This window comes from Schistocerca piceifrons, chromosome 4 (genome assembly GCF_021461385.2).
Source record: "Schistocerca piceifrons isolate TAMUIC-IGC-003096 chromosome 4, iqSchPice1.1, whole genome shotgun sequence".
Taxonomy (NCBI): Eukaryota; Metazoa; Arthropoda; class Insecta; order Orthoptera; family Acrididae; genus Schistocerca; species Schistocerca piceifrons.
Window position 1 is genome coordinate 150,150,402 of NC_060141.1, and position 72,089 is coordinate 150,222,490.

Genomic DNA, 72,089 nt, shown 5'->3' on the forward strand with positions numbered 1-72,089 from the left:
ATAGATAAACTCCAGTGGAAGACTCTGCAGGAGAGACGCTCAGTAGCTCGGTACGGGCTTTTGTTGAAGTTTCGAGAACATACCTTCACCGAGGAGTCAAGCAGTATATTGCTTCCTCCTACATATATCTCGCGAAAAGACCATGAGGATAAAATCAGAGAGATTAGAGCCCCCACAGATGAATACCGACAATCCTTTTTTCCACGTACAATACGAGACTGGAATAGAAGGGAGAACCGATAGAGGTACTGAAGGTACCCTCCGCCACACACCGTCAGGTGGCTTGCGGAGTATGGATGTAGATGCAGATGTAAGGATTTAAGGCTTTCATGCCTTATTGACGTAAACGCAGGTGACGATGGACCTTAAAACCTCCGGAATGCATATTGGAAATGAAATGAACTGTGAGTGCTTACAATAAACCTGTAGACTGAGTTCATACTGTGACACTTTGGACTTGTAACTGTACTGTACAAAGAGGAGCCCGGTGCAGGGTTAGCAACTCAGCGGTGAGCTAACCTTGTTGTGGGAGGGGAGTGAGCGGTGTGTGCGCAACTCGGCACTGCTTGGCTACCCCGGCGTGTCGGCAGGAAGAGCGAGCAGCCGTGCGGCTAAATTAACAGCGCGCCCGCAGATTGAAAAGGCCGGAGCTGGAGCTGCAGAAAGGGGCGTCACCACCTGAGTACCTGGCAGCCGCTGCGGCTCACGCCCTGACGTCGAAGGCTCTCGCCTCGGCTCCGCTAGCGGAGCTTTCCTCAGCCAGTTTCACAGGCAAAACCTTCTCGGCACATGGGTGTACTGAGAGTTTGACTACGCTAGAAGATGACGTCTTCGAAAGGTGGCATCAGTAAGAGGATAAGCACACTGGGAAAAAGACATCACGCTAATACCGTGTAACACAGACTCTATTCTTGATAAAGTCCTCAGTTCGGCGAAGAACAGAGAAGCTTCTTCAGCTACGTCACATCCCGCTGAAGCACTGCACTGCGCTGCAGAATTTTAACGAAGGTACGAGCATATGGAACCATCATCATCATCAGTCAATTCAATCATTAAATGATGTGCCCTCTTCGAGTCGTGGATTCAGGTAGGCTTTCAGCAGTCTTCTCCAAGTGGGACGGTCTTGGGCAGTTCTCTGCCAGCGATCATCTTGACGTCTTTGTCCCGTCTATCTGGTGGTCTTCCTCTAGACCTCCGGTGCTCTCTCGGAATCCAGTACTAGCTTCGTCCATCTGTTGTCTATTCTTCCTGTGACGTGGCCAGCCCACTGCCATTTCAAGGAACCTACTGTCTCTAAGATGTCGTTAACCTTCGTCACAGACTGGATGTCATCTGCCATTTTCCTATACTTTCTTGTATAGCCCAGCATTGATCTCTCCATGGCTCTCTGTGCCGTCCTAAGTTTCCCTTTTGTAAATGAGTTCATTGTCCATGTCTCGCAGCCATACGTCATCACAGGAAGAGTGCATTGATCAAATACTGCTTTCTTCAGATTAACTGGCATTTTTGATCTGAATACTGTTGAATTCTTCCCAAATGCTTGCCAGCCAACCCTGATGCGTCGATAGATTTCCCTTCATATTTATAATCTGGCCAAGGTAGACATATTCATTGACCTCTTCTAATAGACTGTCCTTGACTTTCACATCTCCAGCTGGGACCCATTTGTTGGACACTACTTTTGTTTAGGAAAGGTTCATGTTCAAGCCAACCAGCTGACTTTCCTATGCAAGATCTGTAACTAAGTTTTGGAGCTCTCCGAAGTCTTTGGCCAGTAAGGCAGTATCATCAGCAAATCTCAAGTTGGTAAGCCTTCTTCCATTAATTCTAATTCCCTCTCGATGACTTGTTAAGTAATAGAACCCATTACGTTGTCCTCGACGGCAAGTGTTCATTATAGACAAGGAACATGTGAAGGGAGCGCTGTTATTTTCTATGCACATAAATGACCTGGCGCACAGTGTGTACAGCAATATGCGCTTGTTTGCTGATGATGCTGTAGTAAACAGGAAGGTTTCGAAGTCGAGTGAGTGTGGGAGTATACAAGATGAATCACACAAAATTTTCTAGTTTGTATGACGAATGACAGCTAGCTCTAAATGGGGAAAAATGTAAGTTAATGCAGATGAGTAGGAAAAAGAAACCTTCTAATGTTGAGATACAGCTTTAGCACTGTCCTACCTGACGCAGTAACGCCGTTTAAATATCTGGGTGTAACGTTGCAAAGTGATATGAAATTTTTGAGCATGTGAGGGTTGTGGTAAGGAAGGTGAACGCTCGTCTTCAGATTAGTGGGAAAATTTTGGGAAAGTGTGGTTCATCTTAAAGGAGACCGCGTGCAGGACGCAAGTGTGACCCATTGCTGAATAGCCGGCCGTTGCGGACGAGCGGTTCTAGGCGCTTCAGTCTGGAACCGCGCGACCGCTACGGTCGCAGGTTCGAATCCTGCCTCGGGAATTGATGTGTGTGATGTCCTTAGGTTAGTTAGGTTTAAGTAGTTCTAAGTTCTAGGGGACTGGTGACCTCAGATGTTAAGTCCCACAGTGCTCAGAGCCATTTGATCCATTGCTGAATACTGTTCGTTCGAGTGTTGCGGATCTGCACCAGGTCGGATTAAAGAAAGACATCGAAGCAATTCAGAGGCTGACTGCTAGATTTGTTGTCAGTAGATTCGAACGACACGCAAGCACTCTGGAGATGCTTCGGGAACACAAATGGGAATTCCTGGAGGGAATGAGACGATTTTTCAAGGAATACAATTGAGGTGACTGCAAAACGATTCTACTGCCGCCAACATTCATTTCGTGCAAGGACAACGAAGACAAAATACTGCAAATTAGGGCTCATACAGCAGCATATACACAGTCGTTTTCCCTGGCTCTTTTTGCACCGTGCAGCGGCTTAGAGAGATGTAGTCAACAGGCTCTTGACTGGTTCGATGCAGCTCGCCACTAATTCCTCTCCTGTGCCAACCTCTTCAACTCCTCACAGTAAGCACGTGCACCCCAAGTCCCCAATTTGACGATTAGATATCGAAGAACTACCAAATTGCGTCGATATTGATTGCCACATTTCATCCACCTTTCCAAATAGTACTATACATTTTGTATAAGATTAATACTGGATGATTTAGCGGATCAGTCGACTTACGACAAAGTTCCTGAGTGTTCATCGAACCAGGAACGTACGTGTGCTCCAACACGGCTGCCGTCATCTTGGAAGACAGAAGCGTTCGCAGTATTCTTATCAAGAAGATCTAGCCTCAGCTGCGTCTCGCACACACTCCCGGTTATAGGCGTAACTGGGCCGTCGTTGCACTCGGCGCGGCCGCGTCATTTGAAAAGAATCAAAATCGCGACTCCTCGGACCACGCGATGCGTTTTCAGTCAGCAGTCAGCTACTGTACAGTTTCTATGTTGTTTGGCCCACTGAAGACTTGCAGATTTTTTGTGCCGCTATGAGCGATGTCCCTTTGCTACATACCAGACTTAAAATCTCCATTGCAAGCAATTCCCCTCGCAATGTTAGCTCGAAATTCGTTGAGATGATCCTACCTTCACTCACAGCAGCAAGTGCAGTCTGGATTAAAATCGATTGTCATTGACAAGTTATGACACACATGCTCCGTCCCTTTCGGTTAGTCTTTTCCAGACCAGTATTTTTATACTTTGTTACTTAGCTGAAAGTTGTACGCCATTCCTTGTAGACAAGTTGGGCAGCCTGCGTTGATACAACAAGAAGTCGCGGACTTTCATTATGTGTGTGGTCGCGGGCACGTCCAAACACGACAGCACCTTTTTCTATAACTCTGTCGTGTCTCCACGTCAGTGTATCTTACTGCACTGATCACTGATTCCGTAAACAATATTTTACAGCACGACCCACGTCAGCGGTCGAGGGCCACATGAGCGCCTGCTGCCAGTTCTGCTTACCCTTTGTTTAGTCATCAGTCTTCTGACTCGCCACAAATTCCTCTCCTGTGCCAAACTCTTCTTCTCCTCAAAGTAAGCACTTGCATCCTATGTCCTCAATTATTTGATTAACGTATTCCTGTCTCTGTCATCCCTTCAGTTTTCTTCCCTCTGCTGTTCCCTCTAGTACCATGAACTTTAATCCCTGATGTCTTAACGCATGTCCTATTGTCCTGTTCCTTCTTCTTGTCATTGTTCTCCACATGTTCCTTTCTACTCTGATTCTGCGGAGAACCTCGTCATTCCTTACCCTATCAGTCCACCTAATTTTCAACTCTCTCTCTCTTTTTTTTTTTTTTTTTTTCTTTAGCACAACATCTCAAACGCTTCGATTCTCTTCTTCTAAATCCTTGATTCACAGCCATACAATGCCTTGCTCCAAACGTACTTTCTCAGAAATGTCTGCATTTCTACATATACTGTAAAATTTTGTCTTGTGAGCTTTTTTTTATTTTTGACGTTACACTGTAATAACTACACTCCTTACTCCGCGCGGCGGCTGCGATAAATGTATCTCAAAGGACAGGAGAAGCTGAAGCCCTTTCTCTAGGTTTCCAGCCCTTCCTCACATGCGGCTTCTAATCGAATTACATGATTATGGTATATCGTCTCACGCGTGCGACTAGATTCGTAGAAAAAAAAAAAAAAAGGAAAGTCGCATTTCGTAGAAATTGACGGAAAGTCGTCTAGTGAAACCGAAGTAATATAGGCTTTCTGCTGTTCTTAATGTATATAAACGATTTAGCAGAAAACCTGAGGAACCCTCTTAGATTACTTTCAGATTATGCTTTCGTTTACTGTGTATTAGCCGCGCGGGGTAGCCGCGCGGTCTAACGCATTGTCGCGGTCCGTGCGGCTTCGAGTCTCCCTGTGGCATGGGTGTGTGTGTTGTCCATAGCGTAAGTTAGTTTAAGCTAGACTGAGTAGTGTGTAGGCTTAGGGACCGATGAAATGTTCAAATGTGTGTGAAATCTTATGGGACTTAACTGCTGAGGTCATCAGTCCCTACGCTTACACACTACTCAACCTAAATTATCCTAAGGAAAAACACCCATGCCCGACGGAGGACTCGAACCTCCGCCGGGACCAGCCGCACAGTCCATGACTGCAGCGCCTTAGGGACCGATGACCTCAGCAGTTTGGTCCCATAAGACCTTACCTCAAATTTCCAATTACTGTGTATTAAGATATCCAGAAGATCGAAACAGTTTTCAAAACGATTTAGACTAGATATTTGCATGCTGTGAGAAATGGCAGTTGACGCTAAACAAAATGTGGGAACCTCGACATGACTAAAATAATCCGAAAAATTTTGGTCCTCGAAAATTCAAACAGTTTAAAGGTTGTGGATTCAACTAAACACCGAGGGTTTCCAATTACGTACAATATAAAGCGGAACTGTTGGAAAGAAAGTATTGTGAGGAAGATGAACTTGAAAATTTTTTGGCAGAACGTTTAGAAGATGCAACAAATATACAAAAGAAACAGCCTACACTACGCTTGTCTGCTCTCTTCTGCAGTATTGCTGCTGGGTATGAGATCCTTATCAGATAAGAGTGACGGAAGACACCGATAAAGTTCAAGGAGAGGAATCTCCTTTTGAATTATCGCGAAATACGGTTACAGAGTGTCACGGAGATGGTAAGCTAGCTGGGGTGCCAATCATTAAAATAAAAACTTTTTTCTTTGCGGCGAGACCGTTTCCCATAACCTCAATCAACTTTCTCTTGCGAATGCCACGTACATAGGGGAAAAGAAGTATAGTCGTATGGCATGACTGGCTGGTAGACCATCAAGCCTAGTGCAAGTCTTTCAACTGGACACCACATAGGCGATTTATGGGTCCCTATATTAGTCCAGTCATCCTACGTGGGAAAGCAGACCTACGGTTTAAAATGCAATCGGGATTCGATCCCTCGATATTCCCATTTACAGGCATGCGCTTTATCACTTAGGGAGACATAAGAGAAAGCAGGGAATTCGTTTTTCCAACAAACAGAGAGGCACAGCACGGATTCACACCTGGGCGGCCAATTTTTGACCCCATATTTGCACTGAGGCGGCCCCAGGAGTACCACTATGAATTTGTGGATGACCTTGTGACGACCTTTCTCGACACGGAAAATCCATTTGATAGTGTCCGTAGAAGATAGGTCTGAGAAGCACCAGAAATAGTGGGAGTGGAAAAGGAGATAATAAGCAGAGTGGAAGTATGAGATCTGTGAGTGTGGAAAATGGAAGGACGGATTGGTTCCAGCAAACAAGAGGTGTCAAACAGGGCAGTGCATTGTCGCCTCTGCTCTTCATTGTGGTCTTGGATGAGATAATGACTAAGGTGGCTGAAAAAAAAAAACTGGAAAAGACAGGATGAAAGCAATGGTGTTCGCGGGTAACTTGGTGGTTTAGTGAAAAAGGGAGCAGGAGGTACAGGGGTACCTGGATGCTTGGAAAAAACTGTGAGAAAGTACGGAATAGAATTTGATGTAAACAAATATGACAGTCTCGTTGCAACTAGAAAGAAAGGTGACCAACAGGCGGAATAAGGATTGGAGGCGGACAATTGAAGAAGGTGAAGAGTGTCAAATACATGGGACCTGTGTTAGAGGAAAATAGAAGAAATGGGAAGAAAATCCATGAACGTGAAAGGAAAGCAAGTTCATTCCTGTGAATTGTTAGGAACACGATTTGGAACATAGACGTCCCACAAAAATGCAAAGAAGTAATTTATAGAAGATGCTACATCCCATTACTGACCTATGCATCTGCAACATGAGTAATGAAAAAAAGAGATGTAAGCAGATTACAGGGCATGTGAAATGAAGTTCCTCAGAGGTAGGATAGGAGTGAAAAGGAGAGATAGGATGGGGAATGAAAGGGCAAGGGAAATCTTGAAGAGCAGGACAGAAACATCAAGGCTAAGATGGTATAAGCACTAAAAGAGAATGGAAAACAAGAGGCTTCTCAAGAAGATACATGAAATGGATATGCGAAGGAAACGACGAAGAGGAAGACCAAGGAAATGGTGGCTGAAACGGGTGGAGCAGTGTGTTGAAGAAAGTGGCGAAGACTGGATCAGAGTAAACACAGAAAGATAATGAGAAAACAGGACTAGATGGCGAGGCTTATGTCCGAAACTGAGCCGGTATGGGGCTCGAAACTGTTCAGGGGGTGATGATGATTTTTCCAGTGCGCTGTTCGAGAGTGGAACGGTCGAGAGTTAGTGTGAAAGTGGTTGTACGAACACTCTGCCAAGTTCGTAAGTGCAGTTTTGTAAACTGATCGTGTTCATGACACGAGATTTGTAAAAAGGGTCGTAAAGAATGCATGCACTGAGGTCGGCTTCCCTGCGACATTCGCTGCCACATAAAGCAGTGCTGCTAACACGTGTTACTGCGCTGCGTCATCAGGAATCCGTTCCCCGAAAGACCGGCTGTGGCGGTACCTCTTACACCCACGGTCCTTAGGAGCGGCGAGCTGCCGCCAAAAAAGCTACTCGCAGCAGCAGCCGTATATTGGTTACTTGGTTCGCTGGCCTTCCTCCGACGCGTTTTTGCTGTTTGCAGAGCCTCGGCTGCCAAATTGGCCGGCATAATCAGCCACAGACGTTACCTGCCGCTGCAGCCGTCTAAGTAATTGACCGCAATCTCGCCGCCCAAGAAGAACAAAAGGCGCAGCTCGCCATTCTGCTCGCCGCCTCCTTCTTCCGCCGTTCCATTACCCGCGCTGCAGCAGAGAATGCCAATAACCGCGCACCAGCGCCGGCGGCGCTTCGCTTTTTTAACGGCCTTCCCATGCGTTGCACACACACAACAGACGCTGGGCCAGGTGCACTGACGCACTATTACAACCGACAATTGCCGACCACGTACAAGTGTTCCGTTAAATCCGACTTAAAGTGACTGCGAGCAGTTAGCGCGCCGCTTCCCCTTTTTACTGGGCTCGCCGAGTTACGGCCCCTTTATGGAGATAGGGGGGGGGGGGGGGGGGCGTAAACGAAAGCTCGCGGCTCTGCTGAAGATACGTCAAGGTTAGGGTCTCGTAACCTGCCTTCCATTTGTTTACTAATAAGTTACTTTAAGTTGAACGCACCACGAGCGAGCGAAGGAAGTATGCCTTTCTTACGTCCTGTCACTGACCGTACCAACGCAAAAAGTGACATTTTGTTGCTTTGCTGGAGGTAAACTTTCATTACTACTGCCGGAGATTTCGTCTGACAATCTGGACACATATGATAAATGAAAATACTAAGTGTACACTGTTTGTAATCGACAAAAACGGTTCCGAATGTTTGTGCACTTAGCCAAGGCGACACATTGGACGAGACACTGTGTTTCCCGAATTGGAACCATTGGAAAATCGAGCTACGCCCACGAAACAGTCATTCTCTACGACATTTTTCCGAGTATGATGACTTGGCAGTGACCCTGAATGTAAAGACTGTATTTTAACCTTTTAGGAATAGTTTCAATTAGAAAATCACGTCGCCGTTCTGGAAACGCCGGCCGCACGATGATTCTGCTTTCAAGGAAAGCGGAAAATTTTGACAGCACAAAGAAACGGTTTGCATGACCGTCCCACACAGGAAGAGCTGGGATGATACCTCCCCACGCGTCCCTGGACAGCTTCCCACGATGCTTCGTCTTTACAGGCTCCCTTAACCTCTTGAGTACCAGTGGTTTCTGCTGAAACCACCATTTCATGATTTTTTATTTTTTTATTTTTTTATAGCAGTGCCTTTGACATGAAACCACCGATGCTGTTGCAAGACGGAGACATCTAGTGCTAAGCGAGGAACTTCTAAAATGTAGTGCATTGTCGCAGTCGCGTATAGCGTTCTGAGGAGCAGTCGGCGCGGAAATTGTGTGTTACTTGGTTGTAGAAAATTGTGACTTGCGGTTTTTTTTTATACGGACGATATTGGAGAGATCATTGTCATTGTAAGTAGGCTGTTTAGGTTTTTATGTTGGTAACGTCACTTAGCGCTCTATATGAAAATCACTGACTCTGCTGTGTGAAGTCTGTGGCTGGTTTGCATTGTTGGAATATTTGCTATTGTAGTGTTGGGCAGTTGGATGTGAACAGCGCGTAGCGTTGCGTAGTTGGAGGTGAGCCGCCAGCAATGGTGGAGAGATCATTGACATTGTAAGTAGGCTGTTTAGGTTTTTATGTTGGTAACGCCACTTAGCGCTCTATATGAAAATCACTGACTGTGCTGTGTGAAGTCTATGGCTAGTTTGCATTGTTGGAATATTTGCTATTGTATTGTTGGGCAGTTGGATGTGAACAGCGCGTAGCGTTGCGTAGTTGGAGGTGAGCCGCCAGCAATGGTGAATGTGTGGAGTGAGATGGCGGAGTAAGACTGGATGTCATGAACTGAGATATATATATATATATATAATGACTTTTGAACACTATTAAGGTAAATACATTGTTTGTTCTCTACCAAAATCTTTCGTTTGCTAACTATCCCTATCAGTAGTTAGTGCCTTCAGTAGTTAGAACCTTTTATTTAGCTGGCAATAGTGGCGCTCGCTGTATTGCAGTAGTTAGAGTAACGAAGATTTTTGTGAGGTAAGTGATTCATGAAAGGTATAGGTTACTGTTAGTCAGGGCCATTCTTTTGTAGGGATTTTTGAAAGTCAGATTGCGTTGCGCTAAAAATATTGTGTGTCAGTTTAGTGTTGATCAGAATAAGTAAAGAGAGAAATGTCTGAGTACGTTCAGTTCTGCTCAGCTATTTGAAGTTAATCGGCTTTTCGAGAGATGGGACTGTGTCTAGTAACAATGAGAATCTGCTTTCAAATATATCACAGAAAATGATGGACGGTTGATAACTGCACGCCCTGACTGTTTACTTTTTGCCATTTTCTTCTTGTATTAGTTGCTTACTATGGTCATAAAGGTTTCTTTTTCAAAAATTTTATAAGTATATTTGTTTTCATATTGTTGAGATTCAAAGGCTTAACCTCGTCAGGGGATTTCGGTAGTATGATCCTGTGATGATCTGTCTCTTACGAGTATCACCTGATACCACTCTAACAGCAGTCTCCAGAAACACTCGTCATCATCTGGCCCGATGATGACTGGCTCGCCGGCTTTTTCGACGGCTGTGCGACCACACGTTTCGATTGCTTGCTTTCCTCCTTCGTCTCGTAATCATAGAGATACACCCAGAGCTCGTCTATGGTGACTGGGGGACTAAAGAGGTCACCTGGATTGGCCTGACATAGCTGTCTGTCTTCGGCAGGCTTTTTGGATGGGTTTGATCGGTAGTGTCGTCCTTTCCCATGTTCAAAATGTTGTACAAGAAGTTGAAAACTGATCAGTGACTGATTTTTACTTCTTCCAGTATCGCCTCGTGTGTTGAAGTTCTAGGTAGTCCACTTCTGTTGTTATTCCCGGTTCTTCGCAGACAGCCAGTCCTCCAATTCGTCATTCAGCCTTATTTCACGGCAACGCAGCCGTCTGAGCCACCTAACCACTGTGTCATATGACAGTGCATTCTTGCCAAACATTTCCACCAACTCAGCGTGGATTGCTGTAACTACGCTCCCCTTCCAACGCAGAAAACGAATTACCGGTTGATGCTCCACTTCATCAGTAGTGTTGCCATTTCCTTTTTTTTTTTTTTTTTTTTTTTTTTTTTTTTTTTTTTTTTTTTTTTTTTTTTTTTTTGCCCTTCTAGGCGCTTGGTACAATCATGTGGAATGTAAAGTGTACTCGGACTTCAGAAATGTCCCTTAAATCAAAGAAAAAATTAATGTAACTTCCTTATTTCGACGTAACAACTAAAAGACTTTGATTACTCCGTCCGTCCAAAAAGTTCCGAGGCTGATTTTATCCCTTGTGTACAAGTGACGCTAGCGCAGTAACGAAGATGGCAGTTCGAACTGTCAGCTATAAACAGTAGATGCAGTCGACCAAACAGTTTCGAGCAGGCAGTGTTAAATAATGGACGTTCGGTAGGTTCGGTAGCATTGTGTCAACGTCGTTGTGTGACAAATTACAATGGAGCAACATCTCTAAATCAAGTGTTCACGACATTCCGCAAAGTTTATCCCGCACACCTTTGACGACGCGTGGACGCCTGCCGCACCTTGACTGAAATGCAAAACGCGGACGATTCTTTTGTGGAACGAGATTTGGTTTAATCAATACGAACATGCCACAAAACGACAAAGTGCAGAAATTCACATGAAGGGTCAATGCTTTGACGGCATAAGCGACATCCAAGCCAATGTGGCGCGCGAGTTGAACAACATCACACAAGACTTTTATGACTGTTTCACGTGATTGTATGAACGTTCTGGGCTTTTTGCACAAGTGGAGAAAGGCTACGTAGAACAGATGAAGAACTGGAACTGTTGTATTCTCTTTAGCCGCTTTTATGTCGCCTCGTTGTCTCTGTAGAGCTGTACCATGGGACGCAAAGAGAGGATGTTGGTTGGTGGCGTTCTATAACACAAACTGCATGCAATTAATTACTGGTTTCTTTATCCATAAACAAAGAGCTATTTAACCTTAAGTTTCCATGTGCCGCGGTACAAGCTCTCTCCTGTACAGTCCACGTAGCCTCAATGCTGTTGAAGTAGAAGTCCGCTATGTTCACTATAATGTTGCTACGTGCTGCCTGTCACTGTGCTAGAGGCTAACTCTGCGGCTCCGTTCCGGTGACACGGTGGAAACCCACGGCGTACAGACTCGAACTACACTGCTATCCATTAAAATTGCTACACCACGAAGATGACGTGCTACAGACGCGAAATTTAACCCACAGGAAGAAGATGCTGTGATATGCAAATGATTAGCTTTTCGGAGCATTCACACAAGGTTGGCGCCAGTGGCGACACCTACAACTTGCTGACATGAGGAAAGTTTCCAACCGTTTTCTTATACACAAACAGCAGTTCAGCGGCGTTGCCTGGTGAAAAGTTGCTGTGATGCCTCGTGTAAGGAGGAGAAATGCGTACCATCACGTTTCCGACATCGTTAAAGGTCGGATTGTAGCCTGTCGCGATTGCGGTTTATCATATCGCGACATTGCTGCTCGCGTTTGTCGAGATCCAATGACTGTTAGCAGAATATAGAATCGGTGGGTTCAGGAGGGTAATACGGAACGCCGTGCTGGATTCCAGCGGCCTCGTATCACTAGCAGTCGAGATGACAGGCATTTTATCCGCATGGCTGTAACGGATCTTGCAGCCACGTCTCAATCCTTGAGTCAACAGATGGGGACGTTTGCAAGACAACAACCATCTGCACGAACAGTTCGACGACGTTTGCAACAGCATGAACTATCAGCTCGGGGACCATGGCTGCGGTTACCCTTGACGCTGCATCACAGACAGGAGCGCCTGCTATGACTGGGTGTTGTGTGATGTCCTTAGGTTAGTTAGGTTTAAGTAGTTCTAAGTTCTAGGGGACTGATGACCATAGATGTTAAGTCCCATAGTGCTCAGAGACATCTGAACCATTTGAAGGAGCGCTTGCGATGGTGTACTCAACGACGAACCTGGGTGCACGAATGGCAAGACGTCATTTTTTCGGATGAATCCAGGTTCTGTTTACAGCATCATGATGGTCGCATCCGTGTTTGGCGACATCGCGGTGAACGCACATTGGAAGCGTGTATTCGTCATCGCCATACTGGCGTATCACCCGGCGTGATGGTATGGGGTGCCATTGGTTACACGTCTCGGTCACCTCTTGTTCGCATTGACGGCATTTTGAACAGTGGACGTTACATTTCAGATATGTTACGACCCATGGCTGTAACCTTCATTCGATCCCTGCGAAACCCTACATTTCAGCACGATAATGCACGACCGCATGTTGCAGGTCCTGTACGGGCCTTTCTGGATACAGAAAATGTTCGACTGCTGCCCTGGCCAGCACATTCTCCAGATCTCTCACCAATTGAAAACGTCTGGTGAATGGTGGCCAAGCAACTGGATCGTCACAATACGCCGGTCACTACTCTTGGTGAACTGTGGTATCGTGTTGAAGCTACATGGGCAGCTGTGCCTGTACACGCCATCCAATCTCTGTTTGAATCAATGCCCAGGCGTATCAAGTCCGTTATTACGGCCAGAGGTAGTTGTTCTGGGTACTGATTTCTCAGGATCTATGCACCCAAACTGCGTGAAAATATAATCACATGTCAGTTCTAGTATAGTATATTTGTACAATGAATACCCATTATCATCTGCAGTTCTTCTTGGTGTAGCAATTTTAATGGCCAGTAGTGTAACTGGCGTAACAGGTTCGAACTAACTGGCTAAACTGACTGGCCGTCCAGTCCGCGGCAGCGTTCCTAAATACTGGCGGCTGAGAGGGCGTTGGCGGCGCGTTTCCAGCGAGTCTAGTCGTTGGCCTCTATTGATACTCTCGTAACCTCTATGCCACATAGTGTGCTGGCGCCAGTGTACGCCAGCACAGAAACCACCATTTTAACTTTTCTCTATTTTTTTTAACACAGTCTCTTAAATTTTTGACTAACAGGTAGTCTGTAGTCTGTTTTTCGGATAATTCTAATGAGCTTCTGATATCACACCCAAATTTTCTTGCAGATGAAACTGCACAGCAGTTTTCTGTTCGACACTCACGTTCAGAGCTTACGAAATGTCACTACTTCAAGATTCAAATGAGTCTACTTTATGCCCCAAAAGACCCTATTAAGCAAAACATACGGCAGCTACAGATTCATTCAGTCTGTCAGGGTAACCGGAAGGCAGAACCGTACACTGGTTCAAGACACTTACTGAACAAACGTAGTTCACGCCATATAAACAATCGACCAACTAACAACTTTTACCTGACATTGACGTTCAGTACGTTCCTCTGTGCTTTGTCATACATTCTAGATACACATATGTTTTAGCCTTTTCTCACATAACTGCGTCACATATGTTTATTCTCTATAACTGTGACGTACCATACTGAAGTATATACGCAATAATGCATTTTTGTCTCTCTGTTTCAGGTGAGTACCTGTTTCCCCACTCACAAGTCTTCGCCAGCGGTTATCGTAAGTACTGCATCACATTGCGTAGTACTGTTCAACTTGATGACATCTGGATTCGCACGTCTCACAATTTATTGCTGAGGAAACAAGGGTAATTTTCTGTTCAACAGACACTTTCAGAGCTTACGAAACGGCACTCCTTCAAGATTCATGTGAGTTGAAACAATGTTATCTCCTGTGCTACTTTATTTCAGAGCCGACTTAGAGTGTAGCTAAGGACAGATGCAGGCAGAGAAGTGTCATTTGTAACCACATCAAATATCTTCACATTCCATACTACTTTTATTCAAGTTCCTCTTTCTAATCATACAGCATCTATTCTCCACACCTTTTCTTTCCCACTTTATTAGTAATTTCTGTTGCAATCTTGTCCACCAGCTGAACGCTAAAACAAGCTAGAAGTTTCGGCAATGTGACAAATTAAGTGGAACACTTAGTACCAAATCCAGCGGTTTTCTGCTACGCCATCAAAATACTAGACTTCTTAAAAGTTGGACGATCGCTGTAGCTCGTATAATCAGCGAGATCCGAAGTTCGTGCACATGCAATGACTTTTTATCTACATCCACACTCCCACCCATTAAGACTGCAGCACCGTGAAGGCGACACACAACTAAGAATCTAGAGAGTGAACGTTAATAAAACCGATAAACTGCAGGAACAGGTACCCGACAGGAAATGGTGGAAAAAAGGGTCCCAGGAACATGTGTCCAGAAACGCATCGTTGCCACGGTAGATGGCGGTGACGAATGAAAATTCGTCTGACCATGTGCCGTGTGTTTCTTGTGTGTTGCAGGCTGTGTGATTGACGCAGCGTACTGAAACCAGCAGAATGGTCCGGTAATCATGTCGGAAACAAGCCGAGATGCTGTTTGTGTACAGCAAAGTAGATGAAACGGACGAGACGCAGCAGGGCTATACCAAAACAAGCACCCTCACACACGCGTGTCAAGCCCTCTTTGGGCTTGAAGATGGATCCTTTCAGACAGACGAACGTGCAGGAAGACGGCGGACTTTGCGTAGACCAGATTTGGAGGACCGGGTTCTACGGGACAGAACCTGATCCTTCAGATCTGGTGAACGCAGAGTCCGCCGTCTTCCTGCACTTTCGTCTATCTGAAAGGACCCATCATCAAGCCCAAAAAGGGCTTGAAATGTTGTGTGATGTGGTCTCTGCCTGTGAAGGTACTTGTTTTGGTAAAACAGTGCTGCCTCTCGACCGTTTCCATCATCTCGGCCGTACACAAACACCATCTTGGCTTGTTTCCGACATGAATACCGGACCATTCTGCTGGTTACAGCACGCTGTGTCTATGACACAGCTGCAATACACAAGGAACACACGACACTTGGTCTGCGTTTCCGGGCACATGTTCCTAGGACCTTTTTTCTACCATTTCCAGTCAGTAATCCAACCCTGCAGTTTGTCGGTTTCATTAATGTATTGTCCTGACGTTGTAATATTTATAAATAACTTGCCCTTTCAGAGGACTTAATGTGGTGTATTATCGCTTAAACCCAATCCCCGTTGTGGGGCGCCGGATGGAATAATTGTTAATGTTCCTACTATTTATTTAATGCTGTTGTTTGCCATTCTCAACACTGGCTCTCTAACTACAATATTGGCAACCAGAAAGTGATTAGCAAAACGTGAAGCCTGTAATTAGAATTCCTAGTGCCCACTTCATCTGAGAAATACATTTTAAGCTACAGCTTATAGCTCTGAGGAATTAGGAGATTGTCTGGGATTCATAATCAAAAACCATTCTCTCTAAAATGTTCACTATATTCTGAAAGTCACAGACCAAAAAGAATCCACACAATCCAACTACCAGAGCAGTTCAGAGTCTAATGCGCTGATGCAACTATAACTGTTCAAATTAAATGTTTAAGTGAATGCTCGCCATAATTTGATGATAATGTTCATCAAACGGCACGCTAAATAATGGTAGAATGTCTGTCCTGCGGCGGCACGTGAAAATACGACATACGCAAACTAAAGATAGATCATTAACGTCATCCCAAAATTAACACTTCACTCGAAAACGATTTCATGGTTACGCGTATCCCGAGTAACTTATTACTGCATCCGAGGCTGTTTATATCAACGATACAGACGCGACGCGAATCCCGGCACAGGTGGTGCGCTAATCAGCGTCTGGAGAGAACTGGGGCCTTTCTTTTTTCTCGCGCAGCGTTCTTACATATAAAGCCGCGGTGCGGACGGCTAAGGGAACGCCTGATCAAATCTGCTCTCCCGACTAGCCGCTGGGCTAGTATTGCACCACTTTAAGTTATCTAATAAATCATTGCTTCCTTCGCTGATGGCCGATGAAGCTTTCAATTTAATTGTGCAATCAGCACACAAGTAAGTAATCATAATAAAAGTCTGACGTGGCTAAGTCAAATATTTTGGGCGAGAGAATTAATTTAATTACACTACATGCAGTAGACGAGCTCTGAACTTGCTCTTTGGAGATACGGTATAGCAATAGTTTTATAGTTATTCTGTTGAAACTTCTCACTTTTTTATGATTATAGCGGATCTCCCTTCTACTTAAATTTAAACATCCTAGCTTTATTTATTCGCCTACTTAATCTATCTTGCTTCCTTAATTACTAAGACAAAAACCAGAAAATCATGAATTTCAACTAAACTTTTAATTTGTGAGATCCAGAATACTGTTTCTACTAAATTATTATGCAAAAGGAATCTAAACATAAATTTTTAAGTTTCTAGCTCTTTTCTGTTACCCAATTGATTTTTACAGAAAAACATCCAAATTTCGAAAATGGTTAAAGTTATTGAACTGATATCCAACACATAATGATTTTGTATTACTCCTGACATGCTAGAAACGTTTCAGGTTATTTACTTCATTTTAAAGTATTGCGCAATATTTATGACGTCAGAACTAGTTACAGCGGACTAGGCTGGCACACAATGGAAAGACTGATGTGAATTTTATAAAGCGTGAGTAGGCTGCTTCCCTACACCGTGATCACGCGCTGGGTGAGTGGGCGATCACGCGAAACGGTACAAAAGATTCTTGAGTGAGTACGACAAGGTCAGAGAAATACATCTTCTAGTCTCCCACTGGCTGTCCCTCAAAAGAATCGACATTCCTGACCTGATCTGAAAGAGAACAGAGAACTGGACACCAGGTTCGTGGCGTCACTTCAGTTTTGGGTGTTGAGTCAGTCAGTTCAGTCCTGGCGGAGAATCGAAATTCATATTTGAAAATTAAGCTTGGAAGCTTTTAATTCGCATGTAATATTTGTATTGTGATACTGACGAAGTGCAGTGGCTCAGTCTGCAACGTCGCACTAATTTAATTTTGCATCATTAAAAATAACGAAACCATTCAGTAAATTTAGAGAATCGTAGATCCTCATTGGAGTAATCAACGGGAGTAATCAACGGACCTACGGACGTGCGAAATCTTCTGCGAGAGGGGCACAACTATTACAAGCAAGGGTAGTGATAGCAGAATTTTTGCAGCGTGTCGCGAAAGTGTACACATCCAACTGAAACTCCTATGCGAACTGTTAGGCAGTAATAACCAGTGCACACCGTCACGCCTTTCGAATGCAATTTCGAGTGGACTTGTTGCAAAGAGCACTGCATGTACATCTACATGATTACTCTGCAATGACAATTAAGTGCCTGGCAGAGCGTTTATCGAACCACCTTCAAGCTATTTCTCTACCGTTCCAATCTCGAACGGCGGGCGGGAAAAAAACGAGCACCTAAATCGTTCAGTGCGAGCTTTGATTTCTGTTATTTTGTTACGATGATCACTTTTCCCTATGTAGGTGGGTGCCAACAAAATATTTTAACACTCTGAGGAGAAAGTTGATGACTGAAATTTCAGGAGAAGGTCCTGCCGCAGCGTCAAACGCCCTTGTTTTAACGAGTGCCACTCCGACTCACGTATCATGTCTGTGGCACTCTCTCCCCTGTTTCGCGATAATACGAAACGAGCAGCTCTTCTTTGAACTTTTTCAATATCTTCCGTCTGTGACCATCTGATGCGGATCCCGCACTGCATAACAATACTCTAGAAGAGGCCAGACAAGCGGTTTGTAAACAGTCTCTTTAGTAGATCTCTTGCATCTTCTAAGGTGTTCAGCGAATAAAATGCAGTCTTTGGCTTGCCTCCTCTACGACATTATCTGTGTGATCGTACCATATTAAGTTATTCGTAGCTGTAATTCCTACGCATTTCGTTCAGTTGTTGGAAATGCAAATGATCAGCATTTCAATGCAGTCAAATAAAGTTGATTCAAGTAAAGCCATCTACACCAATACAAATTTTAAAAAAATGGATGTACGCACATATTTGTATTTATGTATGTATGATGTTACATATCTCTTCCTAAACTGGTGGACTGATTTCAATTATTCTTCGTACATAATCACGTACTGTCTGTAAATCATCGCTGTGAAGATAAGAACCATCTGCCTATATCAAAAGGGTGGCTGTGGGGCTGAAATACGACGCACGAATAACCATACTTCAGTCATCCAGTATTTGAGAATGAGAGAACTTAGTGACTTGAAACAAACTTCACACCCCCGCCCCTCTCCCCCTCCAAGTGATGAAAAGGAAAAAGGTTATCACTTACTACAATTTTCGCCGTTGATGTAGTAAAACTGCTGCATGAAGAATGTTGTATTACTTCTTTACTACTAGCTGCATTCACGACACATCTTGCAGACGTTATTCACATGTACCAGCAAAATTATATCACTGTACGACACATAGTTTAGGCCAGATGACGTGATAAACAGTGAGATTTGTCAAAAACTTCCGCATCATGTATGACGTTTTAATTTATTACTTCTTTACTACTAGCTCTAGTCGCAACACATTTCACAGACAGTAAACACAAATACCACTGAACTTACCTGCAAAATTATGTTGTTGTATTGCATATAGTTCGGGAGATGCGACTTCATAAACATTAAGATGCATGAAAATGAAATATGTTAAATATATGTGAAATATATTTGCCATATACTTACAAGGACAAAGCCATGGGGAAAAACCTCACCCTAAACCGCTGGATGATTTCAACCAAATACGGTACATGTATTAGTTATGATCTGTAAAGAAATACTGTGTTGGTAAGAATCACCATACTCCTATTAGTCTGAGGAGGTGAGTGTGACAATATGGAGAAAGAAGGAGAGCAGGAGAAGATAGGCAGACAGTGAGGGGGAAGGAGGAGGTGAAGAGAGATAGGGGGAAGGAGGAGGTGCACATAGAGAGAAGGAGGGGAAATGGGCAGAGAGAGAGGAGACGAGACAGACAGAGAAAGGAAAGAGGAGGAGAGGAACAGGGAAAGGGGAGTAGGATATAGACAGAGAGGGAGGGAAGGAGGAGATGAACATGGAGAGGAGGAGGAGAAGATGGGGAGAGATGTGGTAGAGAGGAGGGGCAGGAGGATGTGGACAGAGAGATGGGGAGTAGGAGATGGACATATATGGGATGAAGGATCAAATGGACAGAGAAAGCGGAAGGAGGAGATGGAGTAATAGAAGACTGGAATAAACGCATACCTGGGAATGCTGGGTACTCTAAGTTCTGTACACACGCTGTAATGGGTGTAAGTGCAGATATATCTGTTGGTGGCTGTGAACAGTGGACTGAACAATGTTACATCAGTATTTATGTCATTTGCAGACTAATAACTATAGCTATTACAAGTTGTATATTTTAAGATTGGGTAGTATTTCCAAACATGTGTGGCAGGATCAAGCCATTAATATTTATTTCCCCTGGGCAGCAGGTCAGATGTTCAAGTGTGATGTGAGGACGCAAAACGGTTAGCCTGTACTGCCAGACGTAGTCCGCTTAGTGGTACAATTACGACCATGCAGAAAACATCAGATAGTAAAGTTTGTTACCTGTTTGTGGGACGACTGCTTGCTCAGAGAAAAAACAACGAATGCTCTGATGTTTGTCATATTATTGTACCACATATGAAAATGTTTGCACTTATACCCGTTACACCCTGCATAAAGAAAGATTCGCTATAATTGCTTAATCGGAATTCGCGTTTGAATGCTCTTTGTTTGTTATGCCTCGTGTAAGAGAGAGTAACGTCTGATTTCACGTGTCACAGTTCGACATTGGCAGCATCATGGCCTATTGAGATTGGTTTATCGTTTTCGATGTTGTTGCTCGTACTGTTTGGGATCCTACTACTGTCTTTTCATGTGGAAGCGATGGCTTATGCCGTGGGTCACGTACTGCTGGTGTATGTGACAAAGCCTGGCGCCAGCCACAGAGGCTCATGAAATCTGGTTTCGCAGGAGAGAGCGGGTCAGGTTGTGGAAAGGGGACAAGGTCGATTACTGTTAGTTATACAAGAACAAACACAACTTTATTGCTCAAACCAATGCACAGTCTTCTCTTTAAAACAACAAAGATTAATTCACGGCTGAGGGCCCAATTAACTTCTCCAGAATAAGTTTAAATGATTGCTTTTAAAACACTAGGATTTAGAGTAACGGCTGAAGGCCTTACTTAAGTAAAATTACAATATCTCCTCGGCTAAAGGCAGAAATAATATTTCAGATCAGCCAAGGAAACTCTTTAAAGGCAAGCATTTACAGATTCCGGCTAAAGGCCATATTCAAGTTAATTCTTCGGCTGAAAGCCCAATTTAAAAAATTTTTTCTTTACATAATGAAACAGAGACTTTAAAGATACGCCTTTACACAGTACAATAGGAAAACATTTTATCGGCTAAAGAACGAAATAATATATCAGATAAGCTAAGGAAATTCTTTAAAAGCCAAGCATTTACAAATTCTAGCTAAAGGCCATATTAAGGAAAATTCACGTTAATTATTCGGCTCAATTAAGAAAATTTTCTTTACATAGTAAAAGACTTTAAACATAAGCTTTTGCACAGTACAACAGAAAAACGTGTTAAGAAAACTTGAAGTATCTGGTCGGCTGAAGGCCCAAACAATTACTCAATAATAATTAAAGACAACCATAATATAAACATTTACAGAACACGGATGAAGGCCGTTTCAAGAATTCCAGATAATTAAACCTTACAGACAAGGATTTACATATCAAAGCCACAGATTCTGAAACAAACGCGGCTGAAGGCCTAAATAAAGAGCAACAAGAATTTAAATGAAACACGGCTGAAGGCCTGTTCTTAAAATACTTGTCATGAAGTTCGACTGAAGGCCATATACTAAACAGAAACAGGCAATGTTAATACACGGGCTGAAGGCCTGGCACAATACCTGAGACCAAATAAAATGACAATCACAAACAACAAACAGTGGTAATCAGAAGTGTTCCAAGGGTCGGCCTGGGGAGGAAACTCTAACCACAGTTTACGTGAGACAGGCAGCCAAGCGAAACACTGAACAATCGGGTGGCAACATGACCTAGGGACGGCTGAGGAACCAACCAACAGCCCAGTCAATTCCCTTCCACCCGACGCACTCGCTGCTGTATTTCAACCGACCGACTGACTACTCCAGTACGCAGACAGCATTCATCTCCTCAGTGGAAATCACAGAAGCTACACATGGTTGCACGTAAACACACTTGCACAAGAACCCTAAAAATCGTGAAAGCAATCAATGTGAAACAACAAGGACGAAACAATTCAACACACAGAGAGTTTCCAAAAGCGGTCGGCGACCAAATACACGTCGTCCGATAATACGACCGACCGAACGACCAACCTCGGTCGTTCCCACTTAAGTTACGTGTGTCGGCGAAGGTCGAGCGAGTCTTGGCTGTCTGAAGCTGACTGCAGCTCCAACCCGACTCATGTCCGTTCGGAACTCAGAGACACAACGACACGGGTACACTGGATCGGACCCATCCATGCAGAGGTAAGTCTTGCCCATTGGCCACGGCATCTCTGCGCAAGGAAGAAGCCGACCCACGTCCGACACGATGACCAAGTGACGAGGCTCAGAAACGGTCACAAGATCCAATACAAGTCGCCCGATGAGACAACCAACCGAAAACGACCAACCAACGGTCGTCCCGCTCCAATCTCCTTCTGTCGGACAGTTCATGTGTGTCGCCAGCGGTCGGCGAGCACTGGCGGTCCGCACCTCACTGGCGCTCCGTCGCTGACTTCACTGCTGCTGCGCTCCGACTGAGCTCCCAACTCCAGACACACGACGACCCGGAAATACTATCGGTTGCTACAGAGATGGTACGACAGTGCACTTATCGATAGGCGCTGCCGCTACCACTCACGGGCAGATAAGGCAGGAATAAGAAAACGAGGCGGTAGTACCGTAAGAGAAGATGATAATAAAAGGGATGAACACGAGCCGCCCACGGCTCAGCTCATAAATTTTTAATTAGCTATTTATATTGACTACTGCTTGTTTTCGGCACCTATAACCACTTGAAAACGACTAAACGTCGAAATTGCAATAGTAGATACTGTAAATAAATAATACCGTCAAAGACAAATGAGAACTGTTTCAGGAAACAAAACAATTATTCGCGATAGTACAACCAAATGTGAGTAATAATGGAATCGGGGGTTTAAATAAAGCCCAGGAAAAGAGTTTCTGAGTACTCTGTATATCAAGGAGAAGTTTATTTATGTTGACTACTGCTTGTTTTCGGCACCTATAACCATTTGAAAACGACTAAACGTCGAAATTGCAATAGTAGATACTGTACATAAATAATACCGTCAAAGACAAATGAGAAATGTTTCAGGAAACAAAACAATTATTCGCGATAGTACAACCAAATGTGAGTAATAATGGAATCGGGGGTTTAAATAAAGCCCAGGAAAAGAGTTTCTGAGTACTCTGTATATCAAGGAGAAGATATAGAGATGCGTCAGTGAATTAGCAGCTGACGCTAGATGGGAGCAGCGGAGGGACTGCAAGGAGGGAGCAGCTGGTTGTAAATTAAAACGGCGGCGGAATTTTATCGGCGCGTGTCTCGTTCATCTCAGCACGCCGCCACGGAACGCAACTGCGAGACGGCACGGCGGTCGCGGAGTGCAGACTATATTTACGCGTTCGCGTGCTGCTAGATCGGTATCGCGGGCGAGCTCTCGCAGCGTGGTGCCTAGATAGGAAGGGGGCAGAGGTGCCGCTGGCGCTGACGAATGGGTCAGCGCTGGCAGCCAGCGGGTCGCGTCAGCAGCACAGCGCAGCGCGGCGCGGTCCGAGACAAGCCGTCCGGCCGCTGTAACGCCGGGCCGGGGCCCACGCTGCGACCGCTGGCCGCCGGGCCGTTAAAGGCTCACGGCGCGAGACATGTCCGCACCAGTCTAGGCGGTTTTCTTGAAACTTTTTAAAGGAGCCTCGGATGTAATCTTTCTTTTACGATATAATGACTTAAAACTACGATAATTGTTATTATCGACCACGTGTAATGAAAGTGATGCAAATCATAATATTGACACTCTTCTTTAACTTTTAACACGAAGTAAGTATTATTGCAGATAATCTGAGATGTACCTACGGATATCCGCATCAGCGTGAGCTTTTCTCTGCGCAGACGTCTATAGATGGTCGAGCATTTGGGGACAGCAAGGAAAGTGTGGTCGGATGGGTAGAGCCCCGCAGACGAAATGAAATGGCTCTGAGCACTATGGGACTTAACATCTGAGGTCGTCAGTCCCCTAGAACTTAGAACTACTTAAACCTAACTAACCTAAGGACATAACACACATCCAAGCCGGAGGCAGGATTCGAACCTGCGACCGTAGTGGTCGCGCGGTTCCAGGCTGAAGCGCCTAGAACCGCTCGGTCACCAGCGGCCGGCCCCCGCAGACGTCATTACAATAGAGCCAAAAACTAGAGTTGTAGACGGGTGGGCTGCTTGGTTTAGCTAGATAATTATTACATTTTTGTGTACAGTACATCGCCAACATTAGTTGCAAAAATGGGATCGTCAACTCAGTTTGAAACATCAGATTACGTTTTTCATCTCTAGTGGCCTCAACATCAACGCGATGTAATCCCTCAACTTTTCTCCCCATGGGTTACTCAACAGTATCATAAATTTTAATTTAATGGCTCTCTGTTATGGTAATTAACTGAAACGCTCAGCTGCTGAGAGGTGTTGTTGATTTACCTCGATGGGGACAGCTGAAAATGTGTGCCCCGACCGGCACTCGAACCCGGGATCGCCTGCTTACATGGCAGACGCTATACCATCTGAGCCACCGAGGACACAGACGAATAGCGCGACTGCAGGGACTAATCCTGTGGTGTCACCGCCAGACACCTTACTTGCTAGGTGGTAGCCTTTAAATCGGCCGCGGTCCGTAGTATACGTCGGATCCGCATGTCGCCACTATCAGTGATTGCAGACCGAGCGCCGCCACACGGCAGGTCTAGAGAGACTTCCTAGCACTCGCCCAGTTGTACAGCCGACTTTGCTAGCGATGGTTCACTGACAAAATACGCTCTCATTTGCCGAGACGATAGTTGGCATAGCCTTCAGCTACGTCATTTGCTACGACCTAGCAAGGTGCCATTACCAGTTACTATTGATGCTGTAAAACATGTACCGTCAAGAGCGATGTTCACCATTTATGGATTAAAGTTAAGTATTCCAGCAGCTACGTACGTATTTTGTTAGTCTCATTTCCTTGACCTGTTCCAGACCTCACGCCAGCCTGCGTGAGCTAAAACGCGTGCCTTTCGGCTTCCTCTCATAGTGAGTTGGCTGTCTTGACAATCCACAACAAATCCCATGCACGTTTCCCGTGATACCCACATTCCCAACTGTCCCCAATCTGCATGCGTAATGTACCTAATAGATATTTGATCATCCGTCACTAAGGTCACGATTCCTGTAAGATTTCGGGCAACCTGTGCGTATTCGCACAGAGGAAGGTCAGTGGCTGGGTAGCCTTTAACTATGTATATGAAGATAGTAACTGTTCTCGAAAGAACAGATACCATTGATGACCGTGCAGCTTCTCTAGGATAAATGATAATTAATTGAAACCCTCAGCTGCTGACAGGTATTGTTGATATACCTCGATGTGGACAGTTGAAAATGTGTGTGCCGAACTCGGGATCTCCTGCTTACATGGCAGACGCTCTATCCATCTGAGCCACCGAGGACGCAGATGAATAGCGCGACTGCAGGGACTTATGCCTTGCACGCTTCCCGTGAGACCCACATTCCCAATTGTCCACAATCCGTATACGTAATGTACCTAATAGATATTTGCCGATCCACTCATCACTCGCGCACACTAAGGTGTCATCAGTGGTATCTGTTCTTTCGAGTACAGTTACTATCTTCATATATCTCTGTTATGGGTTTGGTGCAGAATAGCCCGAAGTCAGGCGCGAGATCATTTGTATCCTTATCTTAATCACGATGATCATTGTAATTGGAAAATTATTTTCTGCGAGTTAGAGGAGAATTTTTTTTCACGTCACATCTATATTAGCCTCCTCCTCTGATATTGGGAGGCTGGTTTTTCGATTAGGCTGCACCACAATTTTTGGGAATGTGTAATACGACAGTCGTAGGTAAAACACAGGGTGATTGTAATTAAACTTTCGCTACATTAGGCAGAACAGAAGGAAAACTATTTCCCGTATGGGTATCCAACTTCACAGGAATGATGTTCAGACTGTACACTGGCGGATTTGTGTTGTTAGTAATGTTACTCTCGTGACTTGCCTTATGCGCCGGTACTGGTACGGCGACGTAGGGTTGAAAGACAAGCATTACAGCTGCAGAAACAAGCATTACAGCTACAGACAGTCAACTTGGGTCTGGACAAGACGAGCAAGGCTTTGCTCTTAAAGCTCTTTTATTAAAACAACAGCACTAGTGTTGCTGCTCTTTGCGAGTATCGATACATTAACGGACTACAGGGAGGTCCTCCTTCAGCACCGGGTTTCAAGTACACGATCCGGAAGTACTAATTAACTGGCGATTTGGGAATTATTCCTGGGAGAGGCTGACGGCCGATTGCGCCACAAATGGCTGAAGAAGTTACTGTTGTCATGGCTGAGAATGCTCTTCCCAATGTTCAAACTTCAAGCAGTACACGAGCCTTGTCACGCCAGCCGACATTCCATAGTCCACCTGAAATGTTTCGGGGAGTAGTTGAGCAATCTCTAGTGCGGCTTCAAGCTGTCTGGGATCCATAAGCTCATCACACTGAGCAACATTTAATACATGGAAGACAAACATGTTACGCAGTTAACAAATGTTACTCCCTTACGTGGAAAAAAAATGATTCAAATGGCTCTGAGCACTATGGGACTTAACATCTGAGGTCATTAGTCCCCTAGAACTTAGAACTACTTAAACCTAACTAACCTAAGGGCATCACACACATCCATTCCCGAGGCAGGATTCGAACATGTGACCGTAGCGTTCGCTCGGTTCCAGACTGAAGCGCCTAGAACCGCTCGGCCACACCGGCCGGCTTTCCGTGGAAATTAAAACGTGTTTCTTGCAGTGGTTTACTCCTTATTTCTCTTCCGCATGTCCTTAAAGATGTTTGCACAAAGGTTCATTATCTTACAGTGACTCATTTTTCGTGGGGTCTCTCTGAAGTAGCGAAAGCAGAGAGGCAGAATTTGGATCGTCGGTAGAATATGGGGATATCGGGGGAATGACGTCAGTCTACATAGATTACTAACAAAACACTCCTGCGACGCTCCCTAAAATATCCGTACCAAAAAGAATTAACAAGGGATATTTGTACACACTGAAGATTTATATGGAAGGAAGAGCGGCATGAGTTTTTGAAAATTTGTCTGAGTCGCGGTTGAGTGTCATGGAAATACTGAAAAACAGGACAGAACCAGTAATGAGTGAGTAATCTAGGAATAGGCTACAGCCCCATCCCTAAGGCTCCCACAGGAAGAGCGAAGACAGAATTAGACACAACAGCACAGAGGCATTTCTTCCAGCGCACCCTACGTGAATAGGACTGAATCCTACGAAAAATATGGTTCAAATTGCTCTAAGCGCTATGGGACTTAACATTGAGGTCATCAGTCCCCTATATATAAAACTACTTATTAATATAAGGACATCACACACATCCTTGCCGCGAACCAGGATTTGAACCTGCGACTGTAGCGGTCGCGCGGTTCCGGACTGAAGCGCCTAGGACCGCTCGGTCACAGCGGCCGGCGGAGCCTACGAGAAGCGTTTATTAAGTAATGCAACACATTGTTTTTATCGGCCAATTTCCGTTGAAAAAATGCGGAATTTGTTATGGGGCATCGTGCAATATTTCCGTTTTAGCCTCTATAGTTTTATGAAGTGCCGATAGGTAGCAGCGCCGTAATTAGCCTTCAAAATATGCGTCTTGAACGTAGGTGCGTCCGAAGCAGAGAGCTGTCATTGAGGTTCTTTTAGAGGAAAACCGGAGCATCGTAGATGCTCATAGGCGCTTGCAGAATGTCTACGGAGACCTGGCAGTGAACAAAAACACGGTAAGTCGTTGGGCGAGGCGTCTGTCATTGTCGCAACAAGGTCGACCAAACTAGTCCAATCTCCCGCGTGCCGGCCAGCCGCACACAGCTGTGACTCCTTCAATGTTGGAACGTGTGGACACTCTTCTTCGAGGTGATCGACGGATCACAATCAAACACCTCGCTTCTCGATTGAACCTCCCTGTCGGTAGTGCCGACACACTCGTCTACCAGTTGGGGTACTCAGAGGTGTGTACCCACTCGGTTCGTCTTCGCGAACAGCTGACCATAAAGAGCACCATGTAGGATGTACTCAGCGGGAAGCAGTAAGTGGATTGTGGGGAAGTTACTGATGCAACAACACGTTGGCTCCGACGTGATCGGGCGTACGTGTCCTCCTAGGAAGGTGGCGTAAGGCCGCCGCATTGAACGGAGAATATGTTGAAAAATAGGATTTTGTATACGAAAGAATGGGGAATAATATGGTGTATGGAAATCCTGAATAAAGCCAACCTACTATCAGAAAAAAAGTGTTGCAGTACTACACTACTGTCCATTAAAATTGCTACACCACGAAAATGAGGTGCTACAGACGCGACCGGGCGCAGTGGCCGAGCGGTTCAAGGCGCTTCAGTTTGGAACCACGTTACCGCTACTGTCGCAGGTTCGAATCCTGACTCGGACATGGATGTGTGTGATGTCCTTAGGCTAGTTAGGTTTAATTAGTTCTAAGTTCTAGGGGACTGATGACCTCAGAAGTTAAGTCCCATAGCGCTCAGAGCCATTTCAACCACTTTTTGCTTCAGACGCGAAATTTAACCGACAGGAAGAAGATGCTGAGATATGCAAATGATTAGCTTTTCGGAGCATTCACACAAGGTTGGCGCCGGTGGCGAAACCTACAACGTGCTGACATCAGGAAGGTTTCCAACCGATTTCCCATACACAAACAGCAGTTGACCGGCGATGCCTGGTGAAACGTTGTTGTGATGCGTCGTGTAAGGAGGAGAAATGCGTACCATCACGTTTCCGACTTTGATAAAGGTCGGATTGTAGCCTATCGCGATTGCGGTTTGTCGTATCGCGACACTGCTGCTCGCGTTGGTCGAGATCCAATGACTGTTAGCAGAATATGGAATCGGTGGTTTCAGGAGGGTAATACGGAACGCCGTGCTGGATCCCAACAGCCTCGAATCACTAGCAGTCGAGATGACAGGCATCTTATCCGCATGGCTGTAACGTATCCTGCAGCCACGTCTCGATCCCTGAGTCAACAGATGGGGACGTTTGCAAGACAACAACCATCTGCACGAACAGTTCGACGACGTTTGCAGCAGCATGGACTATCAGCTCGGAGACCATGGCTGCGGCTACCCTTGACGCTGCATCACAGACAGGAGCGCCTGCGATGGTGTACTCAACGACGAACCTAGGTGCACGAATGGCAAAACGTCATTTTTTCGGATGAATCCAGATTCTGTTTACAGCATCACGATGGTCGCATTCGTGTTTGGCGACATCGCGGTGAACGCACATTGGAAGCGTGTATTCGTCATCTACATACTGGCGTATCACCCTGCTTGAGCCGACCGGGGTGGCCGAGCGGTTCTAGGCGCTACAGTCTGGAACAGCGCGACCGCTACGGTCGCAGGTTCGAATCCTGCCTCGGGCATGGGTGTGTGTGGCATCCTTAGGTTAGTTAGGTTTAAGTAGTTCTAAGTTCTAGGGGACTGATGACCTCAGAAGTTAAGTCCCATAGTGCTCAGAGCCATTTGAACCATTTTGAACCCGGCTTGATGGTATGGGGTGCCATTGGTTACACGTCTTGGTCACCTTTTGTTCGCATTGACGGCACTTTGAACATAGGACGTTACATTTCAGATGTGTTACGACCCGTGGCTCTACTCTTCATTCGATCCCTGCGATACCATACATTTCAGCAGGATAATGCACGATGTCATGTTGCCGGTCCTGTACGGGCCTTTCTGGATACAGAAAATGTTCGACTGCTGCCCTGGCCAGCACGTTCTCCAGATCTCTCACCAACTGAAAACGTCTGGTCAATGGTGGCCGAGCAACTGGATCGTCACAGTACGCCAGTCACTACTCTTGATGAACTGTGGTATCGTGTTGAAGCTGCATGCTCAGCTGTACCTTTACACGCTTCCTGTTTGACTCAATGCCATGCCGTATCAAGGCCGTTATTACGGCCAGAGGTGGTTGTTCTGGGTACTGGTTTCTCAGGATCTATGCATCCAAACTGCGTGAAAATGTAATCACATGTCAGTTCTAGTATAATGTTTTTGTCCAATGAATACCCGTTTATCATCTTTTTTCTTCTTGGTGTTGCAATTGTAATGGCCAGTAGTGTAATTGAACGCCTCTCGTATATGCTACGGCTGGAAGTGTCGTATGTTTCACAGACTTTCGCTGAGATAGATGCAGATGCAGATGAGGACAGATCGCCTTCCTTCTAGAGGCGCATACTCGTTGCGCATGTTTGAGACGATCTGAGCTGAAATCAGAGATAACTCTTTCGAAAATAAAAGTAATAACGTAATGCCTGACCAGTGACGTCCTGTTGAAGGAACAGCATATCAAGGGAGTGTGCAACAACTGTCGGTGCTGGATTCTTAATCTCCAGCCGCCTTCAGCGAGTCGCGCTGTCTGTAGCTAATCCGTACTCCCCTCCGTGGATTGTGTGGCGTTCCAGGTCGGGCGGCTGCCGCAGAGCGATGCGGCAGGGGAGAGCTAGCGCGACATATCGCGGGCAGAACACGGACGGAGCTCTGGCACTGGCCCCGCATTACCATATAATCCAGCTGCGGCGGAAGAGACCGCTCCTTATCGGGCCGTGATCGCCGGCTGTGACGGACAGCCGCGCGCGCCGTCCCGCGCCATTATTCCGTTCCGTTCTCTTCTAGCCCGGCACTAGCCGCCGGCCCTTCGTTAGCCGAACCGACGCATGATGTATCGGCTCCGTTTGTCCTTTCGCAACGCCGCGCCGCAGCAGCGAACCTGGCGGCGTTTCCATTCCTGCGTAACGACGGCCTTTTATTTGCAGCGGGCTTCTCTGTGTGAATGGTCGCCCTATTCATTCTCACCAGCGCTGTAGACGTTTCGTACAGTCCGAATGCTGGACCATCCAGCGCCTCTGCTGCGTGCTACGATCCTGATGGCCCTCTGAGATAAACTGCCCTAAAGAAAAAGAGTGAAGCACCCAGAAGGAGAGGGTGAAAACGAAATGATAATTCAGGGGCTGAGAGGGCGTGTGATGTTACTTCGGTGACTACAATATCGAGTCAAATTTGCGAAGATCTTGGCAGGATGAGCCCACTCAACATTATGATGTGACATCTCCTCTGGGCTGGATATATGCACTGTTACGATTGTGTATGGTGTTATACAGCTGTTTATCCTCTCTTGAGGCAAGCTGGTCCACTGTTGTAACTAGTCCTTGATATTTTGGATACTGACACCGGGAAGGAGTTGATGTGCAAGGTGGTCTTACACATTCTCTATCGGAAACAGACAGCGGGATCAAGTTTACCACAAGAGTACCTCAAAGTCACACATACAGCTCATAGAGATAGGTGCTTTTTGGACAAACATTATCCTCTTGGAAAATGGCACCATCCTACAATTGTGCCGTCTGAGTTCCCTCAAGGACTATCAGCTGCGACCTGAAGTCATACGCGATGCTGCCCCACTTCATGATTCAGGAGTACAACTGTTATGCCTCTCCAAAACATTGGATAAAGGCGGTATCTCCCCACGTCACCACCATAATTGCCTACGGTGGTCATCAAGAATAGAGCAGAACCGCAGTTCATCGCTGAACAGAATACAACGCCATTCATCAGCAGTCCATATTTTCTGGGTCAATGCACCACTCCAAAGGCAGCTATTTGTGTTGCTGTACCGAGGCTTAACAGTTACAGTTTCAGCAACCAACATCACATCAGTCCTCCGACCGTTCACCAGAAAGCGACCCAAGCGCCGCTAGTGAACACGGGTGCAGAGACCCATTATCTCCTGGAAGACACATGATTGGATTAAGATCCAGCTCTATCCTAACACCAAGTGGTATTTAGGGAAGCGTTCACGCTAGATCATATCAGTTCTATCTAAATGAGTTTTTGTGTGCCGGGCACCAATTCCGCAAGGGTTCCACCAATCTAGATACTTAGTATTAAGGAAACAGTCTTAATCGCGTTATTTATTTATTTAGTGCCGACCGGTTTCAGCACATTGAAGGTGCCATCTTCAGGGCGAGCATATGGTCGACTGCCAGTGACGTCACGTCTGCCAAGGTGTGGCAGGAGACTGCCACACCTAGGTAGACGTGACGCCACCAGCAGTCGATCTTATTCGCACTGAAGATGGCCCCTACGATGGGCTGAAACCGGTTGGCACTAAATAAGTAAACGTGATTAAGACTGTTGGCATACTCAACGACGAACCTGGGTACACGAATGGCAAAACGTCATTTTTTCGGATGAATCCAGGTTCTGTTTACAAGCATCATGATGGTCGCATCCGTGTTTGGCGACATCGCGGTGAACGCACATTGGAAGCGTGTATTCGTCATCGCCATACTGGCGTATCACCCGGCGTGATGGTATGGGGTCCCATGGGTTACACGTCTCGGTCACCTCTTCTTCGCATTGACGGCACTTTGAACAGTGGACGTTACATTTCAGATGTGTTACGACCCGTGGCTCTACCCTTCATTCGATCCCTGCAAAACCCTACATTTGAGCAGGATATTGCACGATCGCATGTTGCAAGTCCTGTACAGGCTATAGCTAAAATCCTAGACATCTATAGTTCGTTAAAATGGCGTAACGGAAAGCTATATTTGTGGTATGGGGATGGAAAGGTTCAAATGGCTCCGAGCACTATGGGACTTAACATCTGAGGTCATCAGTCGTCTGGAACTTGGAACTACTTAGACCTATCTAACCTAAGGACATCACACACATCCATGCCCGAGGCAGGATTTGAATCTGCAACCGTAGCGGTCATGCGGTTCCAGACTGTAGCGCCTAGAACCGCTCGGCCACCGCGGCCGGCTTGGGGGTGGGGGGGGGGGGTGGAGAGGGAGCAGTAGTCTTCTGACTGGTCTGATGCGGATGCCAAGAATTTCTGACCTGTGCCAAACTTTTTACCTTAGAGTGGCACTTACTCCCATTGCCCTCCACTGTCTCTGTCTTCCCCGATAGGTTTAGTCCACTACAGACTCCTCAGGTACCACGAACATTATTCCTTGATGTCTTAACCCACGTCTTGTCATCCTGTCCCTCCAGAGAACGTCACCATCCCTTAGCTTGTGAGCCACCTCAATTTTCAACATTCTGCTCTAGCACCAGAACTCATACCCATCGACTCTCTTATCTACCAAGAGCGAAAGTGCTGAACTGTTTGCACCGGAAGGCTGGAGGTCAGCGCTTCCTCCTGCAGTGGCTGACCGGCCGAACAGTCCCGATATGGCGGTTAGTGGTTGCACGCCGCACGCCAGACCGCAGACGATGGATCGCGTGACCCACCAGGAACGCGAGAGGAGTTCCTCCCTAGCTTCACCTCCTCAGCTGCTCGCAGCCATTCCTCAGCGGACGTCGCTACCATACGTGGGAAGTGCACCACTCTAGAGCTACGACCTTAAAACGATAGCCAATGACGGGCACGTAGAAGTGCATGCGTTTAAAGTAACTGGCAGCTCTAATTACCTGTTGTGCGAAGGAGACTAATTACTAATTAAACTAGATGAACATAATGGTTTCAGCTGAATAGTCAGAACTAGACAAACTTTACAGTCTTGCCCATATACTGTTACGTTACACGAGAATTTTATGCGACGTTTACTTCATCTACGTTGCAAGTGCCCTAACATCGTTAATTTGTTAAGATAATAAGCAGTACTGCGGGAACATTAATGCAGTAAGATGATCAATCTGCGGTACTGTAATGTGCAATGTTATTAATAATAAAATTAAACGTCACGTGATATAATGTTTGCTAATGTACAAAAAGCATTAATGAACACTCACAATAGATCAGCAAGCGTGAACTAAGACACTGAAAAAAAAAGAAAATAGAAATTATATTTTAAACATTCTTTTTCTCAAAATAGAATTTTTTAGAGAAAATGCCGAGCGGTTCTAGGCGCTTCAGTCTGGAACCGCGCGATCGCTACGGTCGCAGGTTCGAATCCTGCCTCGGGCATGGATGTGTGTGATGTCCTTAGGTTAGTTAGGTTTAAGTATTTCTAAGTTCTAGGGGACTGATGACCTCAGATGTTAAGTCCCATAGTCCTCGGAGCCATTTGAACCATTTTTTTAGAGAAAATGCTCGAAATTCGTACCGCCAACGTTGTTACAAAGTTGACATCGCCGAAGAAATGAGTGGCACACCCTCTGGGATAAAACCACTGTGCTGTCCGTAACCATAAAGTGAGTTTTTTTTTTTCGCCTTCTGTTTCAGCGTCTTAGGACTTTCTTCTCCTACCTCGGAAGCAATGCCACCTCAGATGACCGAAGTAAGGAATCCATTGTGAGCGGAGTGGCACAGACGAAAATATCTTTTTTAACACAAGAAATCTATTGCTATCCAGCACTCACATTGCTATTCAGTATGCATAGAGGGAAAGAATGGCACTGTATAGAAGGATGTGAAAACGATATCGGTCTAGTCGAAAGGCTCGTCACCAATTGAAAAAAAAAATCATAAAAATACACAGTGTTGCAATGGAAATGTTACTGAGATATTTAAAACAAATTGCGCACTTTCCCATGGCATCAAGCTCACAATCGTTGATATAGGTTCCAGTGAGGACTTGTGTCGAACAGACAGGCTCTTGGAGATTTACATTCTTTTAAATAGTAGCGACGAGAAACATACACTAAAGTTTACATTTGACTATTTCTCGTCGTAACTCATAACCTTACACGCGATGTACAGACTAGACTTTGAAGGAATGCTCGTGTATCGAGAGGCCGTTGTATTCGTTATACGTTACCTCTATACCCGGCAGTACCGGATGTTTCAGATAATTTGTTGCTACTATATGGACCTTTACCGACATAGGCCTGCATACCGAAGCAGTTGGTGACATCCTTTTAGACCGCCTATTGATTGCAATGTTTATTCTTGGGCTACGTGATTAAGTAAACTCAATCGTTGGTGTGTTTATCTCGTTGATCTGCCGGGGATGTTCCTGCTGGGGCAGACAGCCCGGAGGGAGCTGCGGTGTCCGAGTGGTTAAGGAGTTGGACTTGAAATCCAATGGGCTCTGCCCGCACAGGTTCGAATCCTGTCCGCAGCGAACATTTTTAATTGTCGTGTACGTTTACAACATTCGCATAGGAACTTATAATTTGCGGAAAATGAAACAAGCAGCCCTCTTGAAAACGTGAAGTTGGAGATTTCACTAATCTGTCGTAATTATCGAGAAACTGCGCACTAAATGAATATCCTGTGCTGAGTAAGCAACTATTTTTGTATTCAATAGACACAACACTACAGTGTTTGAGAAGCCTTTACGGCAAGCTGTAAATTGGGTGTTCCAAAATATTATGACAAAAAATATAGATGCTATAGAAAATCCTGCAGTATTGAGTATAATGAAATTAGGTGTCAATGGTCGGAAATTTTCAGACGCTTCAAGGTCTCCAGTGTTCGTGGATCCGTGCCTGGAGGCTGCACCTGTTTTGGTTCATGAACCTTAGCGAAAAACTAAATTATTTGGCAAGTCAGATATTTAAGAGATATAAAACTTCCTGGCAGATTAAAACTGTGTGCCGGACCGAGACTCGAACTCGGGTCCTTTGCCTTTCGCGGGCAAGTGCTCTACCAACTGAGCTACACAAGCACGACTCGGCTGCGTCCTCACAGCTTTACTTCTGGCAGTACCTCGTCTCCTACCTTCCAAACATTACAGAAGCTCTCCTGCGAACCTTGCAGGTCTAGCACTTCTGAAGGAAAGGATATTGCGTAGACATGGCTTAGCCACAGCCTAGGGGATGTTTCCAGAATGACAGTTTCACTCTGCAGCGGAGAGCTTCTGTAAAGTTTGGAAGGCAGGAGACGAGGTACTGGCAGAAGTAAAGCTGTGAGAAGAGGGCGGGAGTCGTGCTTGCGTAGCTCAGTTGGTAGAGCACTTGCCCGCGAAAGGCAAAGGTCCCGAGTTCGAGTCTCGGCACGGCACACAGTTTTATATCAGCGCACACTCCGCTGCAGAGTGAAAATCTCATTCGGGATTTAAGAGATAACTCAGATATTTAAGAGAGCACGTCAAATACTGATTCATCTTTAAAATTCCAGCGTTGAGAATGATGGTTGTCAGTCTGAACAACTATTAAGAGCTTACGTCACTACTTATAAGGCGTAAGTTGCGTACGCTACCAAAAATCTAAATATTGATTCCGGACCATACGTTCCTCATAACGGAGAAAGTCTTGGATTTTTTTTTTTTTTACAACTGTGTAATTTTAGTCATATATGTCTGTCAGAGACTGTATTCTGCTATCCGTTCCGCACATCAAGGCCTGCCAGGTCGAGACATGGCTGTGTGGGAAACGGAACCGTTCCTGTCCGTGGCTCTGTTCTCTGAGCGCTATCCACGCAACCGGCCATCTGATATCTGCCGGTTAATGCTTTCTGTCCCTTTCAGTACCACAACAGTAGCACCGATGATTCCGAGAAAGATGACTGTCCGAAGAACATGATGAAAATCAGTATCTATCGGTAGCTACATCACTGTCGCTATTGTCTTACTGTGGAGTTTGTCGTCGCTGTTAAATCGCTGCACGTTCTTTGTTTTCTTTTGCCTCTTGCGATTAGATTTGTCTTGCCGTCCACATCTGCTCGTTAACGACCATCTCAGGATCGAGATAGCGTTCTATGAAAACGGCCAGCACCGAACTACTCTTATCTTACCCAAGAGGGACACAGCCATGTTTCACTAGCTCACATTTACTATTTATTCTTCTTTTTTGTTGCTTACGCAAGCTACAGATGGGAAGCGTGAGCTCAGGCTCACAATTTTTTAATAACCAGACGTCAGTTAGTAAATTAGCTATTAAATAGGGCACGTAAACATCCTACGGCAATTTTTGACGTGAGAAGGTCTATTCGCGCGTTGGTCGAACTTCCTTGTGCGACAAAATACCATCAGATTTGAATCTCTGTAGCTACGGTACAACTAATGTGTAGACGATGGTTGAGCCCTCATCGGATAAACCATGCCTGTACATGTTTATCGAGCAGTATTTGTATTCTATGTGACGTCATCGTACCACTGTAGGCTAATGTGCATGAGTGTTACGAATTAGCTACGCGTAAAGTTATAAATCGGTGTAGCGTGGAGAGGTTGAGTAGTGCTACTGGCACCCTAAGTGAGACAATAAAAATAAACTGAAAATTAGAAAATATTAAAAGATGTCGTGTCGTATGACTCGTAAATTTGCTCGGAATTACAGAAAACGGCAACTCACTGGAAAGCTCGCGTCGATAGGAATCTAGAAAGCCTAAAACATACAGTTCCGACAGAATGCGAGAGTTACAGCAGCGCCGAAAAGGAAACGGAAAAACGGCGCGATTACGGAGCAGTCCGAGCTTGTCATTGTCTATTCTGTAGCCCCTATACTACTCTGTGTATTTCTCGGAAAAGTGAAATATTCATGCTGAAAACCACGTTGACTGCGACTGAGATGTTCTCCACCGATTACTTTTCCTCGCTTAATCGTTCAGGAACGTATGCAAGAGAATTTCTCACGAAAGCAGGAGAAGCACTGACACACTGAAGCTTCAGTTCCTGCACTGTTCTACCAATAAGAGCGATATCCATGAGAAACTAGGTCCAGAGTTCAGATTTAATTTTTCGTTAGATTTCAGTACGTTTTTCCCTCAACCCGTCATTCTGTAAGTCACAACGGTATCTTCGACATCTCTTCGAGTATAGTTCACTGAGATCCTTTCACCAGCTAACTATTGTATACATTTGACCCAAGTGACTGTTGGAAAACGGAAGAAGATTAACAGGACCGCCCAAACAACAGCGTCGTCCGTAGAAGTTCATAGACGATTCGAGATGCAGAAAGGACGTTTTTGAGAAGCAATAATCCTACCGGGATGTTGATACGCCTCTGATTTTATAGAGAAATAAACTATTTTATAATGCCATTCAAGTTCTCGGGGAAAAGGTAATATAATGATATAGCGATTATTAGTGTCTAGAGCGAAAGCTTACGCAATAAGAAGGAAGTGGATTGCTACTGCTCCCATTGCAGCGCATTTTCTCCTTCGTTACCATGTAAACATTGCGTAAGTGGACTGTGCTCACAGACTTCTGTCTCGGATTTAGAATTTTTCCCAGAAATTTTACGATCTATTTCGTTGCAGCTTTTAACAAGCTTATTCAGTACATTCCACTTCCTATCAAACAGCATTAAAAAGCACAATTTTTGACTTGAGAAGTCAATCTAGTTTCAGTGTATAGACAGATTTTTCTATTAAGGAAAAATCTCACCTGTAAGAGCGCTACCTTTTGTCAAAAGCATTGTTACGATATCTCGAACAGAGTATTAATTGAAGCTTCCTGGCACATTAAAACTGCATGGCGGACCGAGACTCGATCTCGGGACCTTTGTCTTTCGCGGGTAAGTGCTCTGAACTACCTAAGCGCGCGACACACGCTCCCTCCGGACAGGTTCACTTCTGCCAGTACCTCGTCTCCTATCTTCCAACTTTCACTCCGCAGCGGAGTGTGCGCTGATGTGAAACTTCCTACTTGGGATCATGTTCCTGTACGAAAGACTAAGAAGCGGCCTGACAAGCAATTCAGGTACATCCATAAGCATTGAAACTACGATCATTGGTTGCAAAAAAGAATAAGGGTATGATATAATAATATTGGGACCGCTAATGCCACATTTCGGAAAAACCGCCATTATTTTTTTACACTAAATTAGCACATGCGTTCTGCATTAGTCGCTTTTTATTTACTAAATAAATCTACGTAATGATCGTCGGCACCATGTAGCCATTCACAGTATCAGGATAGTACTGTTAATGAAATAATGATTACCTATCAGTTTTAATTTCATGTTATTTCAAAAAATGGTTCCAATGGCTCTGAGCACTATGGGACTTCACTTCTGAGGTCATCCGTCCCCTAGAACTTAGAACTACTTAAACCTAACTAACGTAAGGACATCACACACATCCATGCCCGAGGCAGGATTCGAACCTGCGACCGTAGCGGTCACGCGGTTCCAGACTGTAGCGCCTAGAACCGCTCGGCCACTCCGGCCAGCTCACGTTAGTAGCTAGTTGTTTATTAATTGCTCTTGCTTCTCGCAAACGGGTTGTGTGGGAACGTACGCGGTAACAACCTATGATATCACAGGAAAAGAGACTTTGGAGCAATTGTGAACTCTAAGTATTCCGAAATGTATCTAGAACTTTCATATCTTTAGTACCATGCTCGACAATATTTTTTGAGGTGGAGGACTCGCATTGTGTTTAGCCATTGTTGTGGAAGGTAGATAAAAAAAACTCAATAAGGCTTTCATAGTGGAGTGAGAAGATACTGAATACTTTTGACTTACAGGTACGTCACTGCTTGTCGTATTAGGTCAATGCCTACTTTCTCGAGCGACTGTAACCAACGTTACTACAAAGTCGATGGAAAACTTCCGGATTATACATTGAAAACGTAAGTAACGAAATTAAAGTTTATTACTTCGCTGTATGCTATTTTTAAGGAGGGTTTGATTTTTTGGAACTATATGAAAAATCTGAGTCTAGACAAATGCCGATTTTCTTTCATCAGGCCTGCCTTTCTTCCTCATTTTCAGTTTTCCTCCCCTACAGCTTACATTAAGTGACGCTATCGGTCCGTCGATGTCTGTCTGTACTCCTGATCTTCAACAATTGGGATTTATTTTTATTTCTTGTTCGGCAAGACACCTCAAAACAACATTGAAATTAATGTCATGTAACTGCTTTTCAGTTACGCAATTCGATAGTACTATCTACTTGGCGCAGTACATCATCAACGTTTATCGTCGTCCAAATTAAATTGTCAAGTGAATATGACTTCCAGAGCGCACGTCAGACGAAAAATGAATAACACTCGCATTATTTTTTACACCATATGGTGATGACAGTTCTCCTTGCACAACTATGCTACCCAAAAAGTATTAAAACTTCATAATTCAGTTGAGCGCCTTAATTTAGCTTCCGTGAAGTCGAGAATAACTCGTGCAATTTTTTCGAATACTCAAACCTGAATCTTAAATTTGCTCCCATTCGCCGACAAATGTTGCTTTGATCCGGGGGGAGTACGGACTGTCTTCTAATGTTTGTACCAATAAACCGTTTCTCATCCAATGAACAGCATGTGAGCAAGGCGATGGACGATATGAGATGATTTCCGACAAGGCGTGAAGCCACAAACCGCAAACCGCAGAAAGGAAAAAAGAAAGTTCACCTGCATTCTGCAGCTCATAACAAGTCAGTAACCGTTTCCTTATACCGTACCGCTTGTAGCCACAAAAATGTCATCTCGAGGCGATTGGTGTTTCGGAATCTACAGCTCCGAAACTGAGCAGTCATTTCGCCACGCACACGTCCCCAATCTCTCTCTCTCTCTCTCTCTCTCTCTCTCTCAATTACTCGCACACGCACGCACACACACACACACACACACACACACACACACACACACACACACACACAATGGCAAGCACACAGAGTGAGAGAAGGAAATTAAATTTACGTTGGACAGCTTTAATTGAGTAGTGTGGTCGCACCTCGCATTGGCACAGCAATCGTTATCCTTTTGTAATTCATGTAAAAGTGTTAGGTATGTAGATTACTTTGCTTAACTGCCATTTACAGTTGTACTGTGACATATGAAAATTTGGAGGGACCTGCCACATCAAGCCACGCTAAGAGTCAGAGCATAATTGACGCCTGGCTTTCATCTTTAAGATGGCGTCAATCAAGGTCATTTTCCCGTAGCCTATCTGTATGGAAGGGTACCAGAACCGTCCCCTACACGCATTCAGCAGGAAGAGAGTTCAGAGTCATGTCTGACCATTTTCCACTGCAGTTTCTTTGATTTCCCTACATTGCTTTAGGTGTAGCCTGGAACAGCCGACTGCGTAGCCGAGCACCCTAACGAACGATCTTGCTGGACCCTCGACTCTGCGATGTTCAGTTCTAATCCTGGTGGTGAGAGAAATTTTCACCGCTGATATTAGCAGGCAAGAAGTGAAAAGTTCTCTGTTACCAGACTTTGCGCCAAAGTCTTGGATTTAACTTTAAACCACTTGGCAGTGTCTTGTGTCATGGGGGCATGAGGCACTAATGACGGTGATTCCTCTGTCAAATGGGAACCTTGTGCTCGGTGAACTCCTTGGCGCTTATCTACAGGAGTAGATTACGTGCAGGTACCCCCATCATCATCCCCAGCACAAACCTGACGCAACCATCAAAATCACTTTCACACAACGAATACATTAAAAAAAAAAAACAATTCTTGCACTTGGCGAAGCAAAGACGCTATTATACGCGAAGGTTGAAACGCTTTCCCATTTAGGCAGCTGGATCTCTCTCTCGAGATTTGCCAGGTAACGCAGCCATACTGTCTGTCTGCCGTAATTCCAGGGGACCGGCATTTTCGTTCCAGCGATTGTGTGTTTCTCCGCTTTTTTAGTGTCCTCTGCTGTAGTCTATTGTGATCTGACGATATTAATGTGACACCAGCTCATTCCTTTCCGTGTCCGGTTAGTATTTCAAGAACGCAGCAACTCCGACGGCCTTGTTATTTGCCTCGATCAAGACTGTTGTGCAAGGTCGTCCAGCAGAGGACTTGTGAGCAAGTGGCCCAGCTCTAATACTGTTCCGCACTTGCAGTATACCTCAGCTGGGAGGATGCCCCACTTTTCCAGGTCAGTTTTTCAACGGGACGCGCCCACGCTAAGACGACTGAACGATCTCCAAACAGGGTAAGGTTGATGGTTTCCTGGGGAAAGCTCTTCCTTTGCAGGATATCCGGGGGGGGGGGGGGGGGGAGCTTGCCCTTCCGATGATGTGATTCGACCTGTTGTTCACTCCAGCGGCTGAGTCTTAGCGATACAATTCTTTCTAGCTTTCAGTCGACAGACTGCAGATTGATGATGGTGCAGCGGATGACGGGGATTATTGATCTACTTTGCCGTCTTCCCACAGTGCCTGCTATTCCAACAACCGGGTAGAATTTGTCACTGGGGTTGGGTTCATACATCCTGACAAGATCTGAACAGTCTCATCGACTGTAGTGTCAACCTGTTTGGTGCGAGCAGACGTACTCCACATATGTGAGACGTACTGTGCACCTTACACACGAAGCAATAACAGAAGTTCTCAGAACGTGAGGACAAGCTCCCCAGGTGGTGGCTGTGAGCTTCCTCAAAATATTGTTCCTTACACAGGCCCTCCTGACTGGTGTTATATCTGATATATCAGTTACTACCTGCCTTCCGCATGGAACACGCCTATCTCACCACTGACTACTACTGTCAGAAACATACGGTTGCTGTCAACAAGTATGGGCCTGAAGATGATGTCGTAACAACATCGAAACTAGTTGCCAGTAAAGCCAACACCTTAATACAGCTGGAGGAATTTCGTCATTTTTTAACATACAGGGTGATTCAAAAAGAATACCACAACTTTAGGAATTTAAAACTCTGCAACGACAAAAGGCAGAGCTAAGCACTATCTGTCGGCGAATTAAGGGAGCTATAAAGTTTCATTTAGTTGTACATTTGTTCGCTTGAGGCGCTGTTGACTAGGCGTCAGCGTCAGTTGATGCCAAGATGGCGACCGCTCAACAGAAAGCTTTTTGTGTTATTGAGTACGGCAGAAGTGAATCGACGACAGTTGTTCAGCGTGCATTTCGAACGAAGTATGGTGTTAAACCTTCTGATAGGTGGTGTATTAAACGTTGGTATAAACAGTTTACAGAGAATGGGTGTTTGTGCAAAGGGAAAAGTTCTGGACGGCCGAGAACGAGTGATGAAAATGTAGCACGCATCCAGCAAGCATTTGTTCGCAGCCCAGGAAAATCGACTCGCAGAGCTAGCAGAGAGCTGCAAATTCCACAATCAACTGTATGGAGAGTCCTACGAAAAAGGTTAGTTATGAAACCTTATCGTCTGAAATTGGTTCATGCACTGTCTGCAGCTGATAAGATTAAAAGAATCGATTTCTGTGATTTTATCCTTGCTCAAATGGAAACAGATGAATCTTTCGTTTCAAAGATTGTGTTTAGTGATGAAGCAACTTTCCACACTAACGGGAAAGTCAACCGTCACAATGTCTGTATATGGGGCACTGAGAATCCGCGGGAAACAACTCAGTATGAACGTTTTTGGTCCCTTTTTCTTCGAAGGTGCTACTGTAACTGGACTACAGTATCTGGAGATGTTAGAGAATTGGCTGTTCCCTCAGCTCGAACAAGAAGCACAACAATTCATATTTCAGCAGGAGGGAGCGCCACCACATTGGCACTTATCTGTCCGTAACTACCTGAACGTCAACTACCCGAGGCGATGGATCGGCCGCCAGGCAGTTCGTGACAGAGCACTTCATCACTGGCCTCCAAGAAGCCCTGATCTTACCCCCTGCGATTTTTTCTTATGGGGGTATGTTAAGGATATGGTGTTTCGGCCACCTCTCCCAGCCACCATTGATGATTTGAAACGAGAAATAACAGCAGCTATCCAAATTGTTACGCCTGATATGCTACAGAGAGTGTGGAACGAGTTGGAGTATCGGGTTGATATTGCTCGAGTGTCTGGAGGGGGCCATATTGAACATCTCTGAACTTGTTTTTGAGTGAAAAAAAAAACGTTTTTAAATACTCTTTGTAATGATGTATAACGGAAGGTTATATTATGTTTCTTTCATTAAATACACATTTTTAAAGTTGTGGTATTCTTTTTGAATCACCCTGTATAATAATAATTCGTTCCTTTATGCTTCTATATTTAAGAATGCTCAATCGACTGCTTCACTCATACATATTCTTCACACGAATTTCTCAAATTTTAGTGGAAAATAGATTTACTTAGTTTCGTGTCAGATAACTTCAAAATGTTCTGATTATATAAAATATAAGCAGTAAATGCATGGAATATGAAATTTTCGTATAAACAGTTTTGTGCGAGGTTATTGTCTCGCAAGTGAAATTATCGATAGCCGTTGGTATCAGAGAACCCACACTGTTCATTAGGCTTGATTACGTCACAACCTGTAAAGGAAATGGGATGCAACGCGCTAGTGCGACCAATTCCATTGTTCCAGAGTTACGATCCCTTGTCACGTAAGAATGAAAACGGACATTGAAGCAACTGACAGACGCGCTGCAAGGTTCATAACAGGTCGGAAAAGCCCACTCGTAAGTGTAACAGAAATTCTCGCGGAACTGAAATGGGTATTCTGAGAAGAAGAACGACGCAGTTCTCGGGAAACATTGTTCGGTAGATTTAGAGAACCTGTACTCGAAGAACACACTGCGACCAGTATGACGGCACTATCGTATATCTCGCGTAGCGGTCATGAGGTTAAAAGAGACTGGGGTAGGCACAGAGGCGTATAGGAAGTCAGCTTTCCTCCCCTCAACACGCAAATAGAATGAGAAAGAAAATCGACAGTATTGGTACGATGTACCCTCTGCCATGCACTGTAGAGTATCTTTGGCAGTATATGTTTAGATGAACCGCAGCTAGGGTGTGACAGTCAAACACGTTGTCTCTACTGACAACTTTGTCGCAGTCGTGGCAAGTGCTACGTCCGCGGCACGCATGCATTGGTTGTAGGACTGTAAGAGGTTCGTGACTCAGGCGCACCAATGCTACAGCCGTGGACAACGCCCGGCGAGGCACACGTGACTCACGCCCGGCGCTATCTCATCCTCGGCCACTCGCTTACAGCAAACACAACTGGCTGCTTCCTCCCGCCGCTGTACTTTCCCCTCCGGTGGAGTCTTAGTCTTCCAGATAGCGCGTGATAAAGCCGCGTCGTGACTCGGATATCGCAGCTCTTCTTCCGCGCATGGTCTCCCCTGGAGACACATTGCAGTAAGGCCATGTCTTCCCTTTCTATCACCACTGCACTTGTTCCATCCGCCGTTTGAATATTTAGCGAGTGAGATGCCGAGAAGATTAAAAGCTAAATGTCTCTGTGAGTAAAGTGTCTCGTATCCAACTGTCCCCCTCACGATTTACGGGGACTATTCCGAAAATAAATTTCACTAAGTAAGGAAACAGATAAGAAGAGATAGTTCGTTGCGGCAATACCATGGCATACCGTGAGGATACCTTAGTATTCTTGTGTCTTAGAAGGTATGTTTTTCGACTGAACACTTCCTGAGCAATAGAATTCGCTGCATTTTTGTTGATGGCAAGGCATCGTCAGAAGCGGCAATAGTGTTCTATGTTCCTCAAAGTAAGGTGACAGGGCTGCTACTGTTGAGGATGTCTCTTTTTGCTAGCGTTTGTCATGTCGTCCAGAGACTGCTAAAGATTTGACAAATTTATCGTATACTAATTATTTGTGTATCGTATACTCTGAGGTAGGCATTGACGACAAGCCCAGCATTAGACTAAACGAGCGTGAAAAACCACGTAAAATGAAAAGTCACTTTGGTCACTGGTCGTTAATCCGTCGCACGAATTTGATCCGCACCTTGCTCACCTCCCTGTCTCACAGCCTAGCGCACGGCGCATTAACTTTAAGGAGCAGGTCGTTACTGTTGACACACATCGAAAAGTTGCCCTAAAAATTACGGAAGGTGTTGAATGAAATCGGAAAGTTATGTGACATTTTTCACGTAAGGCAATATTTACAAATCTGTCGGTACTTTTTAGCACCTTACAAACAAGGAGTCGGAAGAGCTTGAAAATGACCAGTTTATACGGAAAACCATCGTTTTATACAGATTTTATGACGAGACTTTCTCTAAACAAAGAACGTTGGTTGCAAAATGTATCAAACGTTTCAGAAGTACCGACGCAAGGATGGTCGTAACTTTGAACACTCTGTATCTCCTGCAGACGTGGTTGCCGAATGTTCGATCGTAACGGGGCATACTTTTGCTTGTACGTATTCGTCGTTAACAGCCAACATAAAACCCAGGGAAGCTGCTTGTTTCGTAGGAAGCAACAGATACCAACCCACATGTGTTCCATCGAGTTGAGATCAGGTGGGCCGGCCGGTGTGGCCAAGCGGTTAAAGGCGCTACAGTCTGGAACCGCGTGGCCGTTATGGTCGCAGGTTCGAATCCTGCCTCGGGCATGGATGTGTGTGATGTCCTTAGGTTAGTTAGGTTTAAGTAGTTCTGAGTTCTAGGGGACTGATGACCTTAGAAGTTAAGTCCCATAGTGCTCAGAGTCATTTGAACCATTTTTTGAGATCAGGTGAATTCGCTGGCCGAGAACTTAACGTGAATTCATTGTCACGTACCTCACACCAAGGTGGCACGATTCTGCTTTTGTGATACTGACAGTTATCCCAATGTAAGGTGCCATCTTCATCGGGAAAGATATCATGCATGAACGGATGAAGACTAAGCATAATAACATTCAAGTAGTTCAAAGACGTCATGGTGCCTTCGGTTACCATCACAGGTCCGCTGGAAGCCGAATGGAACATCCTCTTTAGCATAATATTTCTCCCAGCGTCCGTGGCGCGGTGCACGTTACGAGCAGACGTTCGCCTAAAATGGCTCTGAGCACTATCGGACTTAACTGCTGAGGTCATCAGTCCCCTAGAACTTAGAACTACTTAAACCTAACTAACCTAAGGACATCACACACATCCATGCCCGAGGCAGGATTCGAACCTGCGACCGTAGCGGTCGCGCGGTCCCAGACTGAAGCGCCTATAACCGCTCGGCCACTACGGCCGGCGGCGATATAGATTTGGTAGTTGGCGAAACCGATCTCTTTAAAACGAGTTACGTTAATTTTTATTTTCACGAGGCTTTCCACTGAGGAATCTTATCAAGGTGTTCGTCTGATTCGCAGCTTAAGATTGCAGTTGGTTCCTGTATCGATGCCACTTGAATGGCTCAAGACAACGCGACTGAGGACCGCTTCGTTGACACCTGTCTGTGACGAGACGCCTTCTGCGTCACTCTTGCAGAAGAATAAACAGGCAGACGGCTGCAGCCTCTTGCGTAAGCTAATGGAAAGGCGAGGGCGACGCGCGGGTAATCGTGATGACATGAACAGCCGCACGTCGGCTGAATTCAAATCCATATCCTCCCCTGACAGCCATTTGCTCCGTGCTCGCGAAGCGATGGGCTACGTGTTAAGCAAGTCGCTCGGCCGCGACCTTTGAATTGGGCTGTGCCAGATCAGAAGACGGCGGGCTTCACGTTTCTGTGACCGTGCCGTGCGAAGAGTTTATTGGCCACGGATTGCCACTTAGCCTCATAGCGGGTACCGTTTAAGCACAAGTACGTCTACGTCTACATATACAGGTCGATTTAAAAAAAAAGTTTACAAACTGACATGGGACATCGGACATACAACAAGGATCAGTAATCGCTTAGGAATCGAGGGTCGCAAAGGCCACACGGGACTACTAAATGGCGTTGCAGTTATTTAGTCACATGCTGCAAATCGAGGCCAACTACAGGAGATGCTCATAGTTTTGTCCAGATGCATCGAGGCGCACCTGACATCGACGTTGCGTTGAACGGCGCACCCTCTCAAAGATACCTGGTTTATCTCGAAGACATCCATTTCAAACATATGGTAGGTACGATATGCAATAACGTCTCTATCATTAAAACGTTCAAGTCCAGGAACACTAGACACTCCACTACCACCTCTCACCATAGCAACAGTGAACCATCCATTTCCATGTGAGAAAGTGTCGTTGATATCAAGGCTAAAATTAAGAGAACATCCAAGAAATATAGCAGGTCCATCGACGAGGGCGTGGGCTGCGACACTCTTCACTGGGAAGCGATTCTTCTTGTCTCCTGATGTTGTAGTAAGTTCAATGTTTTCTATATTTTTGTACACTGTTGTGCGACGACGACGTCGATATCTCCTGTACGGCATGTTGGCGGCGTTCAATGCAGTTGCCTGTGCAGCAGCAAGACACAGAATGAGCGTGCAACAATCCAGCCACCTCCGGAAATGCAACAGGTGTTTCATACACAAGGTCTTTCAGACACCCCCACAGGAAAAAATTGATTGGGAAAGATCGGGTGATCGTGGAAGCCACGCGACCCGCCCACAGCGACCAACCCAGCGGACGGGAAAGATTGCCTCCAGTTGATCCCACATGTGTTGCTGAAATGCGCGTAGGCTCCGTCCAATGCGGCGCCGAAGAGACATGGCAAAATCATTCAGTAAGTCCGGCAGAACATCTCGCAGGAATACATGTGACCATCAAGTCGGCCCGGGAGAATGTACGGCCCAATAAAACAGACTCCGACGATGCCACCCCACACGTTTTGGGCAAATTTAAGTTGTGGCGCATGCGTATGGGTAGCATGTGGGTTTTCACATTCTAACAATACCACCACTTGCAAAGTAGGTTAGTAATCAGATTAATAATGTTGCTCAACAGCATATGTTCGCTTTATCGGGCAACAACAAAGTTATTGACTATGGATGGTATCGTCGGTGTGGAAATAATGAAGTCATTGCAAAAAAAGTTATTAATTTTGGCACTTATCTTGAATGGATTCCCACGTAGATTTCGTCGAAGTTGTTATGGCTCATCTTGTTGATTCTAGGGTGATTCCACTTTGACTACTAGAAGGTCCAGATCTGTAGTTTAGCAATATTTGAAGACCTAATAAATGCGTTTTTCAGGAAATTCTTAATGATCAAGCAATCCCAGATCAGAACAGTTGTATGGTAGAAATAATTTTTGACTTGGTGTTCATGATCCATATTTTTATTAAACTTCTTGTAAATTCACATATACTTCTTCTTAACTGTCACATCATCAAGAAAACAGTTTTGTATCAATCTTCATATATTTAATTTCCACTTTAACCAAACACAAGACTTGACTGTTCTTTTACAAAGCGAAATAACGACTTAACTTCTGCAAAGTGAAACAAAGACATCTCTGCGCGCATTCGCACCATAACAGTTGCAAGTAAGTCAAAGATTATGACAGTCTCACAGAAATGAATACACACAAGAACCGTATCACTGTAATATATCCATACGTCGGAGTGCCTATACATTAATGAAACCAAATGTGAATATTTTCACAAAAATATGTCTGTTACTTCACAGAAAAGTAGTACGATATTACTGGTATCGAGAAAAGGGGTTGGAGTGCCGTAATGGCCACGTAAATAAAGAACCATTACAACATCCACCCAAGTATGCAGGTTGTGTTCATAAAATCCTCGAGTGAGAACGCAGCCTCGACGCTGAAGAGGACATTCGCTGTGAAGCTTCGGCCTGCTGCGCATTCCTGCAGAAACCATCGTGCGTATCCTGTGTGCTGGTTACAATGCCTAGACGCGTTGGAAATGAAACGGATGCAGCCCTTCGTCACGTACAATGCGCCAGACGGAGGGTTGGAGGATATTAGGGGCGTGGGATATATCTCGTAGACGTGTTGACATAGCACACTACACCCTTTCGGGAACGCTTTCTTACGCCTCAACTGTCCTTGTTGTTTATCGGCGACCAGCATCCGGCTTGGGGAACAGGGAAAGAACCGGTTTCGCACAATCGGCGATGCAGGCTGCCGAATAATGTATGGAACGGCACTTTTCTATCGGGATATTTCGCACGATACAATCGCACGGCTTCTCCTCCACTGCAGATGGCCGCGCCATAAATCAAATGCATCTCAGCCATGTCTCCGTGCGCTCCGCCCATGTTTGTATAACAACGCCCTCCCGTGATCGTGGCGCCCTCTCATGGCGTTTGCAACCCCCAGTTCCTATGTGATTTTGGGCCGGCCGGTGTGGCCGTTCGGTTAAAGGCGCTTCAGTCTGGAACCGCGTGACCGCTACGGTCGCAGGTTCGAATCCTGCATCGGGCATGGATGCGTGTGATGTCCTTAGGTTAGTTAGGTTTAATTAGTTCTAAGTTCGAGGCGACTGGACGTCAGAAGTTGAGTCCCATAGTGCTCAGAGCCATTTTCCTATATGATTATTGACCCTTGCTGTACGCCCGATGTGCCATGTCAGTTTGTAAACTCCTGTTTGAATCACCCTGAGTAATTCGTGACCCAGATGATGCATGGCGTGGGGAACACTACCGGGTTCCTGTTCTGTTCCATACGCATATTGAGCAAAGGAAAGATGACTGTCTCTGTGCCTCAGAACTCGTCCTAATCTCTCTTATCTTATTCTCACGATCTCCGCGCGATATACAAGAATTTGCAGAAACGTTGCCACAGAATTAGAGGTGTTGTAGAGCGTGTCTTGATGAACAAATCGAGTCCGAAAGCGTCACCCAACGCCGTGTCGAAGATTTTGTCGCCTGTGCCTGCAATTAGGCGACCCCTTGGGCAGTAAGCGACCCTTTTTACGCTGACGGCTCATCTCGCAATGTTCTTCGCTATTCAGTGATCGTGACTGATTGCCACGATCCCAGCGGATAAGATGGAGCTAGCTGCTGCAGGTGCAGGTCCTGTCTCCTATGAATGCGATGTTCTGTTGGTGCATGACGGTTTCGGACACGGGTTTCCATCTACAGTTTATTTTTGTCCTGGATCCTTCTAAAATATAAAATGTTTTTTGGTATACAGGAGAAAAATAAACTGCAAATGGAAAACTGTGTCCGAAACCGTCATCCACAAAGGCAACAGAGCATCGCATTCGTAGGAGATAAGACCTGCGTGATGGCTGGGTGTTGTGTGCTGTCCTTAGGTTAGTTAGGTTTAAGTAGTTATAAGTTCTAGGGGACTTATGACCACAGCAGTTGAGTCCCATAGTGCTCAGAGCCATTTGAACCATTTGATAAGACCTGTCTCCACAGCAGCAAGCTCAATCTTCTCCTCTGACGATCGTGGCAAACAGTCACGATCCCTGAATAATAAACAACATTGCAAGACGTTCCGCCTACTGTCCGTAAGCCCGCAAACTCACGTTTGCTGCTGAAGAGTTGCCTAGTGGCAGGCTTCACCGCCTGTAACTTCGAAGCTCTGTAGCGTTGTTGGATGACGTTTTCAGACACGGGTCGCTGTCCTCGATTAGTCCCTCAGATCACCCTCTAAAACCCTTCTAGGCGCTACAGTCTGGAACCGCGCGACCGCTACGGTCGCAGGTTCGAATCCTGCCTGGAGCATGGATGTGTGTGATGTCCTTAAGTTGGTTAGGTTTAAGTAGTTCTAAGTTCTAGGGGACTGATGACCTCAGAAGTTAAGTCCCGTAGTGCTCAGAGCCATTTTTTAAACCCTTCCGAAGTATGTCGCAACACTTCTGGAACATCCTGCGTACGATGGTGGCGTAATGGTTCTTTAAATTCAGACACCAAAGTTTCGAGAGAACCAAGACGCTTTTTCTTCCAGAGTTTACCATTTACGTTTCCCGAACAGATCTGTTATACTTTCATGCATCTACCGTCCAAGCAACGCATCATTGAATTCTTTCGATGGCTGTTGTCATGCCTACTTGAAAAGGATTCCGAACATTGCAGTAGCGTCTTGTTTGCGATCTCCTTTACAAGTGTAGTGTACTTCCCCAGAACAGTCCCAACAGATCTTCCTTCCATATTTCCTGAAACTTAATTGAAGTGGTCCCATTTTATATCGATTCTTAGTATTGTCCCTAAGTAATTATGTTGTGTAACGCGCTCAATACGTTCACCAGTAATCTTGTTATCTTTATGAATGTCGACAACATCTCAGTTCTTCTTCCGCTAACTTGGGGCACAGTTGATGCTACTACCGTTTGTACACAACATATTTCCAATTTTAGCCACCAGGTGCAAATGTGACGCTATGAATGCAATAAAGCCGCGTATGATTAGCCGAGCGGTCTTAGGCGCTGCAGTCATGGACTGTGCGGCTGGTCCCGGCGGAGGTTCGAGTCCTCCCTCGGGCATGGGTGTGTGTGTTTGTCCTTAGGATAATTTAGGTTAAGTAGTGTGTAAGCTTAGGGACTGATGACCTTAGCAGTTAAGTCCTATAAGGTTTCACACTCATTTGAACATTTTTTTTGAATGCAATAAAGAAATACAAGAGTTGCCCAGAAAGTAATGCACCGCGTTGTTTTTACTCAACAATTCTTTATTGAAAATAATGAGAATTACAAACACGAAAGAATGGTGTTTTATTTGGACATCCTATTTTTCTACGTAATCTTCTCCGGTTCTATGACCTTCCTCCAGCACGAAACATGGGCGCTTATGCCCTTTCGGTACCAATCCTTGTCCTGCGGGCGGAGCCAGTGTGTCACTGTGTGAATCACCTCCTTATCGTCCTCAAAATGTATTCAACGAATGTCATCCTTTAATTGCCCAAATCAGGATAAAAGTTTTTTCTGTGCGTTTTGTGATGCAGCGTTAGACATCGCAGGACCCATCTCGCACACATTTTGAATATCCAAGAGTGCGAATAATTGCATCCACACTTCCTTTGCTGATTGAAAGATGCAGTGCTAACTGCCGAGTCGTAATGCGTCTATCCTCGCGAATGACAACATCAGCTCGCTGTAACACGTCAGGTGTGACAGCCGTGGATGGTCTCCCAGACCGCTGCAAATCGTGGAGCTCCGCCGAACCGCTTTCTGATGACCTCACCATCCGTGCCCAGCGACTAACTGTACTTCTGTCGACAGCAGACTTTGAACAAGCTTACCATTCCCCAGTTTCTTTCTCTGCAGTGAGAAATTCGATGACGGCACGTTGCTTGTAAAGTACGTCACCTACAGACGCTATTTTGAAACTGTCCTGCAGCCACGCTATCTGCCGGAAGTGACGGAAACTTGACGTGGTCACTCTGGAGACTTCAGATAATACATACGTAGCGTTTTGAATTCGAAGCATTGTTTTCCGCTGAGAAAAAAATTAGATGCGTTACTTTCCGGGCAACCCTCGCATATAAATATTTCCGTACGTAATGGATTAGGAACTGGACGCGGGCAGAAAGATCTTCTTTGAGGGGAGAATACACTCAAATGGCCTGCCGGGTGTGCAGTAACGTCTACACGTTATCGAGACCTCTTTATACGGAATGTGGCCTGCCCTGGAAGAGCGCAACTGTTTGGCAACCACTGTTTCCATGCATGATGGGCCAGGACCTCATGTCACTCGCTCAGTGAAAGACGTGCTTAATGCAACCATTCCCGAGCGTGGCCTGCAACATCATCTGATCTGAATCCATGTGACTTTTGACTCTGGGGATACATTTGGTCTCTACCCGACCTGAAGGCCAGTATATAGGTATACTTTTCTCAGGTTCCACCAGAGCTGCTGCGAGTATCTGTTGATCACGTTGTCTTACGGATACAGCATCTCAGCCACGTCTCTAGCGCTCATATTGAACAAATTATGTAAGCGGCAGTTAATAATAAAATCAGCATTATATCTTCACCACTTGTTTGGCCTTTTCTGCTCACGTCCCATATCTAATCCATTACACGTGGGGACATTAATATACGTCTTTCTTGCATTCACAGTGTCAATTTTGCACGTGGCGACCAAAATTGGAACTAATATTTTTTCCACTGTAAATTGGTTCCGCATTAACGCTTTAGAACATCTACCAAGTTTCGCTCCATACGATAATTACAGCGCACACTGCACCTCTGTGATAGATGCACTTTATTTATGACCACCCGATAACTCTACGAGACCTAAACGTCAACGAGTAGCACCAGCTGGATATGTCATAGTTGAAGAAACTTGTTTACTGTCTTGCTCGCCAAATTGAGGTCATTATCTAGGCTAGAGGCTGTGTTAGACGGATTCTTGGGGGGTGACTAATTCTTTTACCAGTGTGCTTAAATTTCATTGTGATCTGCAAAGTACAGATGTAGGTGTAGACATGATCAGGAGTCTTGCCTTTGCACAATCCCAACACTTTTCAGCGTAGAATTTCTTTATTATTATTGTTATTATATTTTGATTAGATATCGGAACTATGGGACATGGTCAGTAATGAATGTTGTATCGAATATTTTTGCACTATGCAGGGAGCATTTCGTACAGGACTGGTCGTATTTTTCCTCAATATGATGTGAAGTGTGTTTTCGACCACCATCTAATATTAGGGTCCTTGGATGGTGACTGAACAAAAGCGACACACATAGCTGTAACAGCCGAGAAAATCGGCAATTGCAGAACATTGTCTTGGCAGTTAGTTAGTTACGTGTTACATTGATCAATAGCACGGAAAACCGTTATGATGTGGAACGTGTCAAATGCACAAGAAATGCGCACAGGAAACAAGTTTTTCTTTTTTTTTGTTTACATTATAGTGTTATACCTAAACATTTCTGTTATCTATCCCATTAACGTAAATGGCACAAAATGCATATATTATATCTCCAGATTTATTTACTCATACTCAATAATTCATCTATGGTATAGGAGTTATCAAGGAGGTATGATTTCAGTTTATTTTTGGAACTATTACTGCTGTCTGTCAGACATTTTATTTCATCTGGTAATTTATCAAAAAGTTTTATAGCAGTACATTTTACCCCTTTCTGTGCCAAAGATAGGTTGAGAAAAGGATAGTGTACGTCTTTCTCTTTTCCGGCATTGTAATCATGAATGTCGCTGTTGATTTTAAACTGATCCATGTTGTTGAGAAAAAATTCATTACTGAGTAAATATACTGCGATGCAGTTGTAAGAATTCCTAACCTTTTAAACAGATGCCTACAAGATGTGCGACTATGAACCCCACACATTATTCTAACTACTTTCTTTTGAGCAGTGAGTACCTTTTGCCTAAGTGTTGAGTTGCCGCAGAATATTATTCCGTATGGGATCAGAGAGTGGAAGTATGCAAAGTGTATTAGCTTACTAATTTGTACATCCCCGTCACCCTACGGAATATAACAACACAGGGCTTCTGGCATAAACTCCCAGTCGTTGGGATAGAGTTATTAAGGAACCTGTTGAAATTAAATTAGCAAGTAACCTTATAAAGACATATCGTGGTTTTTGTTTAAGTTCTCTGTGGAATACTGCTCTCTCCCTAGTCACAGAGGGACAGAGTTAATGCTACCTCACGTTTGATTATTAATTTCACTATCGATAACTTCTGACGTCGGTTATCTTTGGTTTGTGATGGCGCTAGTGATTACAGTGTGTGTGTTATCTTCCTGGAGTTTCTCTGAAAACCGAGATTTTAAATTCTCTTGCACGGCACCTGCTTGGTGCAGTTTTTCCTTGAAAATGGCATGTTGTGCTCCTGTCGAAATATCGACGATTGTCGACCAAGTCGCTCTGTGCATTCCTGTAAGTTATTTGGTCAATGTATACGTCGGGAGAAACTTGGATCTCACAATGTTGTGTCGCTCTGTTCAGGTTATCCACGTTGATTTACGGACGGATCAACTGTCCTTGGAGGTAAGACAACAAAATAAGAAAAAGAAAAGATTATCGATCACGACGTTGCGCGTCGTTGAACTTCCGATTCGCCCCTGGGCGGGGGCTGTCTGTTGGTAAGGAGGTGGGGGGTTAGCGGCGCGAGCGTGGGCGTCGCCTTTGATGTGCCGCCGGTGCTCGTGGTGGGGTTTAATTGTGCCGCGATTGGTCATCGGCGCGGACCTTCCGCGCTGGCCGAGAAGCCGCCGGCCGCTGACCCTTCGCTGTCCGTGACGCACGCTCACCAAGCCGCCCTGCGAGGCACACTAAATTTCGGCAGCGGCCGCTGTTTGCTTTCCTATATGCAGCAGCCCTTCGTACGGTCGACAGAAATCTCCGACGAGTTATGCGCTCAGACGTCCGCAAATAATTCACTACCAGTATTCTAGTAAGGCAAAGGAGCTCTCTGCATGCACCTGTTAGCTATGGCCTTGCATATAAAGAATGACGTCTAGGGGGACCAAGGCTTTTATTTTAAATCATTACCTTATTATAATCCTGGTTACTTTTGAACGTGTCTCTATTCTCAACCACACAATGACTGTGCATACAACATCCATGTAAGTAGTATAAAGCAGAAATCGTATGCAGTTTTCACTTAGGGTTACATTGGTCCTCAACGTACACGACCTCGGAGTAAGTATCCTCGAAGCACTCATACACAATTCTTTGTGGTTCAGACACATGTGTAAGAGTGTGACCGTATGTCTATTAGTTGCTGCTAACTCTCTCTCTCTCTCTCTCTCTCTCTCTCTCTCTCTCTCTCTCTCACACACACACACACACACACACACACACACACACAGAGAGAGAGAGAGAGAGAGAGAGAGAGAGAATGCCTCAAGTAATTATGTTGAAGGAAAGCCAGGGATGTATCCCGCCTGCAAGATGCCATGCTACCAATTATTTTGGGCAAACTTCGCAGACCGTGGCGTAATGTGAGGAGACTAATTAAGTGACGCAGGAAAACAAAACGAGGATTACTAACAGTAATAACTGTCGTAAACAAAAATTGACCAGGAGTGGAGAATTGTTTTCCCTTACCATTTCTTTTCATCAGTTCCTTCACAGTGAGCTAGTATTTCTCAAAGCTTACGCAACGTTACGTATCGTGGCTTTACACGAAGGAGGTCCATTATGTATCAGGGTGCGTTTTTGCCTATCTCTGTGTTTGAGAGGAATGATATCACTGTGTTTGCTTGACTTATATACTGATTAAAATTTTCGCTGCGGACAGGATTCGAACCTGTGCGGGTAGAACCCATTGGATTTCAAGTCCAACTCCTTAACCGCTCGGACACCGCAGCTGACAGAGGAGAACGACTGGATTACGGTATCTATCAAACAGGTCTCGCCGTCTACCATCACTCTGCTTCACTTGGCAGCAATAGCAGAAGATAAATTAATCTGTGTTGTTGAAATTTAATCCTCCTACTACGAGAATTTTATTTTACTTTATTTTTTTCTGAGTACCACTATGGTCATAAGTACCCCAAGCAATTTACACGAGATATATTGGCAGTATTTTAGTGGACTAACATAAAAACATACATTGCAGCTGATCAACGTGATAATCTAATCTACTCTAATCTAATCTAGTCATCATTCTGTTTTCGTAGACGTTATATTAAAAAAAAACATAAAGGAATTTATATTGTGAGCATATTGAGCCCAGTAGCACTCAGTGCAAAACCCCGAATAAATTTTAATATATTGTAAATATAAAACTGAATAAACTAGCATTGGATGCAGTTGACTCAGAAGGAGAAAGTTATATTTTTTTAAAAAATAATAGCTTTGAAGACAATCGCCTAATGTAATCATATTGACCCAATGGTACTTGGAAGGGTACAACAGCTGAGGCAAGATACCCTGACAGTAGGTACAGATATAAGCAAGAAATAATATTTTCATTGTTGCATTTCATATAACGGCTGTTCAACGCAACGATCATCATGCCATTTTCATAAATGTTACGTTCAAGAACAAACAAACAATTAAAATTGCTGTTATATTGACCCCGGTGATACCAAGTGCTAAAACCACGAATAAATTTTAATGTGTTGTAAATACTCGTATAAAAATGAATAAAACATCATTGGATACAACTGACTCAGAGATAGAAAGTCACATTTTTTAAAGTAATAGTTTTGAAAACAAGGTAATTTTGCAGGGTGATCAGAAACAGTATGAGAAGGTTCTGAGGGGGGTTGCAGAGGATGGTGTGCTGAGGAATAATTGCTAAGAAAAAAATTCGATACGTTGCGCCGTTTCCCAGTTATTTAGCACTGGAGTTAGGCAATCAGAGCATTGTGCGCGAAAATTCAAACACTTGCACCTGCTAATATACGGTAATGCACAGACATCTATGGGTCCCTGAGTTGCCACTTGTTTAAATGCTCATTATCAGTTAAAACATTTTTCGAAGCGATAAATTTAATTTATGTAACCAAAAGTCACTTTTTTCGGTTTGAGGAAACGAAGAACAGTTTGGCGACACTGTCTTTGGCAGGCTGCTTGACTTTGCGCACGGTACGACCTGACAGGCTAACTTCAGTACTAAATAACTCAGAAAAGGCGAAACGTACCGAATGTTATTCTTAACGATTATTTCTGAGCAAAACGTCCCCTGTAACACCCTAATAAGCTTTTCATACTGTTTCTCAACACCCTCTATATTTCCAATGTACTTGTGGGGTCATATTGAAGAAAGGGTTAAGAAATTAATAAACGGGCACGTTATTTTCTGTAGGTTACCTTGCGGCCGCTTTCCAAGCCTGAAATCTCTGTCCTGGTGACATATTAATCTCTCCACCTATCGCGTATCCCAATGTTTACGTTAGGTTGGAAGATGATAATTTGGTTGCGAGATGGCGAATGTGAACGCCAAATAAATATTATAGCATTAACTGGCTGATCTGTAGCGCAGCCTAATGTTTACGTTCATGGCATATTTAACGCATTTTGACACATTTAACGCAGTTTTTGTCATTAAAACCAAAACTTCGGTAAATTCAGAAAACCTGTATTAAATAATGGACAAATCTCCTACGAGTATGTTGACGCATATATTTACCTTTATCGTAAGTAAACTTCGAAAACTGCAAGGGGCTCCACTAAGTATCTTTTACCAGCTTGTCATTTGGTGTTAACTGGGTCGCAGGTAACATGACGTAGAGAAGAAAAAGCGACCGAATTTTCTGTGCGGAGAGATTCCACAAACCACTGAACTGAGTCAGATTGCTCGCAGATTTCGTTACCTTTCCAAACCACGGAGAATACACAATCCGCTCAAGAGATGTGGGAAAAAAAATTCGCTTAGTGAATGTGATCTGGTTTACAGTTATGGTTACCAGAGTGATCCCACGTGAAACATTGAACGTGTTAAGTAATGTTGGTGTTAAAGTAAACAGTCTGCCGTCGGGGAGTAAGAGGTAATTTTGTCTATGATTTTGGAATGTTTTCGAGTATTCAGCCGTTCAGCGTCGTTCCGGTGGAGTGATATTTCGGCAAGCTGAGATGTAGCCATCTTCAAGCGACCATGACGAGAGGTTTGTTTTGCTGCTGCAGTGAGATGGTGCTGGCACGTATTTGCCCAGAATTTGGAGGAGGCTAGCCGCTTGGTTGTTCCTCCAATCTTCAGGCTGTTATCTTTGGATAGTTTCGTATGGTTGTCATTTCGGTCTTCTTCTTTTGATGTCGTGCAGGTAGTACTTTCTTGATAGCACGCTAGTAGGATAGCAAGTCAGGCCAGCAATTACTGGGGTGTTGCACCTTAGTGACCGAATATGTCTCTTGTGCGAGCTTTCCGCATTGGCGAAGAAAGTACCGTGACATCCCGGTAGCGTCCCTGAAGACACCAAAAGCCCGCCATTTGGTGTACTAGACCCATAGGGAAATCTGAGGAAGATCTAGAACCAGATCTTCATCATTCGGATTTGCAGCTCCTTGTGTTTACCATGTTTGCAGTTAAAATTGTTGAATGTAAGGTCCGACAGTTCTGCTAAACACTGTTTTTTCCAAGTTCCCAAACATGTTTCAGCAATCCTGTGCCATCATCAATGGGTTTCTGTTTCATTTAATCTGTAATGTGAACATTTTTACAAAGTTATGTGGATATTTAGTTCAAACAAACAATTCGTTTCTTTTTGTTAATACCTTTACACTCGGTTTGCATAGTTTTTCAGGACCATTTGTGTATTATTCATTACAAGGAGCTTGTCATATGCAATCAAACAACGTTGATGAGAAATTCTGTTAGGAGTTAACATATCATTTTATGCTCTAAACGTAATTTAGTTTGTCGCGATATTTCGCGTCTATATTCGTTTTTACGTTCGTTTCTGTGTGGCAAGCCGTTTCATTCTCAGTATCATGGTGAGGTGTTGTGAAGCACACGTAAATATAACACGTATTTTCACAAAAAAGGTCGTAAAAGCACTTTGCATTTCACCAAAACACTGTAATTGTGGTTGTTGTGTGTCCCAGCCCAGTGAGTGTTCATTTGTTCACCAGTGAGTCTGGCGCCAAATTTGCATTTTGATTACATTTTACTTTTGTGTGTGTGTGTGTGTTTTGTATGCTTCTTAGCTGTTTGTGTTGTCTTTTACGTGGTATTTCTTTTGTGTGTAAAATGGTGAGTCTTTGCAGAGTATCGTGTCTTGATTTCTCATATGTGTGTGTGTGTGTGTGGGGGGGGGGGGGCTGTTTGTGTTGTCTTTTTTGTGAAGTTCCTTTAATGTGTTAAATAGTGTGCTACTGCCTTCTGTATGTGGAAGTTTTCCTCAAGGGTCAGTTTGCTGTATAGGCTATGGCTGGGTTTTAGTATTCTTAAGTCTGTTTCTATTGTAGTTTGTTGGTGATTGAGGGCTATTAGGTGGTCAGCAAATGTGCTATGGCAGCTTTTTAAAGCTCTGGGATGATCTGAATATCTTGTTTTGAAGTTTCTCAATGTCTGCCCTATGTACACTGACTGGAAAGTGTTGCATGTGAGTTCATATATTCCCAATCTGTTAAATTTATCCGTAGGTGTTTCTTGTGTTCTATTCTCTCTCCTGTACCCTATTTGGAGTCCCTGTTTCTTTAATATGTTGTCTATTTTGTGAACAGTCTTGCTATTGTAGGTGAGTATGTGCCATTTCGTTTTGTGTGTGTATTGTTGCTCTGTTGTGTCTTGCGTATGGTCATTGTTTGTGTTTTGTGTTGGGTGAGGACTTGTGTGTGTATGTGTGTGTGTGTGTGTGTGTGTGTGTGTGGTATGTCCATTTTTGTTCTGTTTACTTATTTTTCGATTTAATTTGTCTGCCGTATGGGTATCATAACCATTTTCTAATGCTGTTGTCTTTATCGTGTTTAGTTCTTGTGTGTAGTTCTGTTCGTTCATGGGTGTTCTGTTTAATCTGTGGAGCATGAATCTGAAGTTTGCTTGCTTATGTGTCAACGGGTGGTTCGATAGGTTGTGTGTGAATGGTTGTGCTTGTGGTTATCGGTTTCCTGAATATTGTGAAGTTGTGTGTGTTATTTGTTTTATGTATGGTGAGACCTAGATGGTGTTTGCCTACGGCCAAGCAAATGTAAATGGTTGAGAGGCAGCACGGCTGTACCAGAATAACTTTCCTCACAGACATCAACGACATCGCAAAACATTTAAAGCTGTTTTTGGACACTCGTGTGACCATGGGTCCTTTCAGAGAGACGAACCTGCAGGGAGGCCGCCGACTGTGCATAAACCAGATTTAGAGGACCGGGTTCTACAGGACATTGAGACGAATCCTAGTGCAATCTCCAAGCAAGTGGCCCGCCAACATGCCGGCCGGAGTGGTGGAGCGGTTCTAGGCGCTTCAGTCTGGAACCACGCTGCTGCTACGGTCGCAGGTTTGAATCCTGCCTCGGGAATGGATGTGCGTGTTAGTTAGGATTAAGTAGTTCTAAGTTCTAGGGGACTCAGAAGTTAAGTCCCATGGTGCTCAGAGCCATTTGAACTGCCAACAAGGTGTAATCCAAAGTAAGATTATGTGCATCCTGCATGACAAGCGCTACTCTTCCTATCACCTTCAGTCCTATGGAGGCCACTTTGAACATCTGTTGTGACGTGGATGCGATGCAGTTCTCTATTGTGTTCCGGGACGATTTGTTGTCGTTGTTCCCACTCCATCCGTTTCCGGAAACATGTTCATAGGACCTTTTCTCTTCCATTTCCACTCAGGAATCCATCCCCACTGTTTGTCGGTTTTATTAATGTTCATCCTGTGTAAGAGAGCGCCCAGCGGGAAGCAGGTCAGTCATCAGGAGCACCTGAAGATGGCAAGGAGCCAGCGCGGTGAAACAATAGTACCATTTGGACGGGCGCCACCCGCCAGAAAACCGAGAAAATTTCAAAATCATCATACGCTGGGGTAGCCTATCACCACTCGTCTACGGTTAATTACGGAATTTACGAAACCATAGCGAAAGTGCAACAATTATCGCGGAGGACGAGTTTGTGCCACCGTGGCTGTAGAGTGTTAAGGTGACGGCGCTGGCCTCTTTGCAGGTGAGGCCGGTGGTGGAGGGTGCGACTGTACCGGCCTGGGGCTGCCGGCTTATTTATGTGGAGCTCATAGCGAGCGTAATTAGGCGTATCTGGGCCACCGATCGCCGGCGCCGGCCCAGATCCCGCCCTCCCCTCGGGCGGGGCTCCGTGAGGCGTCGGCGCGTGAGTCATTAGGGCCACGGGGCGCCGCGGGCCGCCGGCCGCCCCTGGACGCGGCGTCGGCACCATCCCTGTCTGCAGACAGCCATCTACAGGCTGGGGGCGTTCCCTACGTCTGTCGCGCACGACCATAAATCACAGCCTCCCGGTGAAGTATCTTGAACCCATGCTATCGCGCGCCGCGGGTGAATTCTCCTCGAACTGTGCTACAGACGATCATTATCGCGTATCCCAAGATTGCCGCCGAATGCCACTGTGTGAGTTTGGAAAGACAGTAGGCTCTGTTCGACAGTAGCGTAAGAGGAAGGGAGAAAGACTAACAATTTAACGCCGGCCGGAGTGGCCGAGCGGTTCTAGGCACTACAGTCTGGAACCGCGCGACCGCTACAGTCGCAGGTTCGAATCCTGCCTCGGGCATGGATGTGTGTGATGTCCTTAGGTTAGTTAGGTTTAAGTAGTTCTAAGTTCTAGGGGACTGATGGCCTCAGAAGTTAAGTCCCATAGTGCTCAGAGCCAACAATTTAACGCCCTTCGACGACGAAATCATTGCAGCAAGATGTCGAAACTTCTCTGACCTTGCCTAAAACATCGAATTCATTTCGTACTACAGGGAAGGTAGGGCAGAGGGTGTGTTACTGTGAACAGTTCAGTGACCGGGTTGTTCTAATCAGAATCGACAGCAGACCAACACCGACAACGATAGTTCAGGTATACATGCCGACGTCGCAAGCTGAAGATGAACAGATAGAGAAAGTGTATGAGGATATTGAAAGGGTAATGCAGTATGTAAAGGGAGACGAAAAACTAATAGTCATGGGCGACTGGAATGCAGCTGTAGGGGAAGGAGTAGAAGAAAAGGTTACAGGAGAATATGGGCTTGGGACAAGGAATGAAAGAGGAGAAAGACTAATTGAGTTCTGTAACAAGTTTCAGCTAGTAATAGCGAATACCCTGTTCAAGAATCACAAGAGGAGGAGGTATACTTGGAAAAGGCCGGGAGATACGGGAAGATTTCAATTAGATTACATCATGGTCAGACAGAGATTCCGAAATCAGATACTGTATTGTAAGGCGTACCCAGGAGCAGATATAGACTCAGATCACAATATAGTAGTGATGAAGAGTAGGCTGAAGTTCAAGACATTAGTCAGGAAGAATCAATACGCAAAGAAGTGGGATAAGGAAGTACTAAGGAATGACGAGATACGTTTGAAGTTCTCTAACGCTATAGATACAGCAATAAGGAATAGCGCAGTAGGCAGTACAGTTGGAGAGGAATGGACATCTCTAAAAAGGGCCATCACAGAAGTTGGGAAGGAAAACATAGGTACAAAGAAGGTAGCTGCGAAGAAACCATGGGTAACAGAAGAAATACTTCAGTTGATTGATGAAAGGAGGATGTACAAACATGTGTCGGGAAAATCAGGAATACAGAAATACAAGTCGCTGAGGAATGAAATAAATAGGAAGTGCAGGGAAGCTAAGACGAAATGGCTGCAGGAAAAATGTGAAGACATCGAAAAAGATATGATTGTCGGAAGGACAGACTCAGCATACAGGAAAGTCAAAACAACCTTTGGTGACATTAAAAGCAACGGTGGTAACATTAAGAGTGCAACGGGAATTCCACTGTTAAATGCAGAGGAGAGAGCAGGTAGGTGGAAAGAATACATTGAAAGCCTCTATGAGGGTGAAGATTTGTCTGATGTGATAGAAGAAGAAACAGGAGTCGATTTAGAAGAGATAGGGGATCCAGTATTAGAACTGGAATTTAAAAGAGCTTCGGAGGACTTACGGTCAAATACGGCAGAAGGGATAGACAACATTCCATCAGAATTTCTAAAATCATTGGGGGAAGTGGCAACAAAACGACTATTCACGTTGGTGTGTAGAATATATGAGTCTGGCGACATACCATATGACTTTCGGAAAAGCATCATCCACACAATTCCGAAGACGGCAAGAGCTGACAAGTGCGAGAATTAGCGCACAATCAGCTTAACAGCTCATGCATCGAAGCTGCTTACAAGAATAATATACAGAAGAATGGAAAAGAAAATTGAGAATGCTCTAGGTGACGATCGGTTTGGCTTTAGGAAAAGTAAAGGGACGAGAGAGGCAATTCTGACGTTACGGCTAATAATGGAAGCAAGGCTAAAGAAAAATCAAGACACTTTCATAGGATTTGTCGACCTGGAAAAAGTGCTCGACAGTATAAAATGGTGCAAGCTGTTCGAGATTCTGAAAAAGGTAGGGGTAAGCTATAGGGAGAGACGGGTCATATACAATATGTACAACAACCAAGATGGCCGTGCGGTTCTAGGCGCTCCAGTCCGGAGCCTCACTGCTGCTACGGTCGCAGGTTCGAATCCTGCCTCGGGCATGGGTGTGTGTGACGTCCTTAGGTTAGTTAGGTTTAAGTAGTTCTAAGTTCTAGGGGACTGATGACTGCAGCAGTTGAGTCCCATAGTGCTCAGAGCCATTTGAACCATTTGAACAACCAAGAGGGAATAATAAGAGTGGACGATCAAGAACGAAGTGCTCGTATTAAGAAGAGTGTAAGACAAGGCTGTAGCCTTTCGCCCCTACTCTTCAATCTGTACATCGAGGAAGCAATGATGGAAATAAAAGAAAGGTTCAGGAGTGGAATTAAAATACAAGGTGAAAGGATATCAATGATACGATTCGCTGATGACATTGCTATCCTGAGTGAAAGTGAAGAAGAATTAAATGATCTGCTGAACGGAATGAACAGTCTAATGAGTACACAGTATGGTTTGAGAGTAAATCGGAGAAAGACGAAGGTAATGAGAAGTAGTAGAAATGAGAACAGCGAGAAACGTAACATCAGGATTGATGGTCACGAAGACAATGAAGTTAAGGAATTCTGCTACCTAGGCAGTAAAATAACCAATGACGGACGGAGCAAGGAGGACATCAAAAGCAGACTCGCTATAGCAAAAAAGGCATTTCTGGCCAAGAGAAGTCTACTAATATCAAATACCGGCCTTAATTTGAGGAAGAAATTTCTGAGGATGTACGTCTGGCGTACAGCATTGTATGGTAGTGAAACATGGACTGTGGGAAAACCGGAACAGAAGAGAATCGAAGCATTTGAGATGTGGTGCTATAGACGAATGTTGAAAATTAGGTGGACTGATAATGTAAGGAATGAGGAGGTTCTACGCAGAATCGGAGAGGAAAGGAATATGTGGAAAACACTGATAAGGAGAAGAGACAGGATGATAGGACATCTGCTAAGACATGAGGGAATGACTTCCATGGTACTAGAGGGAGCTGTAGAGGGCAAAAACTGTAGAGGAAGACAGAGATTGGAATACGTCAAACAAATAATTGAGGACGTAGGTTGCAAGTGCTACTCTGAGATGAAGAGGTTAGCACAGGAAAGGAATTCGTGGCGGGCAGCATCAAACCAGTCAGTAGACTGATAACAACAACAAAAAACTACAGGGATAATTCGACCTTGTCTTCACATTTTCAGGGGAGTAGATCAGGTGTGATAGTGCGAGGGGCGTTCAGTAAGTAAAGCAATTTTTTTTTCTCTGCCAGTTTTGGTTAAAAAATGCAGACTGAGCCGTGCGTGGCTAGTGTTCGTGCCATATCTCATTTGACATACTGTTTTTACCATACTACCACATCGTTACTTTAATTTCAATTACTGGTGTCACTGAGTTGCCACCTTGCCTGCCCGTGAGCGGCAGCAGCGGCGCTTATCGATATAAGCCCTGGAGTATTATCTTTGCTGACTGGAGGAGGTATTGAATAGAATTGGGGAGAAGAGGAGTTTGTGGCATAACTTGACAAGAAGAAGGGACTGGTTGGTAGGACATGTTCTGAGGCATCAAGGGATCACAAATTTAGCATTGGAGGGCAGCGTGGAGGGTAAAAATCGTAGAGGGAGACCAAGAGATGAATACACTAAGCAGATTCAGAAGGATATAGGTTGCAGTAAGTACTGGGAGATGAAGGAGCTTGCACAGGATAGAGTAGCATGGAGAGCTGAATCAAACCAGTCTCAGGACTGAAGACCACAACAACAACAATTACTTCCCGATTGTCGTGTGTTCGGAGTTAGTTTGGATCTGCCACCGAGTTGAAACGCGCCTGCAGGGCAGTTTGGACCCGGCAGTCGTAGAGTTGGGACGCGGTGAAAGTCGGTCAGTTTGGAGCAGTAGTGAGGCTTGGATAGCACACATGACTTGAAATGGGGACGATCTTGGTTGGTCGTCTTACCGGACGACGTGTATTTGCTCGCCTATCGGTTGTGGGCTGACGGTGTGTGTCTCAACTCGTGGTTCGGCCGTGTCATTGCTCGGTCACTGCTTTAAGCATTGGTTACGTTCTTCGTTTTAGTGTTCGTGAAACTGTGTGTAGGTTGTGGTGTCGACTGCTCAGTTATTTTCGTGTCGTCTCGGTACTGATGTGTGGCAGTCGGTCGGTTGGTGTCGATCAGCCAGGAAATCTCCGAGCGGCGCAGTGGGCCGGGCCCGCTGGCGGTCTCTACGCAGTGTCGGAGTGTGTGGGAGCTGTTCCGAGTGCTACGAAGTTCGTGGCTCACCGACCCAGGACATCAAAGTTGAGTGGTGATTTAATTACCGAAGTCAGTCTGTTCACATTGTGCCGTTGATTTTCGTGGTTGGCTGTTGGGGGTATTCCCGTGAGCAACAGCGAGTGTTCGAGTTGGCGAAAATTTGGCCACCATCCCGTGGAGTTTAACTGTATTTTGGTTATTTGAAGTCCAAGTGCACCAGCGGAATTTTCTGCCTTGTGGCCGCTAGCGATTCGGTTATTTGCCCTGACCGCTGACGTAAAATTCAGGCAGTGTCCTTTCCTCACCGTATTGTTGTTGTCCAACACGTGTGTGTAGTTTTGACAGCTTACTCATACTTGGTTCTGGGCGGCTACGTCTTTTACGTTTTGGCTTTGGAGTTCCTTGTGTACTGGTCGGGTGGAAAGCAGGTCTTCTTGTCGGTGGGTCCGTTGACTGTCTCTTGGTTGGGTAGCCGGCGGATCGGATATAGTTGGGCCGACTACCTGTCTCCCCTAAGTGAACCTTAATATTTCAAGTGCAGACTCACCCCCGAAAACTTCTGAGCGCCGCTGGCTGTACTGCCTTTTCTTATTGGTGTTCGACTGCGTATTTTAATGGCCCATAGCCGATGGTTTGAATCTGTGTGCTTTTAGTTGGGTTTTAAATAATGGACCTTCAGCCGCTTTAAAATTGGAAGTTCCTTACTTGTCAAGTCTTGCATTGCTTGGGCCTTCAGCATAATTTAAAGTATATTTTGGATGAAGCTTTGGGCCTTCTGCCTTTTGAAAATTTGTTGTAGTTGTGTTTTTCAGTCATAGGCCTTTAGCCGTCTTAAAATTTAAGTTCCTTACTTGTTAAATCTTAGAATGTTAGGGCTTTCAGCCTCATTAAAAAAAAAAATTATTTAAGGATAAAGCTTTCGGCCTTCTGCCTTTGAAAATTTATTGTAGTTGTGTTTTTAAATCGTGGGCCTTCAGCTGTTTTAAAAATTAAAGAGGTTATGCCCTTAAGCCATAAGATTGTGTGTCATATTCAGTCGATAGTTGAGCTCGAAATTTGCGCTCTAATATTTGGGGAACTAAATAAAGTTATAGGTGTTCGAGTGTAACTGACAGCCGCTCATTTCTGGCCCCTTTCCACAATTCCAACTACCTGTTCTGACCTGCGGTTTTAACCAGGCGTTTCACAGAGTTTGTTGTGAAATGTTTCCGTTTCAGCCCCTATAGTTCCATGAAGCTCCAATAGATAGTGGCGCAATACGTAGAATACAAAATGGCGCCTATAACGGATATGCGTTCCATGCAGAGACCAGTCATTGAGTTTGTTTTGGGGGAAAACCAGAACATCGTAGATATTCATAGGCTTTTGCAAAATATGTATGGAGACCTCACTGTGAATGAAAGTGCTATGAGTCGTTGGAGGAGGCGACTGTAATGATCGCTACAAGGCAGTGCAAACCTGTCCGATGTCCTGCGTGCCGGCAGGCGCAAACAGCTGTCACTCCTGCAGTGTCAGAGCGTGCGGACACTCTCTTTCGAGGTGATAGGCAGCCAGATGAAGGATGCAGCAGGTGAAAGAATAGGAGATTACTGACTCAGCAATACGTTGGCTCCGATGTCGACCAGCAGAGTGGTACCATGCGGGCATGCAGGCCTTCCCAGTTTCCCAGTGAGGTTGCGTTAGGGCGTTGTACTGAACGGAAATTATGTGGAAAAAAGAGGATTTTACGCCTAAAGAGTGGAGAATAACTGTTATATTGAAATCCTGAATAAAACCAACCTGCTTTCAAAATAAAAATGTTGCATTGCTTATTAAGGTTGGAAAGGGGTAGCACAACACTACTTAAAGAAGAGTCCACTACAGACAGACTTGTCAAATTTTGATACAAAACCCTCAGATACGTTAATAAAGAAGCTCACACTGTTGAACAAGGTATAATATTAAAAAAAAAAAAAACAATCAATTTTTTGTGGAATGATTTGTCTAAAAGTAAGAAACAAATCAGATTAGTGGAACATTTGATACATCGTTGACTGATGCATGAAATCACTTACAGCAAATGAGGTGCCGGTTGAGAATTTAAAGTTTAATGTTTAACTTAGAATTTCAAATACTACTGTAGGGTGTTTCTCTGGTTGATTATGTACTCCGTGCTATATGCTGTTGTGTTGCCTTGAGATCATTCAGAGATGCGCCAAATATTCCTCTTATCTGTATAATTTCTTCCTTTTAGACAAGTTATTTCGCAAACCATTTGACAGGTTTTGTCAATTTTTTTATTTCCTGTTTCGGAAAACATCACACCGCATTTGTCTATTTCCCACGCATCTGTTGGCTACGAAAATTGAGACAAAGTTTTTCCCTCAAATCACTATTTAAGTTTTTCTTAATTATCCTGATTACTTTTTGGCAATTAACTTTTTTTTCGCAAAACTAGAGCTCACGCTAATACATATAATGCCTCACTTGTCCATTTCCATCTCTTTCGTTGGCTGTGAAAATTAGGACGAAAATCCATTGCGTAATTTTTACTGAATCTTGTTTTCGTTACTCTCAAAAATTTGAACACAAAGGTACTGAAACAGGTGGCGAAAGTGCCTTGATGCGCGGTAGCTATTATTAGACTCTGTGATGACGCGCTGTCAATCAAGTGAAACAACACAGCAGAAACATTAAGTGTTTCTCCGACTAAACGGCAGCAATCTTTTACGACCTTCTGGTCTCCGTAGCGCTCATTAAACTGTCTCAATATGGCGCTTAAATGACAGGACCATGTGGTTTGGTGACTAACTGTACTAAGCGCGGTAAAGCGTCTTGACGGCAGAATGACCCATGTCCCAGTGAGGCAGACCTGTTGATGTGGGTTTAGCTTCGTAAGAAAACGACCAGCTGCTTAGAGGGCTCTACTTTTCATACGCAACCTAACTGTGCTCATTTGCACAATTTGGACAGATTTCTCAGTTACGTTAGGTTGGCAGACACTGACTATTTCTAACAGCCAGAACCGTTTCTCTGGCGCCCTTGATGTATGCAAGCGCGAAGGATCATTTGAATTTAGCACAAAACGCTCCCCTACAACGGAAAACGTCTTATTGTCGAAAATTAATGTCTTCTGAATTAATTGTAATTATGACCGGCAAAAGTTTTGGTCAATACCTCTACTATACCGGACATCACCATTTATCTATTTGATATCTCCTGTCTCTCGTCGCAACACGCACAAAATTGTGAATCAGATTATAATAAAAATACATTACTTCATATACGAATACCATTTCTAGCTTCGAAGGACTGTTAAACACTAACTAACCAAATTCAAATGCAGCGGTAGTAATTTATCACCTCTGGAAAGCGTGGCATTACAATAAATTGGGATCAGCGAGGGACAATGGCAGCGTACGGCTAGGGCTACTTCCTCTGTTAAGTAGGACCAACACACCCGTGCGGGCTTTTCCACCCAGGACCTGAGTTACGCCTGCCGTTTCATTTCCATTGGTGTTCCAACCTCTACTAGTATAGGCGATCATACATTACGCCATTTTGATAATAAAGACCCTCCATCACCTTTCATGCAATAAGCGTTAACAACTATTTTCTGTTGCAATAACGGCAAAAGAACGCGTCTAACAACATTCTGCACGTATCGAGCGTTGGTTAGCGTCCACTCCAGAAACACCGAGGGTGTACGCGAAATATAACTCATCGCACCCCAGGACATTAGACCTGGGTTGGGGCCACTGTGTCTTGCTCGAACGCACTCAACGAGACAGCACTCACCAGTTCTACGTCACACACGCTAGCGACCATCAGTTGCGTACAGACAGAATCCGCTTTCATCGCTGAAGACCAAGGCGCACCTTTCCATCTTCCAAGTGATTCTCCTACGGGACCAGTTGAGCCGCGCACATCTACCGTGTCGCGTGATTGGAAGACGGGCTAGAGGCGTGTACGCCAGTGGTCCCGCTGCTGATAACCAGTTCGCAACAGTTCTTGTTGATATGTCTGAGCTCAACTCACAAGCCATCTTACCTACGCTGTGGTAGCTGTACGATCAGCCACTGCTGCCCTTACAATACGACGATCCTGGAGAGCGTCGGCGCTGCGTTGACGTCCAAAACCTCGTCTACGTCTGTGAGAATTTTCACGCGGCTTTTGATATCAACATCGTTGCACAACTGACACAGCACGTACAACTTGTGTGGCAGTTCTCCCAAACGACCATCTGCCACTTGTAAGGCCACAAAAAAAATGGCTGTGAGCACTACGGGACTTAACTGCTGTGGTCATCAGTCCCCTAGAACTTAGAACTACTTAAACCTAACTAACCTAAGGACATCATGCACATCCATGCCCGACGCAGGATTCGAACCTGCGACCGTAGCGGTCGCGCGGTTCCAGACTGTAGCGCCTTTAACCGCTCGGCCACTCCGGCCGGCTGTAAGGCCACAATTTGACCCCTTTCATACTTGCTCAGTTGGCTGCAGAAAACACGAGTGCACCACCGTGGCGTGGTTGCTTGCTTGCTTCACACGTTTGCACCATACCGACTCTTCTGGCTGTGGAGCATTTCCTGTTAAAGCGTAGACACAGACGGCGCTCTGGTCGCTGTGCCACTACGCTATCTGTTGGCAGACGAGGTTGAAACCGTTATCAAATCATCTACTACCTCGCAGATGGCATATGCCGACATCGGATCGAAATCGACGTCGTCTTTCCAGGTGTATTAATTTTTTTTCGGGGAGTATATTTTCGTGTTTTTGTAAACATTTAAAATCCCAGAAGAAACTTTAAATGTTTTTCTGCGTATAGTTTGGTTTTACTTTCTCTGCCTCTGAGCTGTTTACTGTCATTACGTTTGCAATTGTCTTTTTTATCTAATTTGCATACGAAAAGTTGTAGACTTACTCCCTTGAGTATGTGCTATAGAAAACGAAAGCACATTTGAGGACAAAGTACTGGGGAGTGAATCATTGCGTTTTAATTTTTTGAAATTGCTCTCGCGTAAAATTTGTGCTCATGGATTTATCCCCATTTTCCTCTGTGGTCTTGAAATCGCTTAAATCAGCTGTCGAGATTGGACGCCACGTGGTACTAACGAGAGGAAGACCATCGCGTTCGGCCTATGACTCTACCGCATCGTACTGCATCTGCAGCAGCAATTTGAACAGCAGTTGGCACTACAGTGACACAACGAACTGTTACAAGTCGGTTACGACAAGGACAGCTCTGAGCCAGACGTCCTGTAGTGTGCCTTCCACTGACCCGAAACCACAGCCACTTGTAATTTCAGCAGTGCCAAGTTTGGAGTTGTGGTCTGGGGTGCGATTTCGCATGACAGCAGCAGCATTCTTGCGGTTATCCCACGCACCCCGACTGCAAATTTGTACGTCAATCTGGTGATTCGACTTGTTGTGCTCCCATTCATGAACTGCAATCTAGGGGATGTTTTCCAACAGGATAACGCTCACCCACAAATCGCTGTTGTAATCCAACATGCTCTACACAATGTCGAGATGTTGCCTTGGTCTGTCAGGTCACCAGATCTATCTGCAATCGAGCATACAGGGGGGCATCATCGGATGACAATTCTAGCGTCATCCACAACCAGTATTAAACGTCCCTGTATTGACCGACCAAATACATCAAGCATGGAACTTTATCCATCAAACTGACATACGACACCTGTACAACACAATGCATTCATCATTCTGACGGTTACACTGGCTATTAATGTATCAGCATTAAACGTTTGCAATGGATTATCTTGCTCCCTCTTGGATAAATTTCCGCTGACGCTCGTGCTAGTCGCTCTCTATCGTGAGGGCTA

At 44.9% G+C, this 72,089-nt stretch overlaps 2 non-coding genes across 2 annotated transcripts; one reads left to right on the forward strand and one right to left on the reverse strand.

The window, feature by feature from the left end:
• Positions 1-34,672: 34,672 nt before the first annotated feature.
• Trnas-uga lies at positions 34,673-34,754 on the forward strand. The gene has a single exon. It is a non-coding gene; the product is annotated as a tRNA-Ser (tRNA).
• Positions 34,755-56,244: 21,490 nt separating this feature from the next.
• Trnas-uga lies at positions 56,245-56,326 on the reverse strand. Its single transcript has one exon. It is a non-coding gene; the product is annotated as a tRNA-Ser (tRNA).
• Positions 56,327-72,089: the final 15,763 nt, after the last annotated feature.